Here is a 72089-nt window from a genome sequence, read left to right on the forward strand (position 1 = left end):
ACACTGTTAGTAAACCGAAGTAAAGCGGAACACTGGTTTTGTATTATGAAGAAAGCTAGACCTGTTTCCTTGTAATTTCCTCTGTTCAGATACAACTCAATATATGCTTCAAGTTCATTTGACTCTGCGTTATATTCTTGTGTGAAAAAGGAATGTAGAAATCAAATCAAATCAAGTCAAATCAAATCAAATCAAATCAAATCAAATCAAATCAAATCAAATCAAATCAAATCAAATCAAATATCGGATTCAGGAATATCAGAATACAGAGGCTTTTTATTTTTCCACAGTGTTATCTCACTAAGATTGTTGCAATAAGATTGAGACTTTTTTAAACAAACAAACAAATTAACAAAGAAACAAACAAACAAACTTTGTTGTCTATATTTCTTAATGGAACAATGATCGAACGAATGTAATATACGAATCTTTACACAAACCACAGAACAAGACTAAACAAATACAAACTTACCCGAAAAGAAATCCCACTAAAACAACGAATCAAGGGAAACAAACAACACACTAGATAAAAGAGAAGCATGTGCCGAAGAAATCCTACAGCAGTAACATAGTTCCTTAGTGACGAGGAACACGAGTAGGTTCACGGTTTTACTTGAAGACGTTTTTCGGATTCAATTTGGGTTTGGTTTTACCTTTAATAGTGCCTATTCCTTAAACTGACGTAACATTTCACTTTCTTGTTGTGATTTGCTGATATTGTCAGTGAGATTATAAAGCCTGTCATTATCTATCATTAAATGGCCTCAAATTAAACGACTGGCGGACTTAGTAGCCTCGTCTTTGTCCGGGAGCTGTTGAGGGGTCAGTCTAGCGGGACGCTCCGGGGAGGCCACCATTTGGCATGCAGTCATCCTTAGTTTTTTGAAGACTTGGGTAGGTGTTTTTAAAGTGTTTACGATTTGGAGACGCCAAAAATAATGGCCTTCTGGTAAGAGACAGAAAGAAATCTGTTGAAACAGAAGTTATAGGAGAGAAAGAGAAATGTTCCTGTTTGTTGTGAGCACCCTGTGACGGTAATTGTTGCGACTTTCTAACTGTAATCCTTGGTGCGTTGATAGAAAACATCTTCAAACTTCGGGGATTATAGGGAGGTGGGCAGAGGTGGTGGTCGCAAGAACCTTGATTGAAAGTTCTCTTGGAGACAGTTAAAGAGGGGTGCTTGTCAATCAGTTGTGACGGACCTGGAGGGCTTTTGGTTGGTTACTAATCATCTGCCTGCATTTGCCTTCGACTTAACATGAACACTAAAAAGGGTTGATTTTGTCGACATTCCTCTTTTCATCCTTTAGACTCCTGAACATTTTACTAAAAGGAAAACAATGATATTATTTTTTTTTTCATTTACTAATGTAAAAAGAATGTAATCATCCAGACGAAATTTACGACAATACCGAAAGGACCTTCTTTGGTGAAAATGAGATGTCATTAATTGATTTATTTATCGTGTTCATGAATAAAATACAACCTTCACAACTACTTTATATTGAGATCAATATTCGTGAGCAAAGTGCCATAAGATACATGCATGAGTTCAATAATAATACAGACGATGATATGGTCACTTTGTCTTAGAGACTTTTCTAGATTTAGGACCTACAGACTCTCGGCATATATCCCGTGTCTCGATCTGCACGGGTGAGTTGCGCGGAGGGAGAGGAGAGCGGCCCGCGTTGGTACGTGGACGAGTTGACGCCATTCATTTCCCATTCACGTTGATACCGCATTCTCTACTCAATAAATTCTAAAGTGAAAACAAAGCATCATTGTTATTTAAGGATGATGTTAGGTCGTCCTGCAGAGCCTAACACGGTTAGTGAGGGTGCTTGTCAGACATCTCCCCACCCCCCCCCCCAAAAAAAAAAAAAATCTGTAAAAATTACTACATCTAGCAACAGAATAAATCTACATTTAATATTGAATTAAATTTCAAGAAGGAAGTTTATCATGTTAAAATATGTCTCAAGCATAAAACTTACATTTTAGCAACAGAAATTATGACACCCCAGACTCATTAATCTCAGACTCAGCAATCCCACACTCATTAATCTGAACTTGAGTAAGGCATCAGATTCACCGATCTCACACTCGGTAATCTTAGACGCAGTAATCTCAGACTCAGTAATCTCAGACTCAGCAATCCCATTTTCAGTAATCTCAGTCTCAGTTATCGCAGACTCGGCAATCCCACACTCTGTAATGTCAGTCTTAGTAATCTCGGACTGAGTAATTTCAGTCTCAGTAATCTCGGACTCAGTAATCTCGGACTCAGTAACCCCACACTCAATAAACTCAGACTCAGTAATCTAAGACTCAGTAATCTCGGACTCATTTATCTTAGACTCAGTAATCTCGGACTCATTTATCTTAGAGAACTTATGCGTCGAGCTCGTTATGGTGTCTTTCAAGAGCCAAAAAAAGTTGCCTCACATTGTGCGCTTAGGATTATCATCACCATGCCTTCATCATCATTACTATGTTTCTAGTATAGGAGCAGCAAAATTTATCTGATCAAGACAAGAAACTTCAGTTTTGTAATGATTACAGTCTGTGGTAAGCTGCTGAGTGAAATTACATAGGCATCATCCATGCACTGTCTCGATAGTTAATCTGTGAAGTCCTCTGAGAAACTTTTTGTTATGGGCTTGCATCCCTCAGATATAGGTAGATCTCACATATATCAATAATTCAAAGTATCTTTGTGAATAAATGGTCGAAATTTATTCAACTGAGCCACCTCCTTAGCTTGAAGAGCAACTTTAGTGTGTATCAAGAACCGGCGATGACAGCATTACGCATGACACTTGGTTTTGAAGAGACAGTTTTCAAATGGACGCAGGTTCTGTGGATTAGGGTACTTAGGAAATGATTGCATACATACACACTATACGCATGCTTTCATCGCCATCTTAATTATGATATAGATGATATAGATAGGAACGTTTATCAAAATTATTTCATTCCATCTGCTCAATATATATCCTAGCTTAGAATCTCTCTCAGTCAAAGTCACTTGTCTCTTTCTCTTTCTAGACGTCGTTGTAACAGTGTCCAGAGCACAGGCTCAAATCTTAGCTGCTAGAGTAAACTTTTCCCTCTTTCTTCTTTTTTTTTTCTTGAACAGATCGGAAGTTTTTTCATGCCAATCATCACTCCCTGGCCAGGCAAACAGGACAAAGTATTGCGATTATGACGCGAAGCAAAGAAACTGAAAGCGGAAAAAAGGAGGGGCAAGTATAAAGTGCAAATGAACTTGGCTATGTCTCACGTTCTTTGAAAATACAATGAGAGAAAGAGGAGGGAGGCAGAGAGTAGAGGAGGAAAAAATTGGTAGATCGCTAGAGGGTTTCCTGCCGCACTGCCTCACTCGTATTTCTTGCTCGCTGGAGCAGGCCACGGGTCAGCCACGATCCCATTACATGCCCTCGTACGAATTATATCGGTATTCCTAGCACAACACGGTTTCTTCCCACCTCGCTGAAGGCGCAACTCCTGTTTTCTTTACGTCTACTAGAGCGCTTGTTTTTAACCTGCCATTCGAAAAAAATATACCTGTGGATAAATATGCTTCAATAATGGAAGAGTGTATGCGTATGTATAGGTGTTTCTTGGTAAGAGAGAGGGAAAGAGAAAGGAGGAGGGACAGAAAAAGAGGTAAAAGAAAGAAAAGGGGGAAAGAGGGTCTATCTTTGGTTTCATTTAACCTGTTGAAGTTTCAGTTATGCTGTTTCATTGACATTATACTCGTGTAAAGACAGGTGATCATGATGCTTTTTAGGGATTTTCGCGTGAGTTTGATTCTCTTCAGAAACAAAAAGTATTTCAAGGAGTGAAAAACGTACAAAGTTTATCATGTCATTAAAACACGAAACCGTTTCCTCGAAGGGAAGAGCGTCTACAGGAGAAACACGTTTAATGCTACGTAAATTGAAACTTTCATTTTCCTTTTACATTTCACCATTTCACTCATGTTTTTATATGATTTTGACTTCAAAGAGAAAGATGCAGGAGTGAAAACATGACTTCTTTGACGAGGCTACTGCTACTTCTTGTCGTGACGACATACAAGTGTACATGAATAGCCATTAAGTTTCACCACAACAGTAGCAACTAGAAAGCTCTAATTTGTCACAAGTCAGGCAAAAGAACTTCGTCTCTTGTCTCGATTAGACTTTTAGCTGCATGTTACAAAATAAGTGTTCACTTATCTTTCTCTCCTTGATAACAGCGCTAAAATAACAACTACAGGTCAGCTCATTCCGCTTATTTCCTTCACCTCCCCCCCCCCCACACAAATCTTCGACGATACAAGAATATTAGCAACAGTAGAATCTTGTGTTGCTCGAAGGTTTTAGTAGAGTAGAGTAGAGTCTTATATATAAATCAGAGCATGTTTTGATTAAACACGGTGACGATCAAAACATGAATTGTTGATGAAAACAACAAGCAAAAAAAAATGTTTATCATTACAGTGAATAGATCCATTGTCCTCATACAAAATTAAATTTTAAGTGAGATTGAAACGAGCATGTTGTTTGTCGTCTAAGAAATTATATGAGATGTACATCATTCTGAAGATATCAAAACCATGCACTGCGTCTTCAGCACGAATGAAACAACATTTCATTAAGGACAGCAGGATGTTGCACTGAATTATCAACATTGGTTTTTTTTTTAAGGATTGGATTGCATGAATAAGAAATCTTGTGTGAAAGAATGTATCAGTGAGCAAAAAAAAAAAAAAGAAACGAAAACGAAAAAGATAAAAAGGGGTAGGAGAAAGAAACTAAACATGACCACACTATTCTATATAAATCACAGTTTTGAGATCGACGGTACTGTAGCTTATAGCATCAGCTGACAAAGAATATAATTCTATCATAAAGCATTCACTCATTGCCATGCCTCTCTGACGGATGTGTCATAGTTTTCTCGTCTCACTTTCTAAGGGGGACAAAATGACTGTCTTCTTTAGCCACTTCATGTGGTCGCATCCATGACCGACTGACCGCTCAGGCCCCTCTAGGCCCCACGTCTGTTCTCTCTCTCTCTCTCTCTCTCTCTCTCTCTCTCTCTCTGTGTAGATTATCATACATTTTCTTATGAAAAGAAGGAAGACTCTAAGTGTACGCTTAAATACAATTGAAAAGCCCCGAGATATAAAAAAAAAAGTCACTGTTTATATTCCGTAAATCAAATGCAACTGAGGTACTGTTGACAGTTATGTATAATAGGCCTAAATTATATATCAACTTCTTCTTTATATCTATATGCGAAAGATGGAATGTTGAAATAGTCAACACAAGATAATCAAGACGTATAACACAATTCTATAAAATGGAAGGTAGCGGTGGTCTAATAACTATGCATGAATGTGTGCGTACATAATTTCAAAAAATACAAGACACACGTATACATAACTCGCATTCTGTTGTCATGTCAAGATTTACAGCAATAAGTAACCCCCCCCCCCCACACACACACACAATGCAAGCTATCACGACGAGACAAAACTCATCGTATAATAGCCTAGGTATTTGTAACAGAGGAATAGAAACAATAAACACAACTCCAATTATGAAAATCGAGGTGACATTTCATTTACACATATTATATATGCCCTATACATACATCATGGGTATATGAATATATTAAAATAATGAAAGATGCCTTTAACAGCTGAAAAACCAAGCAAGTTACATTACTCAAAGTGTTGGTTTGTTGTTGTTTTCTGTCTCTATTAACACAGTCTTCGTAACACGAAAAAGAAATTGCTGTATAAAAGAGCGTTTTTTATTTCTATTTTTTTCTTAAACAAAAGAAAGCAGATTTATCGTGAAGACACTTTTTATGGGATCAAATTGTGAATGCAAACAATATTGTAACAAAAAATAAATTGGACTTAACTCACAAATGTCGAGAGAGAAAATATCTCCAACTTATCTGTCGTTTTTGACGACGTGAATGCGATAATCAGTGACTTTTGCCTACATCCTAATAATGCGCGACAAAAACGCGTGACGTCACGAGACTTCAATGCCTACCAGTCCGCCGCCCAGCGTGTGGTCCGACCAATCAAAAGACGCGTTACAAAGCCGTCGCTCCGCGCTGTGGCTGCATTCGCACGGGGCCACAGGCTGATGAATGGAAGAAGGTGTTTTGTACTAAGCTGGCCGCCAAGAAACGGTGACACAAGCTCTTGTTGAAAAGCATGTGCGACAAAGTTGCGGTGGAGATCTCTTTTTTTCTTTCCTTGGATGGATCATTATTAAGCTATGCCATTTTACCTGACGGCGGAAAATCTGTAAAGCGGGCAATTTCTCGCAGCGAACGACTCCTTGTTGACAAGAAAGACTGCGTCAGTGTGTTGAGAGACTCGCTGATATATTTTGCTTAGCATATTTTGGACTTTTCTTTATGACATTTGTTATCATCCATTTCGAGTTGATCTCACGACAAATACTGGATTTTAGTTCAATACATCGACACTTAACCGTACTTAAACAGCGTTATGTCTCTGCCATCTTTCTGAATTGTAGTTGTTTGTGAGGAAAAACGGAGTTTTTAGGTGATTTTGTCGTTTATTTGTGCTCGTGCCATGAATCTTGGCGGTGCGGTAGATCCTCATTCTCAGCCGAACACATCTACGACCAGTGACATGCCTGTAGTCCCGCCCCAGCTGCAGTCCGGACATCACATCCACCGACCTGCTCACATGCACCAACCCGGAATGCCGCCACCGCAAGCCTCGGGACTGCTGCTGCGCGCCGAGAAGCCCTACCCACGTACACCGAAGTGCGCCCGGTGCCGAAACCACGGTGTGGTCTCCGCTTTGAAGGGCCACAAGCGGTACTGTCGGTGGCGGGACTGTATCTGCGCCAAGTGTACCCTGATAGCGGAGAGGCAGCGGGTGATGGCAGCCCAAGTAGCTCTGAGGAGGCAACAAGCTCAGGAGGAGAACGAGGCCAAGGAATTAGGACTATACTACGAAACCACCGATGGAGCCATCTACGCTATGAATGGAATTGCAGTGCAAACCCACAAGGGATTCGATCCCTACAGAAACCAGCCTGAGGTCTCAGGTACGCAATTTATTCTCTCGTTCTTTTTGGCAGTTTCTGCGGCTAAGATCATTTCCAATTTTAGCTCAGACTGATTACCCCATACAGTAAATCACACTGAATTTCCCAACAGACTTCAGTTCTAGAAGGCTCGTCTTGTAGCAAAACCGGTGGAAATAGTTATGTTCTTTGGCAGATTAAGAATAAAAATGTAAATAACAGGTTACCCTATAAGTGTATATATTATCGTAATTTATAAGCACAAATCGTGAAATATAAAATATGTTGCTCTTATAAACGTATGCTGATACAGTAATGAAAAGCTTCAGTGTTTGAAGGTCACAATTTGTTCTCATGACCGTGAATTATACAAGGGAATTAGCGCCACTTAGTATGATTAGTAAGTGGAGCCTTTGGGATATCCAGGACTCATCAGTCATTCAACAAACGTGAATTATTAGGGCTTTATTTTGTCATTGTCTTGTCTTGTTGATATTTGTCATCATTATGGGCGTTTGTTTCCCTTTTGTTTGAGATTTTTCGTATTTACATATCATTCCGATGCAGTTTTTGTATTGATACTAACAGTAAATATCACATCTTGATTTTTTTCTCTTGCCCCCTTTCAATGCCGCCATGCGTAACTTCATTTGAAGCAGTTCATGTCTTAGCCGTAGCCGTTAGTTGTGTTAAACTGCTGATATCGTTCACCTTTTTCTAATAGCGCAGGAAATTAGAATTGAATTGTGACAGAAGCAATGTCTTTGTGACGCATTGTATCATACAATACTTATCGTAATAACAATATTCTAAGACCTCGGCAAAAGAACGTTGAAACTATTCATAAATAGACACTTAGCAGAGAAATACGAAGTGTAAAACAGTAACATTCCGAAGCCACGATTTGTTTCAGCAGTGTACTTAATGACAGGATACGAGTTACAATTAATCATGAACATCCCCTTTCTTCCTTCGAGCAGAATTCCATCTTTCTCTATGAAGATTGAGAAAACATGCTCACGATTATAAGGCTATAATGATAATAATCTAGACAGCAATTGGAATGCGTCATCGATCTGGTGACCTATTCTGGGGCGAAGGGAGATGTAATTACAATAAGCTAAAAGAGAATATGAAAAGGGGATATGATTATGTGATATATATATTTTTTTCCCAAAAATCAATATTTAACTTAAACAAGATGTAAACAACTATGACTTGAGACTCCAGTTGCTATATTCGCAGAGACAGTTGTCAAGTAGGCGTGACCGACCAATCCTAGTCAAATAAAGAACTGTTGTCGCACAGTTGGTGATACGTGCTCGTTTAAATCCTCTATGATATTTTATGTGATTATCAAGCTAACGATATTAATTCGACTCTGCTGACGCATCCATAAAAGCTGTCTGTGCGTTTGAGAGCGCTATAGGTGGGAAGTCTTGAAGGCGGGGTTAATCGATTTAATATGCTGGGCTAAAAGTCTCGAGCGGAATGAAATTTTGTCGCATGACTGAATTAATTTGCCATAGTCTCTTAGAGAAAGGCGGAGAAAATCTGTGAAATCCGACCAGAAGGTTTTGAAAATCTCTCCCAGACCTGTTACTCCACCAGCACTTCATAAAATTCTAAACCAGCTCGAAGATTAGGCAATTACCTGTGAAGCGTAGCGGTCAATATAGCGTATTTTACTCGCTCATCTGAGCATATATCCACTGTGTTGGTCGCGAGTTTCTGCTCTTTACTCCCATATGCTGCAAAGTCTTGACCATTGACCGGAAATACCTCGGGCTGATTGACCAGTTTGCCAAACGCGTAGCAATGTCCCAACGACTCAACTGGCGCTGCACGCGCTCCTTTTTCGGTGTACACCAAGGCATGGTTATATTTTGATGATTATATATGATGTGCCAATTAGGCCTACAGAAAATCTATAATTGAAAATGAGCCAGAAAGCCTAATATTCTAGCCAGTGAAACAATTTTCTGAAAGTTTAGAATTATTTCATTAACTTGCTTATGCTGCACATTCTTGAACTCGCTTGCAGTAATGTTGGTATCCACATGTCTTAACTCCAAAGAATAATTCGAGGTGCATCGTGGACCATTTCATCTTACTCACTAAGATATTCCCACTTTCCTGCTAAGATGCAGCTATTGTTGTTTGTTTATACCTCATCACAAGACGACAGGATGGATCAGTGTCAGCTACCCATTCTTCTATGCGTTAAATTGTAGGGGCCATCAAATAGACGCAAGTTAGTTTGGCAAGTATTATATCTTTTTAGGTAGAATGAGCGCTTTATAAGAGTCTCTCTATTATCATTATTATATTATTGTGCCACTGTATTGTTTATATTTGTATACGGCTCTATTTCATCTATATCACCGAATCGAACGTACAATCGTTTCCATCTATATACTTACAGAGAAAGCATGACGACACACACAATAGCAATAACTTTATAACCACAGAATGAAGAATAGTTTTACAACATGGGAGATGAGTTGGGTATTTGAATACAAATGCCAAAACTATGGACGAGATATTGTATTGCGTGGAGAATTTGCCCGCGAAGAAGCAAGTATTTTTGTTTGTTTGTTTGTTTGTTTCGTTTTATTTCTGCATTTTGCATCATTTCGATTCAAAATAATATCATGAATACTATTTTCTAAACATTTTCAATACAAAATAACATATCCATAATATTTTTCAACACTACGGACGAGAGAACATACAGTGCAAACATAACTTACAAATCTATTATCAACGATGATAAACGACGCCAGATAAAAGGGAATGTTTATAAGGAGAAATATGTTTCAGACCACATATCGTATATAAGCGTGTGCTTGAAATGATAGTGGCCTGAGAAAGTGGCAGTGGAAAAAGGATATGTATATAAGCTTTAAAAAAAGAAAAAGAAATATGACAGAAATCAAATCAGTGTCAGATTGGCAGTAAAACATAAGACATCTTCAGAGTTCTTTTCAAAGTATGGATGGCTGTCACGTGACCTTCCCTCCTGAGTCGTACTCCTTTTAAGTTGTTTATCTATCACTCGAATAGAAAAAAATGCATGCAGAAAATTCATTGATTTCCATAAACATTGATTTCCCCTGTATATGAGAAGACGTGTCTTGACATATTATAATAATCTTAATCTAAACTTAATTATAACTGAATATAAACATAATATTCGTAATCTAAGTCATATTTCTCCAATGCTGTGTCAGTGTAAACAAGGAAAGTTCTAGTGAGATATACCTCCCTCAACACGATGCGATTTGAATTGCCGACACAAAAATGGTAACAGAAATTTTAATTTCAGTCAGATTAATCAAACTTTTTGCTGTTCTATTTCTTTTTCTGGGACAAACTTCTTATTGAGGACATGCGTTCTCTTGTTCATGATCATTCTCTCCGTTGATGATCTATATGATGTGCGAGTGTTCTAAGGATACATATAGAATGTTATAATTGTAGCCACTTCAGATGATATGTGATGATTTATTTCTCCCTGACCCCGAATAGTATGCAATTAATATCGAATCGTCGACTGATTGTTTGTATTCTTAGAAGTCGTTATTTTTGGTTCAGAAAAAGGCCTTGCGGATTATAAATCGAGCACATTTTTTTGATCATACGGATGAATTGTTTGTTTCAAGTAAATTGTTAAAAATTTCTGATTTGTATTTATATTATGTTGGAATTTTCATGTATAAGTTGAATACTGGTGACCTTCCTAGTACAATTTCTGTTTGTGAAAAACAGTGATATTCATGCTTACCCTACAAGACACAGTGAATCCTATCATTTTTCCCCTGTTCGTACAGTTTTAGCCCTTAAGACAATTACATCTACCGGCCCTTCTTTCTGGAATGAGTTAGATTCGGTTCGGTTGCACTCAAGTTCTTTAAGCTCCTTTAAGAAAAATCTCAAAGCCAATTTTCTAAAATCCTATGTGTAATTATTTTGCCGTAATCGCTTAATTTTTTTTTTGCATATACTTAAATGATGCCTCGCTCGGATGACCTCACCAGTTTGATTAACTTGCTACTTTTTTAAGCATTTATACCGTAAGTTAATCATAAAACATTATATACTATACTTTGTACATCCCGTAAACATTGTAATATTCTCGATATTTTGAATTTTGCATGTTACGTCACTTCTGACTTTGATATACTGTACTAAAACCCTATGTTATATTTTTGGAACCCACATCCTACAAGCTTTGCTTTTTAGTGGGTTCCTCATATTACACGTTAATTATATGTCCTTATACATTTGTGCATTATTGGTTAAAACTGACCATTGTGAGAAAAACATTTCTGCTTCAAATCAAATGGAATATAAAATTTGTACGAAATGTGGAATATGGAACGTGAATAAAAAAAAAAGTCAAAATGTCGATATTGTACTTTCAATCCTAAACTCTTGCAAACGTCATTGGCATAACTATTTTACCTATCTATCTGTTCACCGATTTTCCAACAATATGACCCCCACAAACAGTTGCGTTTCAATGCAATGTCGATAGATTAATCATTTACAGCAATGTATATTCGATGAATTTCATTTTTAGGTGAAATATACAGTACGTACATCCGTACCAATATAATTTGAAAAAGAAAGCTCCCGCAACCCTTGTATGGTATATGGACACAGATTTTATTGACTAGGCAAACACAGATCGGCAGAAATGCTCACAACTCGTTTGGTAAATTTCATTTTGACCCCCAATTTTCTTTTCTCTTAATGTGTCATTCCTGTCTTTAAACAACGAAGTTGTTGGAAAGTAGCTCTTTTTTTTCTTTTGATAAGTTTCAATTTTATCAATATGAAAAAAAGAAATCTGCACTGCAATCAATTCTACTAGAAAGATCGAAGGAGAGGGTGTCTCTAAACACTTTCCTTTTAAACTAGAAATGGTACTAAAAACAAATCAGAAAAAAAATACTGACACACGCAGCACAAATTTATACAGGGCCCTACTGGGGTACAGGACGTCACAGAGAAGCCCAATGCTTTTCATTGTTCATAGTGTGTCGAGTAAGTCCTAACATTCAAATCTCAATTACATTTTGAGCACACTTGTCGAATTTAGCGTTATTTCTTAGCTCTTTTGCTATTTTGTTATTTTGTAACAATATTATGTTCTTGCATATATCTGTTACGAGTAAGATCGTCTTTCAAAGCCATGTGTCTAATGCAGGTCAATCATGTTTATGTTATGATGATTTGTGTACATGCAAGACAGAAAAAATACAGAAATTAATTGATGTGACACATAACATAAGAAAAATAATAATTCCTTTTCTTTCTGTACATTTTATATCGACATGTATGACGATGTCGTGTATGCCAGTTGTAAGTACTGGTAGTATATCTCACCCTTTATTTTTTTAGTTACTTGTTATACGTCATGCTCATTATAAACAAAAATGATTTGACTTTGACAATTATTTTTTTAACCAAAGATGTGGCTGGGTTTTGTTGTTGTTGTTGTTGGATATACCACATAGTCTTCAAAATGTCAGCCATGGGTATAGCGCAATGTAAAACGTTGTCACACACGATATTCTATTTTGTCCGGATAGTCCTACAATAAGGGTTGTAGTATTATTGTTGGGTTGCAACACTGTCTCTAAATTTGAGAGTATCCCAAGTTAACTAACTTATCGACAACTGGTCTATTTTTGACAATTTTGGACGCCTTCAACAAAGTTTTAAAGCTTGACAAACTTCAGTGTACAATTCGTTCATCGGAATAGAACAGACGTTTATAGGCTCCTTTAAAGTTCTAACGGGTTAGAAAGATTAAAATGAGTAGGGTGAGAACATACGAACGAAGATTTTGTCATTCAACATGATTTGTATCTTGAGTCCCATCTTAGCATACCTTTAATCACGTTCAATTTGAACGGCAATTCAAGTTAGACATGTTAGAGAAAAAATCAAAGTAAACCTTCAGCGTGCTTAGATGATCTCTAAATAAATGTTCATTAGAATTGTCGCAAAGATTCTCAAATATGTTTATCATTTCTCCGATAAGACATAATGTGCACGTTGATTAAAAAAAAATCGAAGCCAACAGAAAGAAGCTCGATTTATATCTTATCATCTTATGTAGAGCTAAAGTGCTTTGTATTACTCCTTATAGCATGCATTGCTCGAGTAAACAACATGTCCCATAAAATTAGATAAAGGGTACAAATGACGTCAAAATCAATCCCTTACGCATTATTTTAAATCTCTTTGTAGATAGGCACACACACATTAAAGCAAGGAACAAACAGAATTCAATGTTCAATATTCAATAATTGCTCCATATAATGTACATAGTACATACAAAATAAAGAAAAGGAAAAAAAAAAACAAAGATAGCGCCCACTAATTCTCCATTCTTGCTGTCCACTGAGTTCTTCAAACATGTACTGTAACATGTGACGCAATGAAATGTCCTCGGAAGATTCTTACACTCAATTCTTCGAAGTTTAATAGAGAACTTACCTTCTGTAGGTTTTAATTATGCTGTAGTCTTTCATTCTGTCAACAGTGAATAGGTCTAGAGTGAATGTTTCTCATGTACACTGTCGTTACATTATACTTATAACCCTTCTACACATGAAAGAAAGAGTAGAGCCATATCTAATTCACGAAGTCTGATGGAATCATTTCCTATAATCATGCAGTACAGTGAACATGTACTGTCATCCATACATGAATGAAGACGTACAGCTGTAATGATAAGCTTAGATATCATAATATGACGAAGAAAATATTGATGAGAATTTCACGACATCTATGACGTCGGATTGATGATACAGTGTCATATCCTATCAGCTACCTCAAAGTCGGTCTCCAAATGATCGTAGACTGCCTCTTGTCTCCAGAGGCGCGCCAATCACTCATCTTCCTCACCCACATTAATCCATCTTCATCCCTCCCAATCCTAAATCACCATCATATCAGCGCCTTTGACCTCTTGCTGCAAGAGGTTAAGGCTGAAGGAAAAATCTGTGATTCGCGAGAGAAAGAGAGAGACGGTCAAAGCCAGCACGCATGTCTGCAAGCGATTAATCGCGCCTCGTTTGGCCAAAACATCCTCCCCTCCTATATACCTTGTCCTTCTCAGTCCACACCGAAAGAAAGCCGATGAAATGATGGCTGCAAGTTGGGTGAGGTCTGAAACGGCCATAATAACTCTGTTGTGATTTAGTGGTCGGAAGTCGAGCGGTTTGGTGAACAGCGAGTTGCCTGAAGCCTACCGCAAGGATCCCCTGTGCTCTGGCTTTATTGTTGCGCATAGAAGTCAAGTTTCCTCAGCAGATGCTGCCACGGCTGTCTGTCAAAAAGATGCAGTGGACGCCATTATGACTTGGCTAATCACTTTAAATCATGAAGGGTGAATACCACAGTAGATAATAGTATTACATGCTCTAGCTGGGCTTCCTTGCTTGAACCGTATAGGCAGGACTGGATATAGGGAGGTGTTGATTGGACTGAATACTACACTATTGTACTGCAGTATTTACTAGCAGGGGTTGTGACTACACCGTTTTGTTTTACTTGCAGCCAAGTTGAAGCTGCTTATAAAATGTCACTTAAAACCCGACAAACTGCTGATGAATGATAATCAAGGCATGAATAACAGACACGAGATATCGACCGTCATATTAATTATCAATGATTTTGTACGACAGTCCATATCTTGTGTCACCTGTGTGTTCAATCAAAATAAAGAACGAAAGCATCACTAGCGAATAAAGAAATAGTTTTCAGCTCCCCCTCCTGATCATGTATAAGACCGCTACTCGTAATTGTTGTTTAATCGATAATTGTATATTTTCACACTTGTATGCAAGCATATCTCGCAAACTCTGGAGAAATTATAATGACACGTGACATTCGATGGAGACAACACAGATTTGATATATTTTAAGACAACATTTAAAGTTTCCTGCATGGAAGACATGTCACCTGAGTATAATCAAGGAGGTACTAGGCAAACTTGGTATAATGACCACATTCAAACGCTAGTTCCAACAGCAACTGTTAAAGTCATCTGCGCCCGTCTGAAGGAAATGTCAGTTTTTAATACCTTTATGATAAAAGTCAAACGTGAGTAGGCGTCCATTTGCTTTTGATAAGATTGTCGAATTGCCGGGAAAAAAAAGATGACGCCCAGATATTTCATGTCCAGCAAGCAGCTCAAAGCATAGGGAGAGGAAAAAACGAGAATCGTAAAAGTCGATGGAAGTTGTGAGAGGTGAAGGAGGTTAGATAAATGACCGCACAGAAGATAACTGTCACAGTGCAAATAAATAGTGACAGTCAATCCAGGCCTATCATCGGCGACAATCCATGACCTTCGACCTCGGCATATATTCATTTCCCTCCACAAAATACGTCAAAACACGCGCCATAGTCTATACAATGCCGGGATATCATCTCAGGAAGTCATATGAATCAAGGAAGCAAAGGATGCTATTGATCTCCTCGTTTCTTGAGCTACAATAATGCTTGGAGTATGGATGAAACGACGTGAGGACTTGTAATAATGAATACGTTTTTGACCTTTTTTTTGACGTTAAGGTACTGCTCTTATTGTCATTGTTTAACGCTAAAAGATTTGAGATGGAATCGATTTGTTTTTTATTACCTGATGTATAATTGACTGCAGCTGTCTAGTAATATTGGATTATTTATGGACCGCTCTGCATACCTCTACAATAGTCTCTTGCCTTTTAACAGTTTCCAATAAGCAATTATACATATAAGTTTACTTAGACCTTCTCTCACCGTCAAGCTCATAGTGTCTCAAAATTAGGAATTTGTGTAGAAATAAGTCACTGATGAGACCGTAACCATTGACTGCAAACAAACAAACTAAGCCTTGTTCTATTGTATTCATAATATGTGTTAGTACTCACGAGGAATTTTCTGACATGAATTAGCAGTAGAAATGCAATTATAATCTGAGACCCTTTTATTAAATGTCGCATGTAAATAGAAAAAAAAAGGCACCAAAAAAATCCCTACCAGCTGACGGTGTCACCTCGTTCTTTGCTTACTGCTTTGATGAACAAATAGTGTCAATTTACTTTCAACGTCCAGTCACTTTATAACAAAACAAGAAAAATTATAAAAATGAAAAAAAAAATCCCTTCTAAAAAATCGATGTTGCTGTTTCTCCTGTTCATCAGTGTCGAAAGAGAGCTATAATATGTGAACGAGCACTTGATGAATAGAAAGTTGCTAGATGAACCGTCTAAAATGATTCCTAAATGACGGCCGTCTTCAGGGGGTCGTTGTAAAATCGGAAGATGAGGCATTTGTCCACCTCGTCGCGACAAGAATACGTATCGCTATTTGGCGGCTTTCAGTGTCATCCCGTGAACGAATCAATAGACGGCTTTATCAAGGATCGCGTTTCTCATCGCTGGTAACTGGTGGGATGCTGCATTAGTCAATGAAATTCATTCTAAATGAGTTTCTATAATTGACTTGCGAAAGAAAAATCTACATTTAGTGTGACAAATTTTTGTTTGGTTGACGAAATAAAGATAACTATGAGAAACAGGTGTATAAAGAAAAATTGAGCTACACAATGCCATGTAAGGATTGCTATAGAAATAACTAATAATGCCATGAAAGGATGTCAAATAAAAAAAGTGTGATGATAACGCATATGCAAAGGACATGGGGTATCAGTTTGATTTGCATCTGTTTAATCTAAAAAAAAATAGTTTATTCTTATAGGTCTTACTCGATGACTTATGTTATGTGTGATGTATGAATTTGTTATCTAAATCATTGACAGTAGACTATAAATTCTAGCCATCCTTATGACTGTTATCTAATGGTTGTCAAAATGGCTAGATTTAAATTGCGGTGTAGGCCTACTTTAATTAAAGTTTTACACCACTGTGATTATATCATAGGGCAGCCCTGTCGAACTTTTTATCATTTTACTTAATATGTACAGACACTCGCAGTTTTAAACGTAGCTTTGTCTCACATTAGGCTATACAGTTTTTAAATCCTGTGGGATACGGCGCACTTTCTTCGTAACATCGTATACACTGTATGTAAATGATGACGCAAAAATATCTTTTTTTCTTTTACTCAAGACACTTCAAAAGTTTTCACCAAAATGAAGTTGTCAAAATCTCAGTTCCCCTTGGTTCTTTGTACGCATTGTGTCTACGGAGCAACACTTAAGCCATACCACTCAGACTACTGTACTTTTGCCGAACTCTGCCGCCATGCAGAAACTCATGCACCCATTAAACAGCGGTTCTCTTGCCGAACAGGCCTCTTGTGAAAAGTGCATTTACTCTTCCGATGTTCGCAGCTCGAAATTTGTTATATATTTTATAAGATCTGAATACTTCGCTGAAAATGAGACATTAAGGGAACAGGGAATAGGCATTTTGGTCAATATTTTTTTCGCATCAATGCAAACTGTTGTTTTTTTCTTTCTCCCCTGAGTCAAGCATGATTCCTTGGAGGGTTAGAGAGAGCCCCTCCTCGTTACTAATGAAACCCATGTGTTATGGGTATTAACATTATACAACTCACTCGAGACTCGGCTAGCTCCTGTCATTTCTCGATTATAGCATCATTGAGTGTTGACGATATCAACCTATCGCTTGCCTCGTGAGGGTTGGGACTAACCAAGTACTCTCTTTTGGCGGCGAATTTTCCTTTATTGTGACGACATGAAGCCTGAGAATCGATTGTACAAAATTCTTGCATTATTCCAATTGTCTCTTTCAATGTGGCGTGAGAATATGAAACCCTTGATGAAGTAATACTTTCAAAAACCTCTGTTGTATGGCTTTATCGCATTTATATAAATGGCAATCTCCCATTTAATGCGCTTCTTGATTCATCGTACCATTGCAGCACAAATTCTATTTGAACATGCAATCTTACCTCGAACAAATGAAATTATGGGTTTACCGCACGCCTCAAGTTTCTAATTCACTCTCCAAATTGCATTCTGAATAGATGTAGAATGTTTTCGACTTTTCTCGTAATTAGAAACAAAAAGAAAATCATTCTCCAGTATTCTTTTCGGCTTTGATTTTTTCATGGGATTGCATAGCCTTGAAAGACTCGCGAAAATCTATTGTATCTCTATACAAAAGTGTCAGAACTAAATCTCCGATTCAGCGGTCAAAGGAACACCAAGAAGGCGATTGCATGAAAGGGTGCAGGAGCCATCAAGTGTGGTCTAAACTCAGACAATCTCGTCGGAACCTATACTGTCTGCTTAAAGAAAAGCTATGATTCTTCTTTACAAATTGCTCTAAACAACCCACGGAAAATACTCATCTTAATCACCTTAATTTCACAAGCTTAATCGCTTGATGGAATGCGAGCATGTCCTCGAGAATTAGATATCACCAGAGACAAGATCCGGGTATTTCATTTTACCAATGGTGCTCATTGCTATATAGGTCCTACGCGTATATAATTTGTAGCCATGTCTGAATCATTGGCTGGTACGTCAAACGTCACTTCACCTGCCATCATAGCCTGTGAATATGAAGAATTCAGCAATAAACCACCAACATTTACCACGAAGTATATAATATCAGCGTAAAAGTATCGCTGATTGTTTGTGTTCAGCGATAGGCACAGACACGATTAACTCTTCCATTCTAGTGGTCAAACAATCTCCTACTGTCACTGCATGGAAAGAGAAACAGTATTTGAAGCCCATTAATAACTCTTGGGTTGGTGTATAGATGTGCCTACCAAGGGGGGTGGCTGAACCCCTTTTCATCACAAAGCGGGGCGCCACATCCTCTAGAGGCTCGCTGCTTTTCAAACACCGTGCAGTACGCACCTCCCGTGTGACTGCAATCTTTAGCACGAAGTCCGCATTTCTGCGGGATCGCCGGCTATAAGGAGCTCCGCGACTGACGTCCTTTGTATAATACGGCCGTCGTAAAACACTATGAGGTCCGAAGGAAATGTTTGGTCGATTGAGAGTTGTGAAAGTCTAGGGAGACATAGAATTTAATGGTGCCTGTTTTATGTGATTTGATACAAAATCATAATTCTAGACTGCATGCCTGGAATCATTAATAATATCTGAAAGGCTCCGGTGTAAGCACTAAGAGAACTGATAAATATTGCAATAAGTAGGCTTTAGTATTCAGAGGTGTAAAAGAACACAATCAGGGGTTTTTTTTTTAATAGCAAAGAACGTTGAAACTAAATTATCTTATCATTTGATAGAACCTGAAAAGTAAGATTAGCAATGCCGTGACTTAGCCTATCTTATCTTAGGTAGATAATCAAAGTATGTCTATCATTTCCTTCTCCCAGTGTTTTACCCAAGGCATTGCTAACGGCATTCTGTCGGCTCCATGGCACAGGTGTTCCAAAAACTACTCCGTAGTTTTTATACCAGTCGCACTCGAATATTATGAGTGAGCTGTTACTTTCTCTTCTGAATGAGCATAGTTGTAGATATTTTAACCAACATGCTATCAAAGGGTAAGTTTTCATGCATTGCGCCATATTGGTTAGATTGCGATAGATTGTTACTGTGGCCAGCTGTCTACCTCCCTAGCACGACCTCTTCCATTGCACTTTTTTCTATATAGTCTTTTGTCCCCCGCCGTTTTCTTGCGAGGAATATGAATTGATTTTTTTTTTCGGGTGCACTGTATGATTTTGCGAGTGAAGGCAAAAGGCAAAGCGAGTAATATTGGCGTAAACTTCCTTCATGCTTTACTGCATCCTTAGTTCGGAAATATCAGCGACATCAAACGCCAACAAAAGGTGTCAACTGATCCGGGGGCAAAGATTCGAGAAGGGACCCAAATTGCAGGTGAAATGTACTTTTTCGTTTTTAAGTTCTGTACTTTCGCCCACCTTACCTTATCGTATCAACTTCTCAAGGTTTTTTTTTTTTTTTCTCTCTCTCCTGGTAAGGTTGTCTCCTTAGCCTCTCACCGTGTTATCCCCCTTTTAAGTAAGGGCACCGTTCAAGTGTTTTTTGGTGCAAAGTGTTAGCCCTTAGGCTCCCGTCGAGGAGGTACAACAAAAGTGCAGCTGAACTTTGGCAGGTTTGTGGGACCGCGACCAAGTTGGGCTGTTTTCGAAAGAAGGCGTAGGAAATTGTTATTAATTTACGTTTAGATTCTCCGCTGAAGCGTGAGCGCATTACCCGTGAAAGACCCGACAAGACATTCAATTACAACTGTGATTTAACGTGAGTCTGCCCCACAGCTATTTTGTGGGGGCCTTCCTCCTCCCGTCCTCCTCCCGCCACGCCGAGCCGGCTGGGCGGCTCGCACGTGAGGGAGCCCACCACGTCCCGTACTGGTGGAGGCGGCGCGCTTGATGTTTCGTAGCCCGTTTCCGAGACCAAGAAAACACTCCGACAACGGATACGGAACTGTGTATTCACAGCCCTTTTTGCTCGCTGTTCCCGGCTACTTTCTTTATAAGCTAATTGTTTACGTCTCGCTGCAGCCTTCCAATTGGTGGATTAGCAGGGTGAAAAGAAGCCAAAGACGGGAAAAAAAGAACAAAACATCAACACCCAGATCCTACATGGAAAGTTTTGCCAGGTGTACTTTGGATGGCTTGTTAGCCCAAGTAAGAAACCTCAATTGTTCCGAATAAAGGTGATTTCATGAAATGAGCCTAATGATGGTAGTATACTGATGGAAATAACCATTGGTCGTAAAGGAATGATTTGTGCAGTTCTTTGAGAAAACTGCTCGAAGCGCTATATTTTTTTTCCTGACCTGATAAAAACATCATGCATAATCAAATGAGCGTCTGTATAGCAATCACAAACTTTACATTTTTTTTTAAAGTGAAAAATTTATTAAAATCTACCAGTTCGTCGAAGGGGGTTTCATTTATTAATCCTTGAGCTGAGTGAATGTAAAACATACTTTTTCTTTCTTTTTCTCCAAAACTTGTTGCTCTTCGTCTTCACATCCGATCATTTAAACATAATTCGTTGGTATGGTCTATTACATTATTACCCTCCTCGACTCGTGGTATGTAAGTTGGATTAATAATTATTTTTTTCACTCCTTATTACATGCGGGGGGAGGGTGTAAATATACACCGTTGAAGTTCCATCCACAGAACAGAATAGTCAGATTATTACTATCCTCTTGTGTAGTTCAATGACTTAACATCCTATGTTATACATAGAATATTATACTTCATACATGGCTTACTGTGCAAAATATGGTGCAGAATTCCAGTCGATTCTAAGCTGTGAGTGGACTCTAAAACTGGATAGGATAAACTATCATTAAAGATTGTTTAGTGTTTACATGCAAAATAGGCAGTACTACATTTATGCTATTAATATAACGATACATTAACAATTATTGCGCTGAAATGGATGGGTTTTTTTTTCATTATGGAATCTGTCTCTTCGCAAGGAAATGACGCGACCTCCTGATAGTCCGATATTCATGAACGTATTTTTTTTTCTTTTATCATTCCAAATTGAATAATGACTCTTTATTTTCTTTAATCAGTGTTTCTCTTTTTTAAATTTTCAAATGGAAGCACGAAGAGGGAATGTAAGTAAACTCACTTGTATGTACCGTTTTGTTCAATGTGCGATGAGGTAAACGCAGGGATTACATTGTTTTCAGTATCTATAGCTACCATTTTGACTGACAGAAGTAAAACAAACTTAATTCATCTCTTGCCACGGTAATCAACGTCTGCTGACGACCCAAAATAATGATCATGATATAAAGCTCTTTTTTAAAAAGAAAATAATGTCACCGTTGTTACCAATGTGCACTCAATAGCCAGTTCTCGCCTGAATGTAGCAATGTCACCGTAGAAGTTGACTTTCTCCAACTATCTGTGGACGAGGGACAATGGGCAACGCGCAGTATCGAAGTCTTCTGTGCATTCCCACACTCCCAGCTCCGCTCCGAAGTAGTTTTCTCCACGCATCTTTCCTTGTTTTCAAAAGCCTACCTTGTATGGCTGTGAGATGGTATATCTCTTGTAACAATAAAATAAATGACCCAAGAGAGCATATTTAGCACGGAGGGATGTTCACAGAGGGCTCGACACTGTTTTTTCTTCTTCTGATGACCCGTTCGGGCCACTAATATGTTTAGATTTTAAATTTTGGTGGCCCGAAATAAACGGAAACATAACAATCTATTTGGAATCATAAGTGCCAGATCGGACCACCGAAAGATAGCCTTTTTGAAAAAAAAAAGTGGCCCGGCATCAATTTCTAGTGGCCCCGGGCCACCGCGGGCCACCGGTAATGTCGAGCCCTAGCTGCAACACGTCTTTATGATGGCGATGTTTCTAGAATTGTAATTCTTTTTTTTTTTCAGTCGCTTGTCAGTCAGAGGTAGATAGTTTGTGTTCGAGACTCCAAATTTGCAAATGTTGACATTTGATATCCATGCTTCAAAAGAATTTACGATTGATATCTCGATGAGATATGAGGAGAGCTAGAATACATAGAACGGAATGATGAATTGATTGCGGGCATGTCAGCAACGAGCATGTTAGAGTTCGAAAATCTGTTGCTGCAAAGAAACATGACGCAAGTTTTCTTTAGAAAAGTAACGTGAGCTAGGGTTTCATCACTCATTAACATTGTACATGTGACACATGTATTCATACAGAATACATGATACAAAACAAATGAAAGCTCTTTCATAGCAAAACACGTATTAATCTCTTTCTCAAATATAACAACAACATTCCCTATTGTGGTCTTTGAAGTGAATCCCAAGGGGTTTTTGCAGATGACGATGAATTAATCTTAGTTTGTTCCGAGTAAAGATGTCTTTAAATGATTGATCTGTCATTTTTGACATTTAAATGTTTCTCGTTGTAAATGACCTCTTGCTGTGCGTGCTATGAGGGAGAACGGAAATTTGAGGGAAGCTCAATGATGGTCCTTGAAGAGTTGGCAACTCGGAATGTGCTCGGCCCGGTATCGTCGAAATCCTTTGTCGCTGTTGTCGTCGGTCTTGGAGCGACAGGTAACCTTTAGGTTATTGCCCCGATGTGAATGTAGCAGATCTCCCCCTACTCATGTTTTGGCGCAAACAATCAGTCTCGACTGAAAAGAACCAGTGGACGCTTCATGTAAGATGTAGTCAGTAATAAATGAGAAACAATGAAAGTCATTCCAATCTTCGGACAGCCATTGATGTTTGGAATAACGCTTGTTAAAATCTCAATAAATCGATCAAATTTATATATATTGCTTCCCCATATTATATCCCCTTGTTTCTTTGTTTTTTATTTTCTTATGATATTCTACATATATTGCAAAAGAAATAAAAATCGGGGTTGCATTAACGCACACTTTACAGGTAACCCCGTATCTTATATAAAAAGAGAGGGGATATGTTCACTATGACCACCAAATCCAACCAGTTCTCTGAATGCCATTATAAACTGACATTATAAAAAATATAAATCAGTTCTAAAATGCGTATTGTCTGCTAATTTTCTTCACTTATTGACTATATCATTACTGGTTGATTTATCTGATGTCTAATCAGTTCCAGGCGAAAGTATTCGCGAGAGGAGCTGTCTGTATATTTACGAATGACTATAGCGTGATGGTGTGACTGTTACCTCTGTTATCACATAGCTTACTGTCGACGTTAGGTTCAGGTGGTAGCGCCCGAAGGTTAGTGAGTCGGCCAAGATCTGGATCAAACTTTTGTAAACTCTCGAGTTACACACCTCCAAGGAACTCTGACTGCACACATGTTGAAGCCAAATGTGGCGCTGTCTTTTCCTGGGATTAAGTGACCTAACGAGGACAAATCAGTTCATAACACTTTTTTTTTTTTTTGTATTTAACGTTGAGAGCGTGCCGTAGTTTAAGAAGATTTCACACAACCAGCAGTAACAGTCCCGCCCCTTTTTTTCTAATTAAGGAACTTCGTTTACTCTCTGCCAGGTTTGAAAGGTTTGTGTGACGTTAAATCTTACAGATCGTATAATTACATTACAATATTTACCTAAATCATTAACGGATGTGAGCCAACTTGAAGCAACTGATAAGAACTTAATCGAATGTTAATGCTACGGTCAATTTTGTGACAAACAGAATTCTTCAATGGAATTCTGTTTTCCCCCTCAAAATAATGGTGGCTTGGACAGCCTTTACAAAAATCATATTTAGTGAGTTACTTTAGGGAGTTATCTAAATAAGCTTGTGTCCGTGGAATTCATTGGCATTTCGAAGTCCTACATTTGTATGGAATTTGTAGCTCTGAAGAGACCATGTTGTGAACAGATATGGATACAGAACTAGCAAAGGTCATGAACCTCTACACGGAGGCATTGCTGTCAAAGAAGTGAGGGCTTGGGGTAAACACGGGCAGTATTTGACCCGAATCTAAGGACATCGCAGCGTGGTTGCTAAGTAGGACCTCAAAAAGGCAAGCTAACAACAAGCGCCATGTTACGAAACAAGTAGCGAGGCGTAGGAGCTAATGGGCCGTGACTCTGTACATCTCATCGTAGGGATGCTAGTTAACTGTTTAATGAGGAGACTGATATTTATTCATTCTGTATCAATTTCACTGCCCCAGAGAATTGCCCCGTGCGTTCGCGGGGAGAGATTAAGGGCAGAAACGAAAGCAAATACTCGCTGTGATGCCTTATATCATTACATATAAAAACACAGAAAACATTCTGGAACTTACGCTATGTGTATCACGTTCTCAACAATTTTTTTGACGAGATACAAAATAACCTTTTTGATGTAAGCCTACAAAAATGCCCTTATCAGATACGATATGCAAACATGACAATGATAGTTGTAGACTGTGTTGATTTTGGGTTATGAAAACGCGATCAGAGAAAGGGAGAAGGAAGGCATAGGAGAACAAGAAATAGACAGACTGACAGACGAACAGGCAGATAGATAGATCGATAGATAGATATATAGAGAGATATACAGACAGAGACTGACGAGAGATATATTTAGTGGGGTGCGAACGGTCAAGCAGCGATGAACTCTTTAGATTAACAAATGATATTTTATTATTAATGAAACAGACTCCAGTGAAAACTACGATGGGTAGGGAAAATATTGGAAGAAGTTTTTGGAAGTTTATAGAAGAAATAATTACGTCTTACCAGATAGTTACGACATGTATACACCCACGCTAATATAGAAATTTATGTTTTACATCGATAGATTAAGCATCTCTCAACTTATAACAAACACACTTATAGCATAATTATGTCATGGAAATGATGAGATGAGATCAAATGAGCAAAGAATCGAATCTTTTGATGATAACAGTCCACAGACCAACATCCCTCGTCTTCCTGCCGCAATATAGGGTGTTTATTTCAGGACTTAACTCCCTTTTGGCGGCATAAAATAAGACTTGTCTCCTAACCATCCTCTCACCTGCTCAAGTCTTGTTGAGGCGATGAACAAGGCACCTGCCACCGTGTCTACCGAACCAAATCTTAAAGCCCTTACTAAAACGTATTTCATCTGCTTGGATTGACAACTTATTGAAATACATCATAAAAACTCAGAAACAACATCCATGGAGAATTCTAATTTTCTTTAAAAACAGCAATAAGAAAGAGAACGTAAGCGTACCCAAATTAAAAAAGATCTTGATGTCGGTAACCAGCAATTCGTTTGTGTGTATTTCTCCGTTCCCATTGGGTGTTCATGCGAAAAGGTTGTGATCGCCTTAATAGTTTCACAGCTCCCCTGTGTGGGTTTTGCATTAACACCAAGACTGCCTAAGACCATGGAGGGCTGGTCGTCTGATTTGAAGCCGAGAAAGAGGCGGTAGATGGAAAGAGCTGCTCCCTTGTGGATGGCGCCGCAGACTCAAATGCGTTGTAAGCCGGCCGCCATCCGCTGTGAGTGGTTAACACCTCGCACCTTGGGCTTACGACGACGCCTTTCTCTGCTCGGGCTAAGAAAGTGATCCATTTATCAAGCCACGGTGGGAGATCCTCGGACGAGACTCTATTTCCTTTTCATAAACTAAATGCAACAAATTAAGCTGTCCACTTGAGCTGCCTTTTACACGTTAGCTATATTTGTCATTTATGGGGGTAGAGAGAGAGAAATAACTTGTATTGAATTTGTGATGGTTTGTTGGATAACAAGGATCATAACACCAAGGTGAGAGTGGCCGCATCAAATGGATTCTCATCCTTTGAATCTCAACTTGCCTGTCATCGGTAGTCTTATTATCAGGCCCTTGATATTTAATGTCTTCTCAGCTATTAAATTTCACTTCACACTTCCTCACCCATGAACTTGAAGCACGACCTGTAATAGGTTTATCTCACGGAGACAAGTGACCACAAACCAATGAGGAGCAGGATTAACTGTTCACAAATCTCTCTCCACGACGTACTCTCGGCTTTGGTCACTCGGGAACCTCCCACCTAAAACTCAGCTTGTTCATTTCTGAATTACACAAGAGTGCTTGAAAGCGACTGTTCGTTCAAGGGCGAAATCCATTATCCAATGTCACCTTCCTCGTCTTCCCTTTCTCCTCCAACTTCAAGATTGAATGCCGATCTTGTAGTTTATACTCTAATAAGATGACACTGACGTTTGGCGCCTCATCCTCGTATAAATCATTGCTTTTAGTGAATTGAAAGTAAATGCGAACTTCACACTGCTTTTCCCTTTCGATGTCATGGCAGCACATCAAACCTCCCTATAGTCCACCCGCCATGGCCCCTTTCAATCAATGCTATTTATCGTACGTGAGACGCAAAGCGTTAAAAAAAGTTTAACGTTCTGTTACGATTTCAAGCTATTCCTACGAACCCCAAGTTTGCTGTATGGACACTCGGTAAAACACTTTCTCTAAATACCTACCATATATTACATTACACACTGCATTCTGCATGACGTGCGCTCTTCACATCGTGAATAGAATCATGGAAAAGAAGTTTTTTAGTGTATTCTGTGGCAAATAAAGGGAATCAAAAACAAACAAACAAACAAACCAACCAACACACAAACAAACAAACAAACAAACAAACAAACGAATGGTGAAATGATATAAGCATGTGCATTTACGTTTCCTGCAAAGCACGGAGCCCTATCTCATAAATAACCTTAAACCATTCGAATGAAATCAATATTCACTGCAGCAAAATAGTCCTTTTGACAGACCTAATTATCTGCTTGCGTTTGTTTGAGAGATAAAACGAACTATGGACAACTATAAGTGCACACACACAAACACACACACACACACATTTATATATTTATATATATTTATATATATGTATATGTATATTGTATATACACACATATATATATTACATGTAGAGAGAGATATATATAGTAGTACATAGAATGAGAGAGAGTGGGGGTTCCATATAGTGACAAGTTGGAAGGCTGGTGTCGACCGAGGACTGGTGAGTCCTTTGTATCGGTGACGAAGCCCACACGAAGACAATGCCACCATCCGTGTAAAAGGCAACAGACAATGAGTGGACCGTCACTTTGATTAGATTATCTTACTCGGAGTACACCGCCAATCAATAAGTGAAAATGAGTAATTTGCCCTGTTTTCTGCCCCCGGCCACGGGGATATGTCAATCTGAGGCAATTATTGTGATAAATAGATTAAGGCATTATGAGCATCGCTGGTGTTTGGCAAGGTTGGTCACGTGATGGAGCGGACAAGGGAGGTGACAGACAGGAGGAATGAATATTCATGACGTACCAAGTTTCTTGCACTTAATATGGTTCTCCATCAGATCGGGACAAAATTGTCATGGTGTTAATTAACTCAACGCATCACTTCTGCCCATTGTTACGATTATGCATATTGGCTTAATTTCCATATCAAACTGGTATGTAGTTGTGTGTAGGCTTTCTTATCTCTCATTTTTACTCCTTGTCAAAAATTTTCTTGCTTAAATTCACGAAAGAATACCAAACTTTCTATCTTAAAGAGAAAGTCCATCATGATTACAAAGTTGCTTTGTTACATGAAAACAGAGAAATCAGAGAAGAAGATAAGTGAACAATTATGATATATAATAACATATCAGACATACATGATAGAGTTATGAACTGATGATTAAGTTTAGAGAGTAAAAAAAAAGTAACAACTCTGTGTGACGTATGTGCGTTGAGCAGCTCTCCATTTGTTTTGCACTCAGAATTTCACTCATTTTCATTTTTCTCAAATATTTTGGCAGAGACAGAATTCATCAACTAGGAAGGACATGCAAAAATATATCTTAAATACCAAAAACAGATCTGAAGACCTTTATTTTTGCTAGTGAGAAAAATGAAAATTTTGTGACCTTTTGTGTACAAACAGAATGGGGAGCTCAACATCTATGTCACACGGAGTTGCCAATAATCATTTCTCTTGCTTTCTAAACTTTTTCAAAACTTTTTTTGTTTGTTTTCCCGAAATTTTCACTGATCTACTTTTTTATTTCCATATTTTCATATACAAAGCAACATGATATCAGGATCAAATCCCCCTCTAAACATAATAAAAATGAAGGGTATCCTTTCGAAATAGGACGTCTTGCACGATATGAATGTCTCTTTGACTCGATTCTATTGTTAGTCGAATTTCCTATAAGAGATATAGAGAGCCTCTTTTTCATAGATTCTCTTTCCTCCTGTAACGATCACTTTTCATCATGAAGACAACTTTGAACATCTATACAGTTATCTCACAGGAAATTATGATCTCGAATCTACCGCGTATCACCAATATTGTTGCACCAATGTGATTGTCGTCTGAGATAACATTGGAAATGGTTTGATAAGAAGTAGATAATAATATGAGCTCGCTATTTTTTGCTAATATAGAACTAGGCTTTCATTTTTCCTGTTTTGTGAGTTCGAATGGTTCCACTGTGCACGAAAGAAAATTCCTCAAAGAAATACATTTTGCAAATGTCAATCTGGAACGAATGTCACGTCGTTGAAAGCGTTTATGCATTGACTAAAAATTGTCTAAGCATTAAGAGCTCTAGAGTGATAACGCTTATTCGAAACGCTGAACGAGTTCAACGGTAACCACGGTAAAAGCAGCCGAATATTCAACAACACAAACCGGAGCTGACAATAGATAGATAGATAAATGGATAAATAGATAGATAAATAAATAGATAAATAAATAGATAAATAAATAAACCATGTTATGATGGTTTACTAAGAGAAAACAAAACAGATCCTTGAAATGCAATTTCTTATAGACCCTGCCTCACGTAACGGATGGTAAGTCAATATCTGTACCACAGCTTTCTGTTTATCTGGATTGCTCAATCTTTCAGTCAGTGTGCTTCATTTGGCTATTTGTTATCTTCTAACCTAGATTGTGCAAATCAGCCATTATGTCGATCCTTCCCAAACAGCCTATTTTTTTCTATTTCTGTGGTACTAGGTCGCCACCAGTCACGTATCCGTTCAAAGGGTGTCGTTTTCACGCCATTTGAAAATAACCCTTGTTGGGAATCAATGTACAGATTCTAAAATTTCTGAGAGCAGAGCTCTTCAAAAGAACCAGTTCCGAAATCTGAACAACATCCATTCAAATGTCTTCATAAAATCTCCGATTTCCGGTCTAGTTCGGGAATTCCGTGTTAGTAGAGCGATCGTGCTGTGCGGGCAGGCGGGCCGGCTCGCTGTGCGGAAAGCCACCCGGAGCTCTGGGGTGCAAATTTGACAATGCCTCGGTGGAGCAGCAGCTGCCTGCCCTGCCGTGGTGCGGCACGCCTTTGCCGGTATTCAACACGTCTGACCGCCGGTGATACCCACTTATCCGCAGGATCTTGCCACCAATTCCCACATAGATGCCTCGTTGTGTTTATGAGCAAACATCAACTCATAAGCTTTACAAGTGATGCATGCCGGTAGGGACTCCTCACCTTGTCTTCTCAGCTATATGTTGTTCTCCATTGTTCAGCATCTAACACGAATACCGAATATTTTCAACTCGCGTCTTTTCCAATGGCGTGTCTACTACGGTTTTTTTTTTTTTTTTTAGCAAACTATTACTTTAATTTCTAAATCTTTATCTTTTAAACATAATCGTCGAGATCTATGTCCGCATATGGAAGGAAAGTAATGCTCGTTTGCTACTCCAAAAGAAAAGAATAAAATGGTAAATTCAACATTTGTCACTCATCGAACCTTTTGTAAATGTTAAATTTAACGCTCAACATTTTAGATTTACCATTTCATTCGTAGAGTGTTGATGATGCTGATTGCAAAAGTCTTTCTTAGTGTTTAAAGGGACTGCACAGTACTGGTTGAGGTGGGGATTCACGTTTTGAACATTCCTAAGTGAGATAATGAGAAACCTCTTATGGAATATGACAGAGCATGTAATGCTAAGAAGGATTCAACATTTATTTGATGAAAATTTGTTTTCAAATGGCTGAGATATCCAAAAACGTGATGATAATAATAAAAGGTGACAGGCCACGCCTTTTATTAGGATCTCTTTGTTTCACCTTGTTTTTGGATATCTCAGCCATTTCCGAACCGATTTTTGTCAAATAAACTTTTGATACCCCTTAGAATTGCATGCTCCTTGACATCTCCTAGAGTGGTTTCTGAATATATCGCAAAACGTTTAAAGCTAAATCCTTACCTCAACCAGAACTATACACACCCTTTAAAGTTCAGTACCATTCCATGTTCAAACTTTTTTTCCATAAAAAAATAATGTAGATCAAACAGATGTATATAGAGGAGTAGAAGTTTCATTAAACTCTGACGAAGAGTAAGAAAGAGACAAAATCTTTAAGTTTCAGTAGTTTTCTTGAGATATTGACACTGGCGTCAAATACATACTTTTGTAACTTACACAAGGCTACTATGTCGTCACCTTACGACATTCCAATATTATCTTTGTACACATAGACAACGAAACCGTGTTTTAGGGGTTTGTTATGTGATAACTGTAACCACGATCGCCTTAAAAAAGTAGGTTATTTCATAGCACTGCCACCATTTAATCCAAAGAATGAATTATAATCATTCTTATTTGATTTTGTCTCAAGAGCGTATATTTAGAGAAGATTTAGGCGAAAGTCAAGGGCAAGACTTGATAGGTTATGTTATCATCACCTCACCCAATGTTAGTGAATGTGCACTGTGACAATCAGTACTGTGCAAACATGTGGTGCTTCAAAATCTAATAACTTTTTATTTCATGTCCGATTGTAAGAACCCTTGTTTGACTTTGCTATATCGGTTAAAATCAAATTTAACATGGAATATCTTTGCACTGGTGAAATTGGCGAGACGCCAGATCAGAGACTCTGCTTTGCAGTCATTGTATTGTTGCGGACTAGCATGAACCCTCACATGTAATGAATGAGTTGAAGGTGATAGGTGGTGATGATTTATCACGTGGCCACAAACATCCCGAGACAAACTACACCACCCACACACACACTCACCCACACTCATTCTCTCGATCGAGGCACTTCTTTCATCATCAATACATAGCTCATCTACCTGGCTCCTTACTTCAACGTCAATTTGGAAAGCGATGGGAATAATGTAAACGCGCAGTACTCTCCATCGAAATACTGTACGTCTATGGTATTACTATCACGTGTTTCTTGTCCGTCCCACTTTCGTTCAAGAAATATCTGACGTTGGACGTTGTTCATTGCAGTGTCTCAGTGTAATGTGGCCGGACATGAGTTATGTAGTAAGAATATGTTACCTGCAATCGCTAAAAAAAGCAAGTTGTTGCTGTTTTTTGACAAACACAAAGGAACGAGCGAGATTTCGTGGTTATTTTAAGACTGCATTAGTGATAAATTTCTGGGCAATAATACTTTTTCTCTCCCTTCCCCTTTCTCTACCACAAACGAACACACGCAAACACACACACACACATAATAAATAAATGAATAAATAGATAAATAAATAAATAAATATATATATATATATATATACATATATATATATATATATATTCATATACATATAGATAGATGGATACGTGTGTAATGGTTGTGACACCATTTGGGTTAGGATGCGAGTGTATTTAAGTGCTTTTATACATCAATGAAATTAATGTAGGTTTTATCATTTTACGCAGTCATCCTTGGGTCAAGCAAGTAAACAAAAGATCCTTTTCATTTTCAGACCAAGAGCACCAACGAACAGAGATGATGGTTAGATGCTGTCATTCATATCTTAAAGCCGCTATTTACCATTTGCAGATGAAACAAAAAACAGCTTTAGTGTTTCAAAATTTAAAGTGTGAGTTACGGATAGAAACAACCAATGTAAAAATGTTCATCAGTATAATCAATGATAAATATTGTTAAATATACAAAATGTGAACAATAATTTCACTAAAATCGTTTCTTTAATAAATCGTCTACCGTAAGCCTATGGTTTATTGAGAAGATTAGTGATATCTCCTTATATTTGTGGCTTTATTGCAAAATGTACATATGTTAGGATATTTTGTGATACGAAATGACCTGTACATATGCGTCAAATGTGATAACTCGAACATTTTTTAATCCCTGCTCCCAATGGTAAAGAGTGGCTTTAGCAATCATTGATACACATCCTATTCCTGAAGGGTGGCTTGAAACAATTGGATCTTATGCCTTTTGTTCCAGCTATTACATTATTTTGGACCATATATATATGGAACATTTGACACTTATTTGCGCTGTTTATTTATATATTTTTAATTTGTTATCTGTTTATTTATGATTTTAATTTGTTATCTATTTATTCATACATTTACTTTCTTTGTGTATTCGTCTACCTGTACAAGGAACGCCAATTCTTCTTTCATTTGTTTAAATGAAAACGGAATAATGAGTACTAAGTATAATAATGTAAGCTATTGAAGAGTGAATAGTGAGAGCTGCTATTGCTTTCAGAGTGAAGTAAACTTTTATATCTTATTCTTCCCACCAGGAGATCAAAAGCGAGCCCGCCTTGAGATCATCCGAGCTCCAGCCAGTCCCTCCTCAGCAAACTCTGCCTCAGCTCACAGTCCTACAGGTCTGCCACCTTTAGACCACCGCGCATCACCAGATACACGTAGTCCACGGAGTGTCAGTGCTGGTACGATGTCGCCAACGAAATCCTTGTCGCCGATATCATCACCTCGGATTGAATCAGCCGAACAAAGCGAGCCAGCTCGACCAGGCTTCAACATGCCCACAGGATCCGGACTTGACTTCGATAGCGGAGACCAACGACGAGTAAATCTTCTTGCACCGTCATCGACGACGACCTCAGCTGCCGCAGCGTTGGCGTCGAGTGTTGCAGGGAGTTCCGGTCAGGGTGGCGGGAAGGGGAACGCGCAGCGTCCACCGATTGAAGTGCTGTGCCGCTTGTTCCCAACACAGAAACGAGCAGTGCTAGAACTCATGCTGCAGGGATGTGACGGCGACGTTGTCCAGGCGATCGAGCAGCTTCTGAATTGTCAACGAGAGGGATCACCGACAAAGTCGACGATATCCGCAACGACCACCACAGATTCTGTAAATTATCCACCTTCGACGACCACCGTTCCTCCAGTGGCCGAACCGCCGTGCATAGCTCATCGCCCATACCTGTCCACCACCCCAGCATGTACTGCTGGACTGAAGTCAGCGTTCTCACCTCTCACAGCTTCTCATGAGAAGACCCTCTCACAACCCCCCGCGACACACTCCGGACTGCCGCCTATGAGACTGGCCTACCCTTCGTACCCTCGTGGTATCACATTTTGGAACCCCTACACCTCTGCCATGATCCCAGCGGCTTTCAGTGTCCAGCAGCCCACAGACTGCCACTTTAATGGACTCTTGGGGGCCAGAAAGGACACGCCCAGACCCAACGGCGCTTTCGGTGGCGGAAGCCCCTGGTAAGGATATGTATTATAACTCAGTGTTCTATTGTGAAAATGCTCCATTTATCGATAGACGGGTTTACTAATATATTCAAATTTACTAGTGTTTCTTCCACCCAGACTTGACGTAGTAACGAGCTTTTCTGTTAACATGTACCTCAAAACCCCCTTTCATTACTCTGAGAACAGTTTAGAGACATTGGTTGTTGCTACGTCGGGCGAACCTCGGGCAAGCTCTCAGGTTGTCAAGAAGAACCATTGTTAGAAAGACGAACAACGGACTATTGACAAACAAAGTCTTTGCCAATCAAATTTGGTGAAGTACCTCATGGTGCCGTCAATTTCTTTCCACATGTAGAAACGTCGCGTTGCCATGAATAAATCCTTGTTTCTAGGGTATCTTGGCATAAATAAATCCTTTGTGATATATATGGAACAGAAAAGAGAAAGAGTGCACATAAGCACTTCGGTGAACTTTTGATATCATGTTCAAATCTGGTGGTTTTAAAGGGATTGTATAGTTTTGGCTGAGACCTAGTTTCAGGTTTCTAACATTTTTGGTGAGATAATGAGAAACCACATATGAAATATGAAAGAGCATGTAATTCCAAGAGGAATTCAACGTTTACTTGATGAAAAATGGTTTTGAAATGGCCGAGATACGCAAAATAGAGCAATCCTAATAAAAGGTGGGACCCACCTTTTATTATGATCGATTTATTTTACTTTGTTTTTGGATGTCTTTAGAATGGTATGCTCTGTACTATTTCATAAGTGGTTTCTTGGTATCTCACAAAAAGTCAAATGCCTGTTCCTCGCCTCCACCATTACTGCACCATCCTTTAATTGATGAGGTCAAATCATATGTTAGAAGAGGTTTCATTCAAATTTTCCCTATAAGATATAGTTATACATGTATAGTTTTACATGTCTTCCCAAAAGTGATCAGTAGCAACCACAGTCAATGGTAGATGAAATGATAATGGTTAGCATGTCAAATTCAATTCAAATTTTGTTTCCAATATTACAAATTCTTTCAAATACATTATTACAACAAATCGATGTAATACAAAAATGCTTAAATGTTTTACTGAGTATCACACAATTCTCCTCTGAATTTAACTTCGACATAAAATCAAAAGGAAAGACTTTGCACCAATTTCTTTGTTGTATTCCAATAATGGAGCAGTATTGCGTTTTGTTTTTGGTGAGGACTTTAATATGGAATACATGTCCGAGAACGCGTAACAAAACAATATTTTACAAGTCTAACGTGATGCAATTTTTCTTAAAGAGATCATAAAGTCAATCATTGAAACGTAATAAAGTTGAAGTAAAATTCATTCATTGGTAGAGGCATAATCAATCAAAAAGTTCTCATCTGAAGCCTCGACTAATGCTGGCTGCTATCATAATCTCAGCCAACGACAGCTGTCAAACATGACCCATGGGGTACGATGAATCGTTTGATTTACTTAATTCTCAAAAATGGCGGGAAAGTTACTCCGGAGATTCAATAATCGATGTCCATCTCATTTTCATAGGACTGTGTATCTTCAGAATATCATTTATGACCTTGTGAGCGACGGGTAATAAACTGAGTTTCTTCTATTTGCTTTTAGTACGAATATCATCGCTTCCCCCAAATGCTTAGGCACGTGATTTAGGAAGTTTAACGTCATGAGATGAATTTCCAGCGAGGATTGACCTATACGTGCAGTGCACTGCATTGGAAGTAAATTGCAGCAAATGAAACAGAACATAGGAATTGAAGCAAGAGCAAATGCGACAATCAAGAACAAAAATCTATTAAATCTGTCTCCCTTATCCAAGCTGCAAAGGAAGAGATCGTTTAATTTTGTCTACTGCAAAATAAATCACAGAGCATTCCAGCATCCGTCGCCATAGATTTTGGTGACTGTGTATTACACATCTTGATGCTTTTTCATTTGGCAGTTGAGAGGAGGAGGAGGAGGGGGGGGGGGTCGTTAATGTCTCGCCCCCACTTCGTTATAATGTGATAAACTTATCCAAAATGAACGTTTTATTGAGGATTTTAATGGAGGGTGCAATATTGCGCAAATTTCTCCGCCTCCATGTCAAGCAACAGTTTTCTCCCTTCAAAGCAGACTTGTGATTCAAGTGTTTGCTCTTCTTCCTCCAGACGATAACCGCTGATTTTCCTCTCTTTTTTGGAGTATTTCAAACATTTCTCAACATCTTTGTTGTGTTTCTACACCCTTTCAAATTGTAATGAACAATTGTTAAACTGCATCGTTGAAGGACGTGCATAACTTGATTACTGTAATTGCGAATTCCCAGTTTTGCTATGACCATTGTGTTGGCAAACGGAAAATGTAAATAACAGTATAACTACAATACCGCATAATCACAAGGCAATAGTGAAAGACATCGAATCTTGGAGTCTAAAGCGTCTGAAATTTTCCTGTCAGCATTCGATCAATTTCCTTTTTTTATTATTTCCCACCAGCAATTGGTTCCAGAGAAGCAGGCAAATGAGTGATTTGATTTTCACACCTTTTGACTGTGCGTCTCTCTAGTGCAGTCTTTCGTCCACTAACCCTCACAGTCTCGATGAACTCTCCCCGCTACTGCCGCACAACCAATAGAATATTGCCTTCAGAGCGAGCGGGGTGACTGCACACGGAGCGCGCAGGGCTGTGATTTGATTTCGCCTGTTTTCATCTATATAGAAGTGTAGCTGGTACCGTTAAATGCGCAAAATGCGCAATGACTTGAAGCATTTTCTTCTTCTATTTTCCGGCTTTCAATTGCGCAGAGAGGGGAGACGAGAAAAAAACTCAGTCACAGTGAATCATACTTTATTTGATAATAGTAGAATGTGTAGTAATAAACAGTTTTTCTGGAATTCAATTTATCTCTTAAAGGTTCACCCGCTAGAATGAACCGCTTGTTTAAGTGAATTAGAGCTGTGGGTACGACGAAGTCTGCTTGTATGTTAGTGTGTAGCTCATGCCATTGTCAGTTTTTTTTCTTTCAATATCCCATCTTTCCTCTTCAAAGGCTGCGGTAGATGTTCACTGGAATGTCAAAATTGATTGCAGTGCCATGAAGTAATCTGTGCAGTTCTCTAATGTTAGCAATAAACACTTAAAAGGTTTGTGCATCTTGCGGTGTGCTTTAAACTCTGTATTTCAAATTCTCTTTTCAATAAACTTTAACGATTCGATAGACACACAAAAAAATCGATAAGGAGAGCTGTAAAAGACGGGCAGTTTGGCTTATTTTCTGTCCAGTGTTTGAAACGAAATGCCCCCCCCCCCTGCACACTAAGTCTTGTCAGTGTGAACGATTTTTTGGGGGTACATCGTGTATTTGATATAGCTATTTAAGATAAAACAACAAACACAACCTGCTGCTGTGGAGGTTCTGAGAAACATGATCTGTCTATCATATTCATCCTCTCTTACTATCTTCTCATTTTGATCTTATAAAACAAAGATTAAACTAACTTTAAGTTGGGCTTAAATTTGAGTACATTTAAGTTTCGTTTTGTTATACCCATGACTAATAAAAGCAAATCTTAGGGGTTGCGTTTTTTTCTTCGGAGTGGTGTTAGCTCGATGATGCTTTGAATCAAGAATTATGTCAATAAAACGCCTTTTACACGTTTTTAGACATTATATCCGAGGAGTTCAATCTTTTTAACTTCCATCTTATATCTAGAATACATAGAAATACACACTGCTCATGTTTCATTCTCCTCCAGCGGGTAACAAATTGCCTATAGTTTGAATTCAAACTGGTTATTTTGTAGCATCAAGCACCTGTGAATTATTGGTGGATATTCCCGCTATTAACCATGACTATTGATTACTGTCTTATAAACCCGCATAGGCCTAGCGCCCATTTAAGAGAATCATCTCATAGTGACATTATGAACTCAGAAGAACAAATGTCCATCTGTTATAATGCAGGGTATGAGTTTTTTCCCCTTCCTATACGCTTATCAAAATAATGAATACGATACTTAGCTGTATCCACTTGATGGATATGGTGTAACACTTACTTAATATAATAAATTATCATTACACAGAAACAAAGCCAAAGCTTGTCTAGTGAATTATACTTTGATACTGAAATTCAGCAGCAGAACTCAACTCATGAAATAGTGTCAACACCTTTCTACACGAGTGTTTGTGATGTAGAAACCACATATTCTTTTCCTAATATATATTAATACGATGTGATATATAATTATGTTAATAATGTATTCTTTTCTAAACATATCCCAATATCGGATACCGAGATATGACAACATTTCACTAGTTCGCTTTGTAAACGCTTAAACCTTACATGAAATTGGAAAAAATCTATTTAATCCACACAAAGAGACTACCACATTTCATTTAATATCATTTAATATCATTTTTATTTCATTTCACTTCATTTATTTCATTTCAAATGTATATATATGTAATTACATACATGTATAATGTGTTATTTATATATACGTAATTACAGTACAACATTTACATAAAATACATAGTTATATACGAAATCAATGCAGCGCATTTCACATACTCTAATAAAGGAAAATATTGCGTAAGGAAATTCAATTCAATTCAATTCAATTCAATTCAATTTTATTTCCATTTCCATTGAATAAACAGAAAAAAAAATATATACAATACATTTACAGAACAAATTTATAACAATTTCAAAGAAAACGTACAAGTGGTCACGAGTAACAACAGAATTTCGTTTCTAAGGTATATACCTAATACAAAGATTAGAATGGAAATGGAGGGTCCCACTTAAAAAGCAAAGCTTGTAGGGTATGGGACCCTCAAAAAATAAGTACACAAAGTCAAAGAAACCAATGTCAACTGATATGAAATTAACTTAGGAAGGGGAAAAAAAGAAGAAGAAAAAAAAGAACAAAAAAGGGGGAAATGAGACTATGGTACAACACGCGCCATCGTGGACACAAGCATACTGTACTTCATGATTAAAATGCAATACAATACAACGCTCCCTGGTTTGAAATTGCGATTGATTGGGTGCATATGCCGGTATGAATGCATAGGAACGGATATAAGAAAAAAAGAGAAAGAGAATAGACTCACTGTTACTGGTACAATAAAATAAATATCTGAGGTAAACTTATGTTAGACAGATTGTTTTCCTTAAAAGATGATTTCTGTGTGATATCTTAATACTTGTAAAAACAAACAAACAAACAAACAAACAAACAAACAAACGACTTGATTGAGAGAATGAAACCGAAACTAATTTGGTTGTATATCATAAGATTTCAACAGAAAGAATTTTAATTTGTTCTTAAAAGAATTCAAGGTTTGTGCTGTTATTATGTCGTTGGGAAGTGAGTTCCAATACTTAGGCCCCTCGTAGATGAAGGTTTGCTGAGCCAGCAAAGTCCTAAAAAATGGTAAATGAAATTCGTTGGATTGCCTTGTAGGATAATTATGAACAGATTGATTTTTTGAAAATATTGATTCAAATACAACCATATACATTTACTTTACCTTATCAAAGAAAAACTGTTGAAATGAATATTGTCAGTCCGCTGGTTATACACTTTATATGCAGGAATTGGGGTGATGTGTTTGCAATTGTTACATTTAGATTGATGTTTATAATTAGACTATCATATCTTGAAATCAATATGATTCGATCACAGTTCGATTTTCTTTTGTTATGTGCAGTGATTCTCACCTCGACTTCATCACTTTGTTCCTCTCATGCTCTTCGTTCATATATTAGGCCAAGTAAAAAAAGAAAGTAGTTTCTCGTCCGGGTTTTTTGAGCAAGGCGATGAGGGAGGTCCTTACTATTTGATATCTTACTATTTTTTCGAGGATTGTCAAAATGAAAGTAATATGTGTTTCTCGTCCGGTAATTCTGAGAAAAGTAACGAGAGAGGGCTTTACTATTTTCTATATCCAATTTATGAAATGAAATATCACTCTGTTAAGTGGTAGCTGTGTTATGAAAAACCAGGTCCCAAGTGTATGTCTTGCCTGCACTCTCAAACATTTTCAAACAAATAGATCTTATATGTACCATACTTGAAATGAAACTTCATGCATGCAGAAATACATTTGCTTTTTCTTTCCATTACAGATGTCAAGGGAAAATGACCATCTTAATACTGGTATTTAGTGTTGTAATGGCATTTCTGATACCAGTGTACTTGCAATTCTGATGCATTGTGCTATTAATTGAAACAGGTATAAAACATGTCTTTCAACAAATGTACGACTGAAATGAATTCCATGATATTCAAAACACTGCTTTATTTATTATTGTGTTTGTGACATTTTGTGTCCACACAGCTGGTATAGTGTATGTATATATGCATTTCTTCACAGTAGTGTTGTAGCACATTCAACTGGAAACTGGCTTGTACAATTGCAGATGGATGTCAAAATGATACGATTTATGGCATTATAGCATTAAACAAAGATGTTTCTTCATGTTCTAAAAAGACATTTGATAATCACTCATCATTTGGATGATGATTGTACAAGTGGAAACTCGATATAACGAGATGGTCGGGTACGAGTCGTGTTCCTCGTTTTAGCCGATATCTCGTTATATCAGTAGGCATAAAAGAAGGCATAACATAACATAAAGACATTAATTTGCACACGTGGGACTACCCATCATCTTTCAATCAATACTGATAACTTGCTAATGTGTGTGAGGTAATTACTCACCTTTATGGGTAAGAAGATGTTTTTTCGCCAATGAAATCCGATATCAAGAATGTTTTTCTTATTAATTGTAGAATAGATGTTTGAATTTGTAAATCTACATAGCTTGCGATTGTGTGAAGATCGTCTGTGGATTGGTATGTGGTTATGGTATGGGTGTTGTGTGTGGAAAGCTTGAATATGGTCTGCACAATGCTGTGTGTGTGTGTGACACATTCTGTATGTACATGACTGCATGTGTGTGTGTAGATGGGGAATTCCCTACGTAGAAAGCCAATCACAGCATCAGATTGCCTCACACTTGCTAAATGTCATGATGATGTCATGTATACGGCCGTCCCACCACATTTTCTGCATACGTATCAGTGCGCGCACACACACACACACACATACACGTACAACACGCGGTGCTAGCTGTAGAGTGAACTGTCATGAAGAAAATGTGTGTGTACAAGACAGTTTTTGGCGCATCGAGCTTTACAATCTCGGACCGTGATAGCACAGGCGAAGTTAAGCTTTACCCGAAGACATTTTGCTTTACCTCGCTATATCAGGTTTGATTGGCTATGTTTTTCTTTGTTTGAAAATCACAAAATTTATCTCGTTATAGCAGTTATTTCGTTATAGCCAATCTCGCTATAAGAGTAGCATTTTACATGGACTTGTGTGGAAGGAAATTTGGGACCGGGAAAATTTCCTCGTAATAACCGATATCTCGTTATAGCAGTGTTCGTTTTATATACCGAGCTTCCCCTGCCCTGTATACCACACTACAGATGTTACGATTCACGGCCGTGTCCGTGAATTTACGTCGTAAAGAAAAGTATCCCGCAGAAATACGATACAAACCAGAATCCGTGGAAAAGTTATTTATTTTGTAGATACACCCATTTTATAATTCCACATTTGCTGGAAAAGCGCACTCATTTTCTCTTCAAAATACATCGCCATCAGATGCAACGTTACAGAGCAGAGTGTACGGGCCTCTACACATTCGAATGTGTTCATGCGTGCGATGGCCTGGGGACCCGATTTGGACAGCTAGCAAGTTACAGACACGGCCGAAAAAATAGTAAATATCAAAAAAGTCGATGCGGCAACTGAAAATCGATGCGGGCGGGGAGCGGGCTGGGACGAGAATTATGAATTTCTTGGTATTTTCAGCGCCATTTTGAAAATAGTAAATAGTAAAAAAATCGATGCGGCGGCCAAAATCGATGCGCGCGAGGACGAGAAACTGGTTTCTTTTTTTACTTGGCCTTACAGTGGTGATGATACTGTTTTTGTCTCAATGGTATTATATATTAATGTTAAAAATATGACTGAAGGAAAGATATCAGCTCATCACCGTGTGCATATCAGTGAAGAAGTTGATATAATGATACACCTATCATGTTTATCATCGGTTTTTTCCTGCAGAATCCTGGCTTCCTCTGGGTGAAACACACTACATCTCTCAGTACTCGTCTTTGCGATGCTCAAGAGGCAGCCAATCAAAAACATCGACAAGTCGAGTGTTTGGACTTGGTATCAATTCTGTCCAATAAGGTTGGTTGTAACTTTACGCTGTTCAGTTGGCTGAGATGACACGATATTGCTGAACTCTTCATTTTCCGGCAGTAATGAAATTGGTCAAACAACGTAGAGAAAGTTTTCGTGGTCACACAACTCGACTTTAGATCCCCGAGGCTTCATTTTGCTTGGACGTCAACGAAACGCGTACACCAACCGTGAGAGCCACATACCAAGATTATGTCATTGTCATTCTCAATGCAAGTGAGACGGAAGCGATGACTAGAAGTTTGTGATGTCATTTGTTTGAGAAAATCTTGAAATGTTAAAAACAATATCAACAATTATTTTTTGTTGGTGTTCTCAATACTATTGCATGATTGGTGAATCATAAGTGTTCGACAATGTTTAGATAAAGTCTTATCGAGCGCTGCATCTTTATGTGAAAATAGTCCTATGAAGGAATTCAAGTCATAATATTTTTTAGTGAAATTTTGTGTGAATGTGTGGATTTGAGGATAACAAAGAGTTTTTCAGATTCCGTTTCGTAAATGATTCGGGGACACCGAGCTAAGTTTGCCACAAGATGCACTGCAACCCCATTACTAACCTTCATTGTGAAATTGGTTTGTATACATAAAATCACGATGAAATAATTTTCTTTAGTAAAACAGCACCTTTAAAAAGTAATCATCATTGCTTATTTTCAGTGCAACTCTATGAGTAATTCTGAGCGAGCTGTTTGAGATAATTCCTTATTATCTTTTAATCATGTTCCCGACAGTTTTAGAAGTTTGTGTGCAAGTAAATTGGAGGGCTGTAAAATTGTCATGAGACATCTATTCCAAATTTTGACCTATTTTAATGTTTCAGGAAAACAGATTGATTTCTTTTTCTCTTCTAATCTTATTCTTTTGGTAGGTCAGCATGATGAAATTAAACATTATGAAAGGATGATATCCCTCATGACGGAATTTGACTCAAGTTAAAAGTTCTGATTGAACATTTCTTGTTCAAACGATCTTTCTGTAGTCTTGAGCATGAAGTCGTGCACATACATGTCACCGGTAGAAAAAGAATTTGATCATCCTATGGTATTTTTCATGTTCTTTAAATATTTTCACTATATTCTACTGGTCTGACTAACAAATGTTTGTGTTCGAATGATAGACGCGATGTTTCGAAAAATAGTCACTGTTTGTAATTACGCCATGTTTCATTCTTAAATGGTCAAATACTTTCAGGATCACTTTGAGACACTCTCGGTCGAAGAATAGAATTGAAACAACGTAACGAATGAACTCGTTCCTTAACATGACTGCTTTTCATATTAAGACGCATGAAACTGATATATTTTCATGTCATTTAATTTTTTTAGGAATAAATCATTTGCTTCCGTCAGTTTGGCAAATCAGAGATCTAACTTGAAAACGACTTGATATTGTTACTCTCAAAATTTGGCACACTGTCCCGGCGAAAATGACACAAGTGGCTTCACTCAACGGTTCCATGATAGTTGCTCCTGCGACAATTGCTCCCATAATATATCTGCATGCTAAGCCAAATATAAATTCTACCCACAAACATAACCCTAACCCTAATCCTCACGTCAAACTAAATCTGAAACCCTATCACAGCCCTAACCCTAAAACCATAAGTCCTTGCGGGAAAAAAAAAAGACCGGAGCAATTGTCACAGGAGCAATGTCGTGTCATCCCACTCATCACAATCTTAAACCTCCTAAATCGTTATTTTTGCTATTACCCAACATGCAATCGTTACTGTGAGATATGATGCAGTGGTACACGGCGTACACAAATGCTCAGTGTCACTATCATTTAAGTGTGCAGCTATTTTCTTTAGGACAAATTTGGCTTTCTGCAAAGATATACAATTGTAGAGTGAAAATGTGATGGTTGAGCACAACTGACAAGTGAACAGACATCGGAGGTTGGATCACTGTACATGTATACCCTTTTCCTCCCGATTGAACTCGTGTATTTAGTACGAGAAACACATCTGAAAAAGAGAACAGTGGGAGTCGCTTGTCAAGTCAAATGGAAGACAATTCTGTATTGATAACATTGTTTTCACTACTTCGTATATGGGATTATGTGCTTTGTAAATATAGACATAATAAAAATGATTCAATGACTGAGAAACGAATGTATGGTAATTATAATAAATTTCGTTGTGACTGTCTGTACGTCTTGAAAAGAAACATGTTTATTGTAAATGGTATTTGGTTGTTCTGTGCTCATCCGAGAGAGAGAGAGAGAGAGAGACAGAGAGAGAGAGAGAGAGTGGATGTAGATGAGAGTGAAAGATTCAAGAAGATGTGAAGACTGTGTGAGGTGTGATGTGGGACGAGATACTGCGTCTCCTTGCACGGATGTAGATCGTCCCGGCTACATTTATAAGAGTTAGTGAATTTTGTCTTCAGCCGATATAGTGTCTGCAGTTTAATACGCAACACATCTGAATTCACTTTGGTTGTGTTTATTTCAAATTTCCGCGCTACACTGCAATAATTCGATTCTCCAATGAGCATCTTGGTTAATTGAGCAACTTTTGTTGAAATCAGGACAACATTAAGACAATACACGTGTAATGACTTTAGTACAACGTGGTGGCGGTTTACGCGTACACATGTGTTCGTGACCTGCTCTCCTGTCTGTTTTAAAATATAAGTGAGTGGATGCTTTATCGAATAACCACAACCACCTAAAAATGCTTCTAGATTGGTACGATTACTGGAGTAGCCGGCGACAAGAGTCCAAGTCTAACCACCTTGTACATTTGCCCCTGGCAGCACATTATACATCAGTGCTAGTAGACCTATCTTATAGACCTATAATGATTATAGATCCATTTCAATCATCCAGTCTTCGTTTCAATTGATCGTTCAAGATCCTTCATCCAGATTCGTAGAATTATTTATAGTAATCTAAAGGTCAAATAAAACAATAAAAAATAACAATAGGTGATAAAGTACAGATGATATACCGATATAAATGTTTATTCTAAACTTGGTTTTAATTTTTGACAATTACTCCAACAGGAAATGACAATCAAGTTGGAGCAGTATTCAGAATGAGCATTGCTGTACTAAATCACTCAGAAAATCTCAGAAAGAGACAGCATTCATGCAAAGAGATGCAAGTAGCGATAAATAAGCACTTTCTCGATATAGCGCCTTTAATCGCGTTCAATAAGTTGACCTTTTTAGGTTAGATTTTTCCTCATCTTGGAGGTTTCACCGCTATGCCATCCAGCAAACAGCAATCCTCCCCATGTCAACCACACAGAGACGTACCACGATTCCATACTGTTACTGCGACCAGTCTCGTCCGAGTGCTGTCTGGCTGAAGGAAAGAGGGAAAGAAAACTTATTTCAGACCATCCACAGCCCCCGACAAGACAACATTCTGGAAGGACGGAGACTTTCTCTTACGTAGACACATACTCACAATATACAGACACAAATACGAACATAGATACATGTAATTGTGTCTAGACAAACTGCATGCGCATAACCCCCCCCCCCAAAAAAAAAAATCATTAAAAAAGCAGCAATGATATAATTGGTGTTGTAGATATGTACTGTATATAAAAAAAAATATAATCGGCGGGCAAGGCAATCAGTGCCTTTTTCTAAATCTCTAAGAAATAAAAACACAATGACTCTTTGAACACTTACAGAATGGCTGTACATCTCATGTATCATATACATGTATTTAACGTATTAAAAAAACCCACTCGAAGAACTATTAAAGATGGTGATTATACAATGAATCTAGAGATGACACACACACATATTGATATAGTACAGAGTCACAGTATATCATTGTATTTCCTTGCACGATATTTTATTTTTCCCTTTATTATATGTTAAGTATGATCTGCACTGATTTCGCATAATTAGCCTATGTATACATGTAAATGCTAGACTGTAACTATATTTTTGTTGGAAATTAGATAAACAACATGAAAATGCAATGAAAATAGGATGGACACACACTCTCACGTGCGCAAATGACACACGTGGGGCTTGGTGCCTGTATATTAGACAACTCTTGTGATACATGTTAGTAGCAGTGCCGTGGACTTAATACTTGCAATAAACAAAAATCTCAAAAGCTTTTCTTTTTCATATTCAATTCAATGAAAGTACAGGAATATCTCATAACATCAATGAATACATATTGCATTTAAGACAAGAGTGAGAAAATAGATTTTGAAACCAGTGTATATTGTCCATTGATACCGCCATATTATCTTCAAACTTGGAGCTGCATGAATCACAGTAGAGTCTAGATAACATCTCTGACTGCTTGGAACAGGAGGGGTATGGGATGTATACTTCGCAAATACATTTTGGCTACCAAAACAATATGGCAGAACAAAGTTTAAATCTAAAGATATGACAAGATTAAAGATATACTAACCTACTATTTACGTCAGACCCAGGACTTTCCATTTGGGCTTCGTCCCACCTGCCAAGTTCAACTGTAAAAATATATATTAGCATTTTGATATTATAGAGATGCACAGATTGGTAGAAGTTTTATCAATATCACTCATTAAAGGGAAACAAGAAAGTTACTGAATGCTAAATTTCCCACACGCGAAACTTGAAGGTGCGATAATCCTCTCTTCATATGTTTTTGGTCATCGTAAATGGATCAGAGAAAGATTGCAAATAACTTGTCGTTTTATTTCACTTCATCAAAGAAATTTAAGGTGAGATTTTCAGGGTGATGACATCATCACTGCCTCCAATCTGTACAATTCATCACTGTTTGAAACATGTAAAAACACTGAATTCCATAACTTTCCTGATTTATGTCCCATTTTGATGAAACTTTAACAGTTCTGTCCATCCGATATGACTCTCTCAATATCAATTTAACGTGGTGTGGACTTGCACTTTAATCAAGGTGAGTGTTAATTCAAAAATAGCAGAGCTGAGAAAGAAAATGAATACGGAGACAAAGAACATACATATGCAATGGATAGGAGAGAAAGAGAAATATGTTTATGTGCCAAAGGACCCTGGCTCGATTCCCGGCAGAGACCAATCTTTTAACTCGGGAACTTTCTCCAAGAAAAGAAAAGAAAAAGAAAATAGAACAATAAGAGAAACAAAAGTATCAAATCTGCGCACCTTTTCTCTTACCCCATATCCCACATATTATAAAGATGCGCATATATATATATATATATATTATCTGTATTATTATAATATCTGCGTACCGATAATGCTAGCAATATTGTACGAACACTGCAGTTTTTCAATGTGACTCTTTTTTTCAAGCAACGGTCCGTAAATTACTACAAATTCCTGCCTTTTAGCAAAATACATTTGAAGTTCAAACACCTAATTATTGCAGGCTGAAATGTTTTAGCTGCATGTAATGATAATTGGACATGACCGTCGTGTCAAGACAATGTGTTGATCTAGCACCCCTTCAGGCTCACCGGATGTGCGCTGAGGTCTAGTTTTCCCCTGCGAGCATGGTCAACGCTCCTCGCCAATTTAACCCTTCGAGAAATCTCAGCGCACCCTGACAGCACCTCGCTGCGCAGACAAATTGATTCCCACCCCCTAAATACCTCAGCCATCACCCACTGTCACACAACCGTCTCTTTCCCCCGGTCTCCCTCTCTTTACTTGCCTATGTACCTCGTCTTTTTATGAGTGCCCGCCATCTTTCTGTCTCTCTAACTTAATTTGATATTCCGTTCTTGAGACAGTCCTTCCATGGAGGAGGAAAAAGTCCATTTCTTATTCTCTCTCTGCAGCATGATACTGCAAAGGCAAACTTCCACCATGCAGACAAAACAACAGTACCCACACGTACACACAAACACACACACACAAACACACACACACACACACACGCAAGTATGCTATACATGCATGATGCATGTATGTTACATTATGCTTGCAGAAGTATTCATGAAAATGCACTTGTCATTCATTAGAGCGCCAAAAGAAAGCATACAGTAATTTGTCAAGATTACCGCTTTGTGCGACTGTGTACAAACGAACTGCCTAGTGCTCACTTTCTACATTCACGACTATCTGGGAGCAGAGGTAATAATAAGGGGATGTTTTGTTTTGCTTTTTACTTCTTCACTGAAATTATGTCTTCTGCTGCAATGAGACTGACATGTATTATATTTGTTGTTAAAATCAACGAAATACATGTTCAAGCGTAATTGCTACACCAATTCGATCTTATTATCCAAGAACATTAGGTTCTTGATATATCATGACTATACATGGATAAATATTAATAACAGAGTGTAAAATTACATAGCTTACTTCTCCTGAAGTTTACAATATTTTGTCCCAATATTTTCATCCAACAAGAAACCCGATTAATAAATATAAAGAAGTCGTGAAAAAAGTTGCTGGGCGAGGATGAAATTCATAAGCAGTACTTGATATATTTCAACGGCTTGACTCACAGATATGAGGACGAAAACACTCGTTTTAAAAGGAAAGGTGTTGCGCGAGCACCCACGGTGGATGGCGCCTAAAATCGTCTGTCTCGTCAGGCCGCCATCCAGGGCATAGGGAGAGCCAGGTGGCGGGCGACTCACATCAGCTGCTCCGATTTGTCACGGCCGGTTCGACTTGCTCCTCTCACGGCCAGTCATGATAGAGGGCATACAATCATTATACACTCCCCATCTAACTGGTGATGGGAAATGGCGTAGAGCTTTGCTATCGGTTCGCTTCAATATACCATAGTGCCATTGATATCATTGTCAGACTATGTCATGCTAGGCTTTAACTAGAACAAAATTTTGGTACATAAATTTATGAAGAATTACAAATATTATTCACATAAAAATATATTGCTTTGTTCCTGCGTTCCTGAAGACACTGTGAATATATATATATATATATTTTCATTTCCAATTTCTCCAAATCCAATCACAAGTCTTGGGTGGTCGGTGGCAGTGAGGCATATTAATATCGCTCGATCGTTTTATGACAACGTTATCGGTTGTTGATTCACTGATCTAAAGATCCGTGAAGCCGGAACCTCTTTTTCTATAAGAGCCCGTCATTCAGAAACAAAACAAAATAAAATAAAACAAAGCAAACAACATCATTTATTTCCGGTCACGTTTCTGAGCATGACGTTATATATATAAGGGTGATGGAAACCACCTAGATATACAGATATACAGTTTTACTAGAATAGATGCTCACATCCCGGAAAAACACATGCTTGTATGTATCGACATTTTAATGCTGACTTTCTTGTGATTCAACTTATTCTCTTCTCTCTAATCGATCTTATTTTTCACACCATAATACACTCTGAGGGAAAAGAGTAGCCGATCCGGTTATGTGGATTTGTTTTTTTTTTTTTGCCTTTGACAGTCACCTGAAAACGCCATCTCAACAAAAGTTTTACTAAGTTGTTTCTCATCTGTTTCGTTGTTTTCCTTTGATTTCTTTTTTACGATACAGATATAGAGATATACTTCATATGAGTTAAACCCTGCACATATAAATGCCAATACACGACTCGTAAAGCAGTAAATCTATAATTCTTATAACATCGTATATGGAAAGTAATGAAACATGAAGACATGTGTTAGTATAGTGCTGATCACCCCCGTTGATTTCAATATATTTCAGTTTTGACTGTTCTATATTACTGGGCAAATCCTTCCAGTTCAGCCTGTTATCAATTGTGAAATATCATCTCTTTATTTCCTGCGGTTGAATTGAAATTCCTATATGATTGCTATGCCATCATTTCATATTTCTCGGGATGGAGATAAAGATAAAATGAAACAAAGCGCAGCGAAGCATTCAATAGCTGCATTGTATGCCCTCTCTGCCTCTCTGTGTAGAACTAGTGGTATTGCCGTGCCAAAAATAGTATCATTGATCCCTCTTTTGGTAACTTGTAATACATGGAGATTACAAAAGAAAGTCATAAAAGAAAGGGAAGTGTATGTTATGTTTTGGTCTAAAAAAATGAATTGAAAATTTGAATTGAATTGAACAGACAGAACGTCCCCGAAAACGCGTTTTGGTGGGTTTTTTTTTTAGTTCGGGCGTGCTCACAAGAGCTGTCGAAATGTTATTCTAATATCCTTGGGACTGCTGGAGAAAACGAAAAATGATAGATGATGAGGAGGCTGTTTTCCTTTATTTCGCTTGACACTTTCTAAACTGTCTAGTCCGAACTGCCTGAAAAAAAAATCTTGTTTTTGACGTCACATATTGTTTCTGTCCTTAAAAATTATGGTGACATGTTTCAATGTTCCCTTGAAAAATTGTGGATGTACATCATTCAAGAGACAAAAATCAAAACAAGTGTATCGATAGTCAGTGATGATGGCTGAGTCAGAATAACTGGGCGCTCCGAATGTCAAATAATCTGTCATCTGCAGACGGTCGCTGATCGATCACTTCTGTCGAATGATTTTTGTAGGTGGAAGTGAAATAGTAACCGAGCTGGCGGAGATACGCTCTCCGGGCCGCGTGACGGTAAATAGACGGATGGGGTCATCACAATAAACAGCCCTCTCAAACACTGTCAAAATTCCACCAGACCTGACTATGCCAGGCATTTTGTCACCTTAACAAACGAATTTGGCGGTAAGTACAACGAGGAGAAAACGTAGGTCTTGATCTATAGCTATCAGCAGTTTTTATTCTTAGTAAAATCGATGAACCCACTTCCATCTTACCTTTGAACTCAATGAGTTGACAGGATGTGTATTTACACCATACTTACAATTTCAATCCAGAGCACACACATCGGAGCTCATAACGAGTAGCAAGATGTTTTACAAGTGCACTGTTTGAAGAAAGTTGTAACAGAATGATTATTGTCCCTATAAACCTCCTTGGTGCAGCTATAGGCACAAGCGTGATACCTTCCCTTGAATCCAAGTTATCATGTCAGTTTTATCAAAATCAGTGAGAATAGACATACGACCATTCTCCGTGGATTGGCTATCATTCATCCTTTGTTATTATTTCCGATGATATTTACATATGACCGATGGCTTGTCGAGAGAGAGAAAATGAAGAAGGAGAGGATTGAATTACGAGAAGGAAAGACGACAAATTTTGTGGTCTCGTGATTGATTCCAGTGATGGCATTCTACGGTAAATTTCTTGAAACAGTCTACAAACCGACATCAGCAGCAGAAGATAACATGCATAGAGCGGGGGTTTTCAGCTCTTCACGTTCTGTTCCCCTCCCCTCCCCTCTCTTGCAAAAGAAAAACAGAAGCTCTTTCGCAGTGTCACAAACCCCACAGTGATAGCAGTGTTTAACACAGATCGGTACGACTATATACCAACATCACTGTAGAGTAGATTTCTTATTGGAATAGGGCAGGGGATGACCAACTGTTAAATAGGAAAAAAATAGTAAATAAAAAAGTAGATATAATCATAAATGGATGAATGAATACTTTTTCGCGTCTCTTCTTCCCATCACTTTTTTTAAGCACAAAACCTATGTATACACAATGTCATTACGTTATATTCGAAAGATTTTTTTTGCATGTTTTAAAATGACAATTTTATAGTGTTTTAGTCACTGCTTTGCCTTAAAATACCTTCATAAAGAAACATGTATTTGGACGCTTCTTATGTCAGTAACTTATATATTTGTCCTTTTTTCTTATCGCCCGTTTAACTTTCAGAGGTATTTGTAAAATAAATTCATGCATATTTTCATGCTTTTAATAAGGTATACGTTTTACCACTAAGGCTTACGGCCTCTAGTTTCGTTAAATGATGTTGGCATCTTGTAAGTCTTTCCTCTTCTTCTTTTTGCACCTGAGTGTTAATGTCGATATATCTCTTTGTTTTCTTTTTGACACATAATTGTAAATGTATGTCTAAAAAAAACTGATGAAACTTTACACGGTGTGTTATTATGCACTGATAATTCCAATCGAACGTGTGAGTTTTTACAATATGGATGCAACAGACATGACATTAAGTAGGCCTACCTTTCGTTAATGTGCAGCAGATAGGTTAGTCTACAAAACGTCCAAGGCCGCCAAGAAAGGGAAAGTAAATATTGTAGTGAGTACATCTTGTATGTAATGTGTATTGTTTATCATTGTAATTCAAGACGTCATCGTATAGCAATTATACAATGAAAGAGATAATTACACTGAAGGTCATGCTAATATTGATAATGATGATGATGATGACAATAATGATAATGATAATGATAATGATGATAATAATAATAATAATAATGATAGTAATTATAATGATAATAATGACAGTACATTATAAAAAAGTTGATAACAGTGAGAAAAATGGTATATAATCATGATAATAAGAAGAATGGAATGATGTTAAATCAATCTCCTCCAAAAATATTGCCATTACTATGTGCGGTGTGTGTGTGTGCGTTGTTGTTGGCGGGGGTGGGGGGAGGGTATACCTTCCAGCAGTCCAAACCTACGCCTATATGGCCGGCATTAATATCTCTATCAGCTTTTCAACTTATACACAGTTTACCAATCAGCCAAATGGAAAATCGGTCATGTCTATATGTACTATAATGATAAGCTGGCTCTGAACACAAAAATGAACCTGTGCAATCATCAGAGACTATACGCAGTCCATCTCAGCAGCAAACCAAACACCAAGCTGCAAAAACATGATCGCATTGTTCATACTCGTCTGCACAACACGTCTGAACAAAGTGCAGCGAAAATTTGCTCTTTTCCACCTCCTTGAATTTGACGTCCTCTAATGCGGCGTGGCAGTCAGCATACAGACAAATAAATGTTGCGTTTGTCACATTGTTTTTCTTGTAATCAAAGGAAGCGGCCGAAAGAGAACCTCCGAAGAATACACCCCTCCCTTCCAAAACAAAACAAAGAAATTAAATCGCGTGCTTCAACGCCAAAATCCTCGCAGCGAAAAGCGCCACCGCGCACTTCAAAGAGAGCGGAGGGAGGGCGGAATCGTTATATCAACAATTAGTTAAAACGTGTGAGGGGACGCCTAAGTGAGACACTTACGTGTCAATAATAAGATACTTGGCTTGCCACGATTTGTAATTATGGCGGAGTGTGGGACTGGAGCCTCGGGATGAAAGGCTGACATGTCGAGTGTGCCGAAAAGGGAGGGGGTGGGAGGGGAAGGGGGAGGGGGAGGGTGGGGAGGGTGGGGAGGAGAGAGGGGAGAGACGGAGAGAGAGAGGGAGGGGTAGGGAGAAGGAGGGGAGGGAGAAGTAATCTTATGGAAGAGAATGATGTTGATCTTGGTGAATCTAGGTAATTTCGGGATAACACACACACATATATAATAAAGATAAGAGCATGGAAGTACACGCAAACCCCGGACGCAAATGCAATACAAACTTGCATGGTTGCACTATCATGCCGTGCATGCACTCAATCCCTCCATCATCCCCCCTCTCCTCCTATGAAATGGTTGTGCATAATACTCTTAAGTACCTCTTGTGTATTGCGTTTACACTACGACGTAACTTTTTGTAGATTCAACTACATATCAAGATCAAGCCAATGTCTATAGGATGGCAGTCTCCTGCATTTTCATCTTCAAATAGTTACTCATTATGTAGTTATCTATCTGAGTCTCTCCTTTGCTATTTAATTATTATTTTTGCTGTTTTACTACTTTGTGTAAATGCTGTAATATGGTTAATACTATGGAGAGCGTACCAAATACTTCTAAGTAAGAATGTCTTCAGAGTGAAGTTGACACTTTCCGAAAGAGTAACGTAATTATTCATCGTCATCATCACTTTAGATGGAACGAAGGCGCTGTGTTGACATGGATGAGCTCACACCAGCCTCCCATGTCTATTGCCCGATGTAATGCAAACGAACAACCAAATCCTGTGTATTTCTCAATGTTTTCGGTCCACGCTGTTATTGGTATCCCTCACCGCATTTTGCCTTCCACTTTCCCTTGAATAAGAGCTTTTTCCTCACATTTTTTTTCACATAATATGTTTAAAAAAAAAACGACGCTTACGTATTACAGATCCAATCTTCTCTAGTACCCAATCATTTGCCTTGTGTGCTTTCCATGAAATTCTAAACATTCTGCGGTACAACGCCACACTTCGAGTCCATCCAACTTCTTGACATCAGCTTGTTTCATTGCTGAAGTCTAACTTCCATCACGTAGCAATGGGATATGCTATGGCCCGTTAAAGTTGCACATTCATTGTGTGCTGGTGACTGGGCTTCTCCAAATGGTGTGCATTTGAAAGGTTGTTCTCACGACATTTCTCTATGGGATTCCTGACATATAAAATCTGCTCTCTGGTACCCCTGTCCTCTGTAAACCCAGCTTGTTCTTCTGCCATCTCTTGCTTGTATTTCTGTTTGATCCTATACAATGATATACAGCAATCAATTTATACATTGACAGCATGTAAGATCAAGCTGATTGATCTGTGGTTGGAGTACTTTTTGAGATCTTCTTTCTTCCTTCTTTCAATTCATTGGCCAGTTTCCTATTTCCGACACCAATCTACAGTCAACAGTTTCCAGAGAAAAGTTATCTCCTTCCCCTAATGCTTGCCAAAGTTCAGTTGGTGTGTCATCCAGACCCCAGATGACTCACATCGCTAATTTCCTCGAGAGTCTCTTTTCTATCTCTGATCACAGAGTGAGGGATGTTTTATCACCACCAGGTCTGAATGATCTGCTGGAATTATCTCAGTATCTATCATTTCTTTGTCCTTATAAAGTTTGGCACAATATTCTGCCCATCTTTGCCATATGCCCTTGCCTTCTAGCTGTCAATGCATTTCCACGCTAATCGCGTATAGCACCAGACTTGGAAGTTCTTGGCCTTGTTACTTCCTTCAGAATGTTACAACCTTTCTGGGGATTTCGGTGTAAATTGCCGATGTCCAGGTACCTTCTTTTTTTAAAAGGTTGTTTTTGTCTTTCGTGTCCAATTTTTGATTTCGTTCCTCTCATCGAACATTGCCCCATTTCTTCTTAACTGGCCTCCATTTTTCAGCCTCATGTAATGTCTTATCCGATATCCATTTTCGTCTCTTATATTCCTTTTTGCCTATTGCCTAACTTTCATACTTATACTGTATAGTGACAACTTCTTGACAACCCCCACAGTTTATTTGGTGCATGTTCTCCATCCGTCTCCTGTAGAGGAGCAGAAAACTCATTCTGTACAGAAACTTGACATGGTTCTTCAAGGATTCTACACCATTGCCTCACTGGTGTTTGTGTCTTCGGTGTTGTATAAATTCTGAGATTCAGATGGAATACCGGTAGCTGGTGATTACTGCCACAATCTGCATTTGGCCTAGTCTTAGCACTGAGCGCCACCTCTTCCCATCATGATATATCCTTGATTGTGGAACCTCTATACTGGACTCTTCCATGTGTGCAATCTCCGAGGGTGTTGCTTGAAGCCAGTGTTACAAACCACATAGTCATTTGTAGACACAAAACTCCTCCAGCAGATCTCCCCTGCCAATATTGCTGCCATGACCAAAGACGTCTATATGCTCTGTCTTGCGTTTATTTGTCCTAGCTTTGCATTCCACGCTCCCTTAACCATTTTGGTTGTTCCTTTATATTCAGTAACATCAACACTCCTCCTTTTGTCATTATCTTTCTCTTAGTATGGCCCTACATACAAAGGTTCCCTTCAGAGAATGTAAATATCCCTTATCCCAGCCACCAGGTTTCTGCCAGTCCTAGGATAATCATCTCCTCAATAACGAGTAGCTTTCCTGTAGTCATTCCCTGGACATTCCAGGTCTCCTTAGATCTTGCCTTGTCGTTGCGAGACACTTCGATCTCCGCTCTTCACTGGGAGCATCAAAGGCTGCAGGCTTTCTTCAGAAGCCGGGTTTGGCCTACAGTCATTATCACAAAGTACCATATATCAGCTTTCCTCGGAGTGTGCTCTGCTCTTCCCCAGTAGCATTGTTAACAGTAGAAGGCCCGCGGCCTCACCCTTTCCGTTCATGTGACCGTTTGCTTGTTGCGGCGTGTTATCATTATATCCTCATGACCAAAATGATGTTGTGCGTGGTCGATCAGGTTCTGCAGCATCTTCGATTGCTGTACTCCAATAATATGTACCTGTCTTTGAGTTCATCTCTTGAAACGTTAGCCACAATTGAGCTTGACTAGAATTTTCAGTTAATTTTGACACATATGCAAGTGATTTAAGGAAAATGCATGTGGCCGAAATTAGATATAACTTTATTTAAGAGTATGTGTCACTGATCTTATTGTCCTGTTCACCACCAGTTTGAGGCTTATACTCAAAGGTAGATCCAGCTGGCACCTAACTTACAATAAAGGCGCTCTAACAAGACAATCCTATGGCCTATCGGGGTCACAAAGACATCCCACACGGTGTGGGATGTCACGGTGTCGTGTGGGATGACGTCAGTGTCCTGCACCATGCCTTGTGCTATACAGAACAGTTCTTTATGTCTGCCCGTCGCTGGCTGTAAGGCATTACGGTAGCAGACTGCACTAAAGATGTTCGTAAGGCAGACTGGCTAGACATTGTATGTACAATGTATTACAATCTTAGCGAGGCAATCAGCTATGGGTACATTTCATATCAAAACAAAAACAAACTTATCAAATCTCATCATACCGAAAGAAGACATCTTCCGGTCTGCCAAACGGTGAACTGAAAGTCAACGCTGTAGCACACACACACACAAAAAAACCAACAACAACAAACAAACAAACGAACAAAAAACCCCAAACAAGAAAACAACAACAACTACAACAACAATATAAAATCCCACTGTTTCAGCGACCGTCGGCATCGGGGTATCTTATTGATTTTAGTTTTACTCCATCGTCAAATGGAAATATCAAACCAAACAATCTGAAATTGCAGCAGCCACAACTAGAATTTCGATCCTTTCTTCTTCTTTTTTTAAACCTCATAGGTCTCGTATACGTGCAGTTTGAATTCGATATGGAAAAGCATGTAACCGGTTGAGTTGTGTGTGCGTTGACATGAGTCTCAATAAAAAAGGTCATTTCGAGGTGAAGTACGTTCCTCTTCCAATGAACCTGACTGAGAACATTACCTCAAAACGTGAAGAGCTGATTTAAGTGATGCGCTATATGATATCAAGACATGCCAGTCAATACTAGAATTACCTTACTAGGTGAATTGATTTTTTTTTTAACTTAAGAATAATTTGGCGTCTAAGTTTGCTCAAATATTTTCACCAGCACAAAACAAACACACTCGACTTTAAACGAAGATTATGCGCGGTCAGAGAAGTTGGGTCGAACAGTGCCTAATGAAATAATACGCCGATCAATTTGATACATGATAACCAAATCAAAATGAAATACAATTACAGAAAGGCATGTGACAAAAAGCAGAGCAAGACATAACTAAAAGGGAGTAATAATCCCATTGACGTAATTAATCACATGTCTTGGCGGACCCAATCAAATTGTGCGAGCGAGGCGATACCAGCTGGTCGGTTCACCCCTGTCGAGTCGCGTCACAAAATCCAATTTGGCCCCATACCCATGACCGGTGGGTGTAGTATTTATGTTAATAGTAGGCCATCAGAGCTCTGGCTGAGGGCATGCCACAACCTTTCATTCCCTACATCACAAAGGAGGGAGTCACTGTCAAAAATGACTACCAGTCTCTAGCTTCCAGAGCCGGGGCCGGAGTAGCTTTATCCGAAGAAGAAAACCCAAGACTTTTTCCCCCTGTGTCAAAACGTAATTAGTTTAATGCATAGTCGTCTACCAGTCATTCTGACTGGTGGATTTACTTGTATTGTCCCCTTCGTTCTCTGGGCAAAATTCGAGGCGCTGTGCGAAGTGCGATGAGAAGTGTAGCGACAGTCGCTGTTTATACCAGAAAGACTCACATGAAAGGAAAACGCGGCATTTTGTACAATACGTCAGACGGATGGAAGATCCGTGTTTTAGAATCTGGTATCATCACAAATTTTTAACTATTTTTGATAATAGACAGAAGGTATTCATCGCCAGACAGGTTTGCAGACTAAGGTCTAACGATAAGTCTCTGCAATGAGTCCTTTAACGCAGTTTTCTTTATCAAATCGTGTCTTGAAGCACGATGCTATGAAAAACAAATGCTGAGGCAGTTTGGTACAGCCTATTTCATTTCACCATGTGAGATTTGATTCATTATCCATCATGGCTACGTCGGATGGACACGACATCAGTGCACAACAAAATGTTTCCACATTTTGTTTTGAGGCATACGCATGTCCCATTATAAGCGAAGGGTTTAATGTTAAACACCAAAACAATATCAACTGATCATGACGATTCCACGAGGTACACTGGATGAAATAAATGAACGAAAATGGATTATAATGTAGTCCACCACAAGTCGTCAAATTTGTTGGAACTGCTGTCCGCTGAAGTCTATGTGCTGTCTCCCTACGATAGCAGACTGCAGAGACCCCGGCATGCGGCGAGGCATACCCGCCGCTCCTCTCCGCTCGGAGCTGCTATCCAATTTAGCTAAGACGTGCAACCAATATGACTGGCGATATGAAATGATTACGTTTGGCTCGGCTCTAGCTGAATAGAACTCACTAAACAAACACCCAGTTGGTCCGACTACCGCGGGTTTTCTTACCTCTGCTTGTGTGGCAACTTTAAACTGTAACTCTCTATGCCAGAGTTAAGTTAGTAGCGACCACCAAGCAAGCCGTTGAGCTCTGCCGTGGACTGGTGACGCGGCTGCCCGCTGCTCCAGCGCGGAGCAATTTGTCACACTGCCTGCTCCCCCGCGGCTTTCTGTCCATCAAAATCAAATGGAACATGTCATGGAGGTATGACGAGTATGGCGTTTACAAATTCTAGCATGATTTTAGTCAGTCCTTCTGGAAAATGTCAAAGATGTTGCGATTGGATGTGCGTAATTGCGGGCGACACCCTAACTCTAAAGGGGAATAATTCTACGCGTGATGGGGCGAACGAGCTGCCCTCAACCAAGAATTGTCCACGCGTAGTGTGAGTGGGATGCAGGCAACATATTTTGACGGGAAATAGTTGTGAAACGATCGCAATAAAATTTTGACAAATTACCCATTTGGGCTTCTCGAAGAACTCGTCGGGCAGTCATTGCACTCTTTTCCACTGACACGTCTGGAACAAAAAATTGAGTATAGCTTTACCCTCTTGGCATGCTTGGAGTTGACTGGAAACAGTTTTCCTTGGCATCAATCAGCCAATTATTGAATATGTTTTCTCCTTCTCTAGTTGATGCCTCAATTCAATCCGAGATTAATCTATTCGGGGTCAGAAGTCAGAGGTGTGAGAATGTGTTCGCACTGACAGCTGAAGAGGCGACGACTCACAAGAGACGTTGCATCATGACTTTGGCATAATTTTTAGTCCATTTGAACAACATTGTATCTGTATAAGTTTGCTCATACAATAACATTAAAGACATTATTTGTCATTCTGCAGATGAAACAAAAATCTAGCTTTGGTGCTTCAAAATAGTTATAAAACGTTAGTTAGGGATAGAAACAACCAATGTAAAAATGTTAATCAGTATAATCAATATTAAGTATTGCTCAATATACAAAATGCGAGCAATAGTCATATCAAAATTGTTTCTGGAATAAACCATCTACAGTCATGGTTTATCGAGAAAAATAGAGATATCTCCTTATATTTTAGGCTTTTTGAAAAATGTTTATATGGCGGGATGTTTTGTAATACAACTGACCTACACATATGCATAGAATGTGATAACTCGAACATTTTTAACCACTATTACCAATGGTAAACAACGCCTTAAAAATGAATTTCAATTTGTCCAATGGACAGATGATTAGACAGACATAATTAAAACCGAACAAAAAGAACCAGTAAACTATAGACGTATCAACCCACATTTATGTTTCGAAACATAAAAAGCTTCCATGTTACTTAAGAAAGATAATAACTTCTTAAATCAAAAGGCTTATAACCAACCTGATCACTAAAAGAACCCAAAGTCTACTATTCTTCTTTGTTCTGATTCTAAGAGCATCTTCATTATTATTTCAGCCCTTCTCTCGCCCGATAATTTTACTTTCTCTTTTAATGTACCATCTCTTGCTCATCAGAAATTCTGACGAATAGTCTTCCTGTAAATGTCTTGATCACTTCGGAGGAAGGTAGTGTAGTTTATGGGAGATTTGAACCCTAAACCCCAGGAATCCAGTCATGTGCTTTAACGCAAGACCAGACCTAGTATCAGCTGACGCACCACTGTTCTCTACTGCGACAGAAGATATGTCTTTTAAATGGAAATGGAGTATTCCCATATTGGCGCTTCTTAAAGCAGGACTTGGAAGAATGAACGTATTTCGCCATAAAAGAGCTGATCGGCGTGAGGTATCTGGGAGTTTCTATCTCAATTTCGAGTTGTTGTTGTTTTTTTAGTCACAGCATTGTATGACATATTTCACAATACGAAATTGTTGTACTTTTGTGTAAATTTGCGCGTATCTCTTTGAGACGTACATTTAGATTCGTATTTAGTATCTCCGTCGAGGCATAGATCAAGACGAAGCGAATCGCAATTATGAATTCGGTGATTTCTGTGTTCGGTTGTGAGATGCAGATAACATGGATTACTAATGACCTTTGGGAAAGAAGGAAATCACGTATGGTTCCCCCCCCCCCCCCCATGCATACCAATGGCGATGACCCCTTTACTCGGGCTAGTACCTTATGGGTGTGCGGATGGACTGACCCTATCCTACCAGAAAGTGGCTGCACTTCATCAGCAAAGAATGAGAAATAGAGGCAAAACACAATGAGAAAATATTGACTAAATTCATGAAGCTTATAACAACTATTCACTTGCACATGATCCAGGTCTAGCTTGACTACGTTTAGTATTATTAAATACGTGTACAAAGACAGCCGAGTAACTCGCGCGTTGTTGCTGTTTTTTCGGATATCAAAGGAGTATATAAAGAAAGTTGTTTTATACAATTCTAACCTTTCAGCTTTTTTGCATACTTCGTCAATGTGCTATCTTTACAAAAAGACAGCAGCTACAAACCCTCCAAAAATACCCAAACAAATTATGACAAAGTGATCCTAAATAGACACACACACAAAAAAAAAAACCAATGATGTAAACCTGTAGTTTCTTCATGAATGATCACTGCGAAGCAGAAGTTATAACACTTGCACTATGCGTTCTTATATACCGTGTGCCTTGTTGATGCACACGGCAATGCACACGATTATAATCATGATAAACAGTGATTGTGCACATCCCGGTAAGCATCTTGTTTTACATCTTAACTGATTTTGAAAGAGCCATAAAAGCGTTTACATATTAAATGCAGCGATAACTCAGCTATATACAGACAGGCGGATCTGTGCAAACGACCCCAAGAAAGCACCAAGGAAGCTCCAGATCCATCCCGGCAGTGAACATTGTGTCAAGGGCAATGGTTTCCCACCGTGAAAACTTTCACTGTTTCAACGTTTCAGGTTTTGATTCTGCAGATTGAACAATCATGTATAACCTTCTGGGGGCCTGAACATACTCACCACAATGAAGGTATACTAGTAACATGAGTACAATTTTATGCTACGGCACTGCAATGCTTCAATACTACAATGTGGTCATAACTTGTTTCAAATTCATAGCTCTCAAATATGTTTAAATCTTTGACTGGTTTCTCAGAGCAATTCATGATATTAGTTACAGCACTGCAGACTATCAGTGGAAACAGAGGGAAACGTTAAAGTGGATCATATATGGGCTACATCTCTTCTCTGCGAAATGTTGCCATGGGTGTTAACTGGTTGCTATAGGAAACATGAACTTGTCACTTGTCTGCTGATTGATACGTCACAAATGTATTTTTTCTCTCCCTCTACGCCCCGAGGTCTGGTATAGGTTTCCTCCCAGCAGCAATAATGTCTAGGTGGTCCCAGTAGCGCTGGTTCACGAAATACGAGAGAGACAACGGTAAAATATCAATGACCTAGGTCATTATATTGCTGCAAAATACCCTGTAATTGTTTTCTCTTCGGCGCCGTGAATGTCGTGATCCAGAAGGTGACACAAAAAAGTAATTTGCAAAATAGATCTGCCTCTCCTCGTTTTTGAATGAAAGGGGGAATGGAACTTGCGAACAAAAAACGGCTGGACGACTTGAAACTAGTCTTACCCCGACTCAAGCCTACTTTTACCCCACAAACACGACGGGGTATGGCACGCCCAATTTCCGAAATCAATCTGTCTCGCAAGAAAAACAGAAGGCGAAAGTTTTCAGCTTTCTTCACATACCTATGGCATTAGATTGAAAGATAGTGATCTTGTCGTTGTATTCTCTCTTCAATTGAGATGGTAAAGACAAAGTGTGGAGTTCCAGACGTCCAGTCTATTTGTAGGGCTTATGATGTGCTAGGAGTCATGAATATCTACTGCCAAGTACATTATTAATGGGATTAATTGTTGATTTCATTTAAATACAAAAACTACTGGTATCACAGCGATTTACAATAACAAGTAGGTATGTAAATGCAGAAGATTGAAGAGACCTACTTCAATACCCGAGTTTCAGTTCAAAACATCGTATGATTCATCAGAATAAAATCTGTTATATAGATCTAAACATTTCTCCTCTTCTCTAAACTGTTAACATGACACGCACACACACACTCTCACACACAAGCACACTATCACTCAAACATATACGCAAACGTATAGACATTACAGGCTTATACAGATTAGTTGCACTAGTCTTGTTGTAGTACATGTCTCCCTACCACGACGGAGGCTGACATTTCTGTATTTCTCTGCAGTTTTCAGCCATCAATTCAGACGAACTCGGTGAGCTGCAGCGAGTAGGCGGGACGGACACTGACTATATGTCAGTGTCTCGTTTTCTTTGTTCCCCTTGTCACATTATTTTCAGGGCGTTCGTTACCTCCTTGTCATTCATGTCATGTCTGAACGTCAAGCCTTCATCCTCTCTTTATGAAGACATCCTCTCCCATCAAACCCTTTCCAATTACATGCTGATAGTAGGTCATTACATTTACTTCGTGGATAGCCACCAGGCTACCACCAGTTTCATTCTCAAAAAGTTGGACTGTAGAATAAATGAATAGAGATAATTGTGACGTGAGAATTACCGAACTGTTATCAAATTAAGGCGTTCCATTCATATTGAAGCTGACGGCAATGCGACAGCCAAACAAAGTACCGCCACGCTAAATCACAGACAATTATCAAATTGGCGTACAACAATCGGCCATCAAGAACACGACCTACATTACTGGTCTTGGTGGTTGTGCCCTTAGTCACCATTTTTGCTTGTAACTATATTAATGAACCTCACTCCCCAGGCCTACTCGGGAATGCATCCTAAACAGGTCAGGAGGATAACATCTTACGTCAAGAAGTTATGAAACTTATGAAGGAAAAAAAATAAAAATGGCTCTATATCTATTTACAAGGGAAATCAAATCATACACCATGAAATTTCAGATGTACCCCTCGGCGTGACCAAAGTACTATTGCAGTACTTTAGCATGGCTGTCAAAAGGTCAATTACCCTGGGTAGGCAGGGAAGAAAGACAGGGGGAGAGATTGGACAACGAAGGGAGAGAGAAATATATGTATAGGGAGAGAGAAGGGGGAGGGATGGAGATAGCGACGAGGAATTTATTGGAAGAGGAAAGAGAGATCTTAATGACTGGGTATATACTGATATGCAGAAATATCACAGAAGTCAACATAGTGAGTGAAGATGATAACCTCGGAGAGTTAGTTTGTCCTTTCGTTAAGCTTTGGCTTGTACGATTTCTGCGATAAGAAATCACATTTGCAGGTAGCATAATGAAGTCAGTAGGAGGGTGTTAGAAACACACCTCATATCATCATTACCTTAGAGAGGTTTGAGATTTGAACCACGTTATTTTGATAACAACACGGGATGAAATTCACTTCTGCAAAGCTGTTGGTGGCGTGGGATTTTATACATACATACATACATATACACGGTATATAATCATTATATGTTATACATGTATAATGATAAATACATATTTATAAGAATACATAGTGGTATTCTAGATTACCCTGGCGGAAGATTACTTGAGGATTATCGAATCCAGCTGAGATTTATATGTTCCTCATTTATTATATTTCAGCATAGTTCAGTGAGATTTCAAATGAACCGGAAATGTGTACGTCGTCTAAAGGGTGTTTTTCAGATTATTAAAAGTATACCATTCTGGTCGATATTCTGACAATCTGCATATCGACATATCTTTTTTTAAATTGATTTGTACAGGAATTATGGTATGGTGTAATGCAGCGTTTGCAGAGCTCCTGACTCCTGGTTTCATTTCTCCATTATATGCCACGCACCATCATGGACATTCTAGCCTACACGTCGTGTACACACACAGACACAGGCACAAATACATATAATATATATGGAAAAAAATACAGGTAATGCATTTACTATAACCAGTATATATAGAGGGAGAGAGATATGTGTGTGTGCGCGTGTGTGTGTATATATGTATGTGTGACACAACAAGCACCACAAACCGATGAATGTTTCCTGCCTATTCTGGAGGCCGATGGCGGTGAAAACAATAAAAAACAAAACATAAAAACCTGTAGCTGTGAAGTCAATATGAACATTACAGGCCGTCAACACAGACACTTGAGAAAGAAACGATGAATTTGGCTAAAATGACAGTGAGGGGAATGCAACGGCTTATTCCCAAACTATTAACGTCAATTGTTTGGGCGCCTCTGACGTCAACAGCTAAAAACCAGAGTCAAATATTTTCGCATTCGGTTATTATTACGCTCAATTTAACATGTCGTGCAGCAATCGGTAACCTTGTAAACTCCACACCGAAGCAGTCACCTTCGATTTTCCTTTTCATTTTCCAGTGTTTTCACTTTTTTTCACTTTACACTGTACAAAAATGAGAAAAAGTCATTTGTTATCCTGCATGAACGCGTCCATCACATAAAACACGTCTCCAGCTCGGTAGAAAGGTGATATAAAAAGGTATCGACATTCTTATTTTCTGTTAATTTGTAGTCTATTTCTTGCACACTTTAGACTTCTCGACTCTTACTCAACCTCACATTAGATGAAGGCAGTTCAAGAACTTCGTACTACGGAAGCATTTAAGGCCCAGCCGCTGCTTAATTATCGGAAGAAATAACGACTTTGAATGCGGCTCACTTTAAATCTTGAGTGCGGTGATTTTTTTTTCGCTTTTCTTGTTCCGAGAGGAAGAAAGAGAGAAGTGGTAGAGAGAGAAAATAAATAAAACTATGACAAATGATTAACGCTTGACACTCACATCGACGTTACAGTGGTTTGGATCACAAGTCGAGGTGAGATAATTTAAGAGGCCACGAAGAGAGAGATGGAGAGAGACAGGGAAAATAGTGAAATATGGCGAAACTTTAGCTCACTTGTCGTACAACTCGCTAAACATTGCAGCTTTGAGAGTGTTAGAAAGCATCTCTGCATTAAAGGAACATTTCAACTTATGACATTATTTCCTTCCTTTCTCCAACATGTATTTCCAGTCCTTGTCTTGAACGATATTTTGATAAAAACACGTAAATAATCTGCCTTGACTAAGCTGTCTGAAGACATATTTGTTGGGGTTTGGGATAATTTTGGGAATTTCTGGTAATGCTAATGAAAATCCAACTTTCCTCACACTTAAGAAATTTTACAGCTTCGAAATAAGTGATATCTAATCTCAGACATCTTCTAAAACACATCATAGTCTTTTGATTTCCTGGAGTATGCATAGCTTGTGTGAAGTTAATTATGACCAGTAAAGCCCGTGTAGTAAGTATTAGTGTTATACTCATTAGGTAAAGAATCAATCTAGCACAGCATTAATCCTGGAATCTTCAACAGTTTTATATTTTTTCAGCATTTACACAAAAGTATATTTCTGCAGAATGTATTCCATAACAATGTTGATTTTGAAATACCGGTAGACATGGTATATGATTCATATTTACAAAACTGCCAATATAATGATAATGATGCCGATGATGATGATGATGATGACGACGATGATGATAATAATGATGATACTACTACTACTACTACTACTACTACTGCTACTAATAATAATAATAATTCATAGTAATAGCTGATATTTTCAAAGCACCTTTTCAACTGGATACAAAGGAGATGTCATCCCTGGTTGCCATAGGAGAAAAAATATACATACAAATTACCAGGCAGTGAAAGTATGCGAGTCCAGTGCATACGTAGGGATTTCAGAATAAATAGGTCTTCAAATTCTGTTTGAAGTGATCCAGTGTTGATGATGATTTCAGACGGGAAGGGAGCCTATTCCACAACCTAGGTGCCAGGAGAAAGCCACATCGCCAGCTGGGTTGTTGGTACGTGGCCGAGTGAAGGTAAGAACATAAACGATTAATATTATCAGTGAAATGTAATAAAGAATAGTTACGCCAATGAGTTTAGTACGTGCAAAGTAGCTTGATTAATGACAGAACTAGGTCGGTTCTTCACTTAGCTTTTTAGCATTTGTATTGTGATTTGTTGTAGCATCTCATTCATGGGGATACTTGGCTGATCGAAGGCGATGAAATGAATCAAACAAACTACAATGTCAATTAAGCCGAACACATAAATAGGCGCGCGAGGGTTTACAACGATCCGAATATGAAATAAGATTCGTTATTCCTAATGCTTGTCTATCCGAAAAAGAATCATTCAAAAAAAAAGAAGAAAAGAAATAATAACTTGGTGGTAATGATTATGCATATACTTGTTCCTGAAGGTTTTTCTTGCTATATATTTCAGCTGACGGGTGAAGTCTTGACATTATTTCAAGATGTGAGATTAAGAAAAATCACGAATTTCTGTAATTTATAAAAACCTAATATTGAATACGTGTGCAAGCGAGCGCGAATGTGTGCAGGTTTTTATATGAACGTCATATACTAGTACATGTATTGTGTTTGGATGTGCCTATGTGTGAATATTTTTAGAGTTACTCAAAGTTGATATACGTCCATGACACCATTGACAGATTTGTTATTTCAGAAGCTGTTGCAACCATATTTTCGACATGAGGTAAAGATTGTGGTGTAATGTTATGACGTTGCGTTTTACTCCACAGTGTGTAAAGCATAAATTCGTCAGATGCGATTCTCGTTGAAAAATTGCTCTGGAACAATCATATCAATTACTTACTCAACACTTACTCAAGACAAATAATACAGTGTCATAACAGTCATCATCATCATAATCATCATCATCCCGCTTACACTTGTGCTACGAAATGTCTCGGCCGGTTATGATCTCGGACGACATCATGACTCTTTGAATCACCTTCTATTTATGGACGACCTGAAGCTGTATTGTACAGACGGGAAGCAGTGCGCTGGTTCAAACGGTTCGTCTGGTAAGCAGAGAAATCGAAATGGACTTTGGCATCAACAAGTGAGCTACCCTGGTTATGAAGAGAGCGAGACAAGTGAAGAGTGAAGGAAAATGAGTTCCTGACGGAAGAAAGCTACAGAGTTTAGAAGGAGGAGAGAATTACAAATTCCTCGGTGTACCGGAATCTGATGATTACATGTATACGGAACAATGCGATCAAAGGGTCTGTGACGAAGGAGTAGGTCTATACTTCTTACGAGTGAAGATCCAGAGAGTATACTAAAATCACATCTATATGGCGACCACGTGATCACAGCTCTAAACACCTGGGAGGTAGCACTCTTGAGATACACAGGAGGAGTGGTGGAATGGACGAAGGCGGAACTGGCTATTATGGATCGAAATGCAAGAAAAATAGCTCGATACACTAACCCCGTCAAAAATGAGAGCTGATGTCGACCGGTTGTACCTACCGAGGAAAGGAGGCCGAGATCTCGTGAACGCGTCTGACTGCGTGGAGATGGAGCAACGGATCGGCCTCAATGATTACAAGAACAGCACTGAGGAAAAATTCCTTCAAGCCGTGCATGTGGAATTTGGCAAGGATAGCACCATTAATCCACTAGATTTCAAAACCTAGAAACGAGCAGAAAGATCAGCAAATTGGAGAGAAAAACAGTTGCACGGGCAGTTCTGCAGAGAGACAGGGGACATCAACAGTAATGACACATAGTTAGGGCTGAAGAAAGGAGAACTGAAGAAGGAGACAGAAGGACTGATCATCGATGCCCAAGAGCAAGCACTGACAACGAATGCTCTAAAAGCCATAAGCAAGCTACAGAAAAAAAAATATGTGGATGCCACATGCAGGATATGCCATGTGAGAGCGAATGATGTATCTATATAATCATGTACGAACCGCGGAAAGTTTCCGAAAATGAAGTTAAAGGCCGTGTCACACCTTTCCGGGCAAGCTACGCGGGCTTGTTGCGGGTAGGGATTTTCCAGCACGCAAGAGAATTTTCTGCGGGCGGACAAGAATGTTTGCGAGTTTCGCACTTGTGTCGTACCTGCTAGACGCGTGCTACTTCTACTTGTGTGTATTCCGTGTGACCTGCGTGAGAGCTTTGAAACCGATCCGTTTTCTGTTACGAGCGAATTATGGGTACTACGAAATACCTGCGTTGGAGTTGCCCGCGAGGTGCTGCCAGTAGGGGTCTCCTACTGGTGTTCTGCCTGTACCTCTGCGGGCAAACACCCGCGAGTCACTCGGAACAAGTTTTGAGCATGCTCAGGCCTTGTCATACCGTATATATCTGGGGAAGTTTTGCGGGTTGACTTACGGAGAAACAAATTTGCTACTAGGAGCTCTCCGCAGTTGGTCCGCACCTGGCAGTACCTAGCACGTATCTCGCCTGTAGTTGCCCAGAGGTGCGCACGCATGTCCGATTTACCCGCAGCCAAGTTTTGAGCATAACCAAAACTTTTTTCCGGGTGAGTCGCGGGGATTGCCCGCAGAGGTCCAGGCAGAATGCCAGTCGGAGGCCCTTAGCAGCAGCACCTCGCAGGCAACTCCCATGCAGGTATTTCGCAGTCCCCGTATGCGGCCAAGATAAAGACATTCTGTGGGACTTCTGCCATTCCTTTGGAGGAATTCCTTCACTGAGTTGTCAGCCCCCACGCACCTGGCACGCAGGTCACACACAATACTCGCAAGTAGAACTTAAGTAGAACGAGTCCAGCAAGTAAGACACATACAAAACTCGCCCAAATCCTCGGCCGCCCTCAGAAATAAAAGTACCAGGACTTGGCCAGAGAACTTCGCCGCCTGTGGAATTATACAAGCACGAAGGTGGTCCCCATTGTAGCCGGAGCACTCCAAAAAATTAACGCCAAAGCAGCTACGACGTTACGTGGACGATGTGGGTGTGCTCGACCGAGTGCAAACGCTCCAAAAAGCAGCAATCCTCCAAGTTTAGGACTTGGATGCTCTTGGAACTGCAATGTGCATGGGGCAAATTATTTGATGTATAGGGCCCCATTCTTTTTCTCTTTCTCTTCTTCCTTTAAAAAAAAAACAAAAAACAACAACAACAACAATCCTCAGAAAAGCAATAGAAGTTTAAGGTTCAAGGATGGAACTTTACGTGATATTGATCTCCCAAATACATTTTGTGATGATAGAGACAAAAGTAACAATAATGATGATGATAATAATAGTAATAGTAATAGTAATAGTGATAGTAATAATGATAATGATGATGATGATGATGATGATAATTATAATAATAATAATAATAATAACAATAACACAAATACAACCACACAAGCATAATGCACAGTTGGATTTACTATGAATGAATGTAAAGTGTATCAGACTACAATGTATTATATACAGCTCTGCTTAGGTTGATTTCTTCTCGGCATATCGTTGGAGGTGGCACAGACATCAAGGAATATTGTACGGGAAACGATTCTCAAGTGATAACGGCTATTCTTTAAGGACACGAGGTAATACATGTACAATGTAGTTAATTTTTCGGGAGCCTATAATACTGTCGAAACATAGAGACTTGTCAAGTCTATACATTCCATTCATGATGTACAGTTGTATGTGACATCGGGTGTTTAGATCTTGACCCGCTGGATTAAAACACACACACACACACACACACACACACACACACACACACACACACACACCTACATATATCTACACTTAGCAGAAAAACGAAAACAAAGAAAGTAACATTTTTCAAGTCCATATTTCACAGAATGTACCGTATGCCCCAGCCCCCCTCCCCCCACAAAAAAGAAATACAACGGGACCCTCCGCAATAATAACTTTAAAAACAGTGAATCAATCCAAATAAAATTTCATGATATGAAACTATAACTTAAGTTATTACCCATAACTTACAGAAATCCCCATCCGATTTGCTTCAGTGGTAAAAGAGAAATGAGGATCTTTGTAGAGCATGTCAGGAATCCCTTCCCCCCAAGTTTCGTCTATTGTGTTCACACATTGCAGTTCCAAGAGCATCCAAGTGCTAAACTTGACCCATAGAAACAGAAACTGACCCATGACGTGCGTTACAACGATCTACATTTCTCTGTGGTCACTTATCCAAATTGAATGGGGTTTTCTGCAAAATATAGGTAAGATGTTACATTTTTAGACCCTGACATAGAATTCACAGTTTAACCATATTGAAAGTTATCAATGTTGAAATTCAATTGTATTCTTTTTTTGGACATACTGTATGGCTCAATATTAATGCTTTGTATACCATGTTAAAGGTAATTTGATTGGCTATCAGTAGAGAGGGTCAGTACAAAGGGATGCTTTACGCATGAGTGAACACGTTCGTTTTTCTTTTTCAAGGCACAAAAGTAAAAATTGCAAAAATGAACATGTCATTCATACGTAAGTGCTCTTCCACATTACAATGAGAACTAAAGCAAATGTAACAAAATAACAAACACAAGTAAATTTGCAAAAACAACCTATGATCTCTGTAATGTCTTTGTTGCCCCAAAACACAAAGAAAGGCTAAAATAATGGAGAAAAATGAAGAATCTTCTGTCAAATCCGAATTCAAATGACATTAAAGAAGCAATATTTAAAAAAGAATGGTAGAAATTTGAATTATTTCAAATTGGGTAAAGTGAAAATAACCTTTGGTTTTTTTAATTTGTCTCATGAATATTCTTAAATTCCTGAATCAAAAGAATAAAATAAAGTCTGTCCATGTTATAACCTTTGCGGCATACTCTCTATGTCATTTGAAATTTGAGTTGACAGAAAATTCCCACTTCCCCCCTTTAGTTTACCACTTTGTTTTTCTTTGAGAACATTAGGAGATACATAGATACAAGTGAACAAAACTTATTTTTGTGATTTCATTCATGTCTCTTATTGCGCTAAATTGGTTATTTTGTTATCATTGCTATATTGAAGGGTATTCGCAGAGGAATGACAAAATGTCAATTTCTGCAATTTTTACTTTTTTGCTTTGGAGGACAAAAACGAATGGGTTCATTCATGCGTCATGTTTCCCTTTGTACTAACCTGCCACTTAAATCACATGGTATATGATACATTGATTTTTATCAAAATTTTCTATCAAAAATATGAGCTGGAAAAAGTGTTAACTTTCTTCCTTTTTTGCCGAGTGTATATGATTATTTCAGTCCTCATTCTGAAAGTATATGAGCAGGGTATACATTTTGTTGATAATGGTAGCAGTGTTCATTAGCAAATAAAAGTGTAGATAATATTGTTACTGGAGGTAGTGATGGGCGAATGTTGGTATGTGAAAGGTTGGGTGTGATAGGTGAAATATGGAAGCAAACTTTTTGAAGTGAATGTTGGTGTATTACGGGTTGCTGCAGCAGCTCTGGTGTCTTCGACTGATTGCACTGTAATTTTGATGGCAGCAG

At 38.6% G+C, this 72089-nt stretch overlaps 1 protein-coding gene across 1 annotated transcript; it reads left to right on the plus strand.

Annotated features, from left to right (window-relative positions):
* The first annotated feature begins 6216 nt into the window (after positions 1-6216).
* On the plus strand, positions 6217-42452 carry LOC139717455 (doublesex- and mab-3-related transcription factor A2-like). Its single transcript, XM_071628961.1, has 3 exons — positions 6217-7100; positions 33031-33967; positions 42094-42452. Coding segments are annotated over exons 1-3 (1422 nt in total). The 5' UTR covers positions 6217-6616; the 3' UTR covers positions 42095-42452.
* The last annotated feature ends 29637 nt before the right edge of the window (positions 42453-72089 follow it).

Source organism: Diadema antillarum, unplaced genomic scaffold (assembly GCF_040938485.1).
Source record: "Diadema antillarum isolate AM-2024a unplaced genomic scaffold, OU_Dant_1.0 scf00000075, whole genome shotgun sequence".
Classification (NCBI taxonomy): domain Eukaryota; kingdom Metazoa; phylum Echinodermata; class Echinoidea; order Diadematoida; family Diadematidae; genus Diadema; species Diadema antillarum.

Coding starts and splice junctions, on each gene's coding strand:
- LOC139717455 (XM_071628961.1), top strand. CDS start 6,617: ATGAATCTTGGCGGTGCGGTAGATCCTCATTCTCAGCCGAACACATCT. Junction 7,101..33,030: donor AAACCAGCCTGAGGTCTCAG/GTACGCAATTTA, acceptor TCTTCCCACCAG/GAGATCAAAAGCGAGCCCGC.